Raw genomic sequence first — 72,089 nt, forward strand, 5'->3', positions numbered from 1 at the left:
CCAATGAGCATCCCTGACATAATCATGTAACTTCCTGCAATTAATTTGTTTTCCATGACTACATCCTATGTACAGGATTAATCATGCCTTGTTCATTTTAATACCATTATTGTCATATAATTCTGAAAATACCACATTTGCAGATTCCAGATGATTTGGACAAGGCTGAATGTTATAAAGCCCAAGTATCAGAGAATCACATTTCTCCACAAAGTGAAGATTCCCAAGGCAATGACTTTAACTAAATTGTAATCATGAAGGCAGAACTTTAGAAGGACAATAAAGTTCTACAGCGGGGTTTCTCTAATGCTACAGTCTTTGACTACATATGTCTCAGGCCACTTCTTCAACCTCCTAAATGCCTAGACTTCCTTTAACAAAGCTAAGATTGTTCATACTTACAGACAATTCCTCTAATTATTCATTGATCTTCCGACTAATATTTTGTGTATTAAGTAGCATAACACTGGAGCTGGCGACTAGGGGAAAATGAGCTCGCATGAATTTGACTCTGATTATTGCTAATTGGAGAACCTGGAGAAGTTCTACTGGTAGGTACAATATTTCCTGTAAATAATCCTGTTTCACCAAAAGATGGCTTACTTTTCATTTAGTTTTCTTCACACAAAAGTTTTGCATAATGATATAATCTTGGAGAAAGCTCCATGGGTAGAAGGCCATCTGTGATGCTTCACCATTCTTGTTTGATACAATTGTCTAGTATCAGGACAGAATATTAAGAAACAAGTGCAGCAGTTTTTATGTCCATTGTTTAAATGTGCAGGTGCGGCTTCAACATAATGAACTGTTCTAGTATGTTAACACTGGCAAGGCCACGTTTATTGACCATCACTCAATGCTGAAGTTTAAGGACACCAGTGGGTATAGTCATGTTGTGGGGACTGCAGCAGTGCATAAGTCAGGCCAGGTAAAGGTGGCAGGTGCCCTTTCCTGAAGAATATTAGTGACTTTTCATGACAACACAGCAGTATTTTTTCCGGTGCTAAAGCACAATTCTTAAATTTCACCATTTGCACTGATGGAATTATGAACTCATAACTTCTCAGCTCCTCGTGTAGTGTTTAATGGGTTAATTAATCTGTGTTTGATTGTACTGGTCTGTTCACTGATTAGTGTTCACTATGCTTGATTGCTTTAGCCTAGTGTTTTGAAACTGAAACTAAAGAGACGGATGGAAGATTCTCGTAAAAACAAAGACTGTGTTCTAATAGAGACGTTGTACTGAAATCTTGTAAATACTGAGATATTTTAAAGTACTGTAAATAAACTAGTTGTTGATTTAGAACTGCTGTCATCTTTGCATTGCTCTGAGATAAATCAGATATATAAAATATCCAGCAAACCGGCGAATACATAACAAAAAGTGGCAATGAGGATGCTTGAGAAAAGTTTAATTTTATCAGCTCCAGAACCATTTCTTTCATCACTGGGAAATCCTCCCATGTCCTGAGAGCAATGGATTTTGGGGTTCAAGACCTACTTTCTCACCATGGGGGATGGACAGTCCAATATAGCAGTGATCCACAAGTAAGCAATACTTGTACATTGACTCGGAGCAGAAGGCCAGCGCATATTCAAGCCGCTCACAGAACATACATCTATTTTGACATGGCGGTAAGTGCTCTCAAAAAATACTGCATGCCAAAGAAAAGTGTGATGATCCAGCGATACACATTCTGCCACAGATTCCTGGGACATGGCAAGTCCATTAAACAATATGTGGCAGCATTGCAGCAATTGGCCACTACATGATTATTTGGCACACTAACCAATGAACTAATTTGTGACCAATTAATTGAAAAAACTTCAAATTCCACAAATTAGGGAATGTCTCCTCATGGAGGATGATGATTTAAACTTGGAAAAAGCCATGACCTTGGCAGTCTAGATGGAATCTGCCATGCTAGATTTGAAGATGCTACACATACATGCACCCTTAGTCTCATGGTTGCAGACACAGCTTGCCCTGCCAGCTTAAGTGCAAGGGTTACGGACAAGGACATCTGATCAACCTTATCAAAATGTGCCCCATCACGGTCAGTTACCTTCAAAACTGTGCCCAAATTGTAGAAATGCTCATCGAGTCACAATGCCATGTCCAGTTCGAGGAGAAAAGTGCAACTCATGCTTAAAGTGGAACCATTTTGCAAAGATGTGCAGGTCGCCGAAGAAAAGACTTCATTGGTTCGACAAGTGGGGGGAGTGTCTTCCTAACAGTGAGATACAACATGTATATAGCATCACAAAAAGTAAAGCACCAGGTCACTTTAAGGAGTGCTCAGTCGAGAGCACAGGCTTCTCAGTGTCACTTCTTATCAATGTTAGCACAAAATTATCTGTTTTGAGTGACAAATTCTACCATTGGTATTTTTCGCAATTCTTTCTCACTCCTGCAACAGATACGCTTCAAGTTTATGACGACACTATCATTCCAGTTTAAGGGACGATCACAGTTCCAGTATGCTACAAAACCATCACCCTAGACAGGTTCACATTCTATGTAGCCAAAGGCTGAAGCCTTATGGGGGTCTGTTTTGCTGTGGACTGCATGTATCTGCTTGCGAATATGCATGTCTCTGGTGCTTTCCTTGCTGCTGTTGCAGTGCTGCTGCGCCTGTCTTTTGTTGGCTTGTGTCCTACCATGGCTTCTGCCTGCATCTTTGGAGCCAGAATTCCTGCATAGGTGGGTCCAGTGTCCGTTTACACTGCCGCCTTGCACAGGTCGCGAAATGCAGGACAATTTTGCCGCGAGTGGGACAGACCACACTTACCACACAGCTTGCTTGCTTTTTTTGACCTGGTTATAGTACTGGTATTGATACTGTTGGCTGCACCGAGTAATTGTTGTTGTCCAGCTACAATGGCTTAATATTTCCTGCCATCTTCCAGCAGCGTATCAATGCTGTGACCTTTTCCCCCAAGAGGTCTTTCTGAAATGCTTCAACGGATGTTGATACAATCACTAGCTCCATTATTTGGTCTGACAGCTCAGCTTCTGAGAAATCACATTTATTACCCTTGCTGTGGCATCTGCTTATGAACTGGTCTATTGATTCCTGTGGCTGTTGTCTGTCGGACATCAATTCCAGGCAGTGAATTCGAAAATTAATCTTTAATCTGAGCTGATCTTCCAGCACTTTCCATAGCTTTGCGGGATCTTTCTGTCCTCTTCAGATATGCCTGAGGTATTGATTCTGAGTAATTCCTCATTTCCAATCACTATCATTAATTTTAGAGCTTGCTTCTCTGCTTCTACCATCACTTGGTCTGTGAAGCATAACTGCATTCTGTTTGAACAGTTGGAACTCGGATAGGATATCCATGGCTTTCCAGTTCATGTTGGGAAACTTGGAATCCATTTTTCTCCTGTTATTTTGCTTTAAAACTTGCTTTAAGAAATTGCTTTAAGGCTCTGCACTTGTTTCCCCTTTAAGAAATTGTCTTGGCTGATTTGATTGACAGCAGCAGCTTGTCTGTTTGTCTTGCTTCCAGCACTACACCTGTTCTGTTTACACAGCTGTGCAATAGGTATTTCAAGTTCTTTTTTTACTAGAGTTTGTTTATACAGCCATTCACGAGGCAATTCTTCACGGTTGAGTGGTTTTATGAACTTTTTTAAAACTCAGGTTGAGTGAATGCTCTTTAGCATTCCAGTGATTTTAATGGGGTTCCAATTTATAGCTCCAGCTGCGAACTGCAATAATGGAGGATTCCTGCACTTTTTGCAGTCGGGCGCCTCCTGTAATGGTGCCGACCATTGTTCAGTGTGGAAGGGGAGTCAGGCTTTCTCCATTTTTTTTTTAACAGCGGCTTTGAAAAAGATCACTTTTTAGGCACTTAAGAGTTTTTTGGAAAAAAAAAGATTGCTGAAGGACTTCAAAGTGTTTTTTTAACGCAGCATCTCTCGCCCATCGGCAGAATGACTCATCCAATTTCTTTGCAGCCTGTTATTCAGACCTGTCTCCTAAAGCTTCAGGTAAATGTTTTTGTCTTTCCCTCTTTGGGCCAGTACTTTTCTTTAACTTTCTCGCTTCCAGCAGTATGGACATAGTTTTTAGAAGCTGTTTTCCTGTGGTCTTCAAACTTGGATTTTTTTCTTCTCACCACCGCTGCCACCATGGAATGAGAAGCTTTTTTTATCCCACAGCTGCCACCATGCAATGAGAAGCTTCTTATGTTGTCTGATGCAACATAAATGAGATGCATGGAGTTCAGGTTGTTGAAGATCTCAAAACAGATATATTAAACAGCCAACTAATATATACAGTACAGAGCTAACTATTACAAGACTTGCTTCTTGGTGTTGCAGTAGCAAAGTGAGACTGGCATGTAGTCACATCCCGGTACTTGACTCATTAGCATACGAAGATCTTAAAGGTACATTATTCTTAAAGGCAATCACACAACACTAAAGGCAGTCAGCAAAGCTATCATACCAGATAGGTATCCACTTCCAACAATCCAAAAACTGTCAGTATCATTTCATTACTCCAGTCTTCACAAAGCTCGCTGTGCGACAGAGCTATCTTCAGATACCTCAGCAGAACAAAGCCAATATCTTACAGCTTTTGTTACTCATGAAGAAGGTGTATTTCAGTACCACAGAATGCCCTATGAACTAAGTTCCACACTTAGCACATTCCAGAAGATTGTTTCTTCAGTCTTGTTGGATGTTGAGGGAACACTCAACCTACATGATCACGTTGTTGTCCACAGAAGGGACAAAGTTGAACATGATCAACAATTATCAACAGTGCTCACTTGACTTGCAAAACACAATTTGACACTCAACAAGGACAAATGTACATTTACGGCATCTGAGATTGATTTTTTAGGTTATGGAGTGACAGCAGCTGGAGTAAAGCCTACACACAACAATGTCAAAGCCCTTCATGTGCTTCCAACACTGTCTAACGTGAAAGAGTTGGCATTGTTCCTCAGTACTACCAACATTTATCATAAATTTATTCCTAATTACGCAGAGATTGCGGAGCCTCTTCGGAAGCTACTGCATAAAGATGCTAAATGGAAATAGACTGTCAGACAGCAAACAGCATTTGAAACATTAAAGGCAAAGATAGCATCTCTGCCAGTCCTTGTATATTTCAGCCCACATGCAGAAAAGTATGTCACAACACATGCGTCACAAACTGCAATTGGAGCTGCACTCTCACAAGTCCATTGAAGGATGTAAACAACCAATAGCTTATGCGTCATGCCTGTTTTTGGAAACTGAACATAAATACTCTACTGGAGATTGGGAAGCGCTAGCCTGTATCTATGCATGTGAACATTGGCACATGTATCTTTATGGTAGAAAGTTTACTCTCCACAACGATCATCAAGCGTTGACTACATTGTTAGCTACGTCAGGATACGTTGACAAATGTAGACACAAGGGAACTACAATTTAAATTTGGAGATTGGGGTTGAATAAAACAGCCAAATCGCGACTACAAACTTGCTTCATTAGTATCAGGTCCAAAGCAGATCAAGCGTTTGCTCAGTACCAATGCTTATCTGTTGGATGACAACACCAAGTGGAATGCGCAAAGTTTGATAGGGAGCAGACCAGGATATTTTGAGGATAGTGGTGATGAGGATACATTTCCTGATCCTATGAATGATGTTAATCATCCATCTCATCAAGCTGTTCACACAGATCCATAACCTCAAATTCATAAATCTAATTGCAGGCCTAAAAGACCTTCCCATCTCAAAGACTATTTCTGTACTTAGAGAAAATAGATAAGTTGAACACTAAGAAATAACTTGATGTATATATGTTTGTTGTTTTGAATAATTAAAAATGTCTTTAGTCAAACGAGGAAAAGGATGTAGTGGTCAATGGGTTAATTAATCTGTGTTTGATTGTATTAGTTTGTTCACTGATCAGTTTTAACTGTGCTTGATTGCTTTAACATAATGTTTTGAAACTGAAACTAAAAAGACAGGCTGGAAGGTTCTAGTAAAAACAGATGCAGTGTTCTAGTAGAGACATTGTACTGAAATCTTGTAAGTGCTGAGATATTTTAACGTGCTGTAAATAAACTAGTTGTTGATTTAGAACTAGTGTCATCTCTGCATTGCTCTCTGAAAAATCAGATTTTTAAAATATCCAGAAAATTGGCGAATACTTGTATTATCATACCCCTAGTACTTCAGTCACGATAATCTGGTGGAGGAGTGACAGCTCAACCATTCCTTTCTATTGTTGCAGAAATATAGTTTATATAGAAACAGGAGTAGACCATTTAGCTCCTCGAGCTTGAAGAGTGCTCTATCTATATACGGTGAAAACCCATCAAATGTTCTGAGTCCTAGAGCAAGATTACTTTTTTCCATTTCTATATATCATTGAAGTTATTAGCAGTGACAAATAGGGCCTGAGCTTTTCTGAAGAATACTATCGTATCAACAAAGTTACAGCCATTATACAGTGGGTGTGCAATAACTGAGTCCTTCTGTTGAGATACTTTGACCCTGATCTTTACTGGACTGAGATTTCCAAGCTGATGGGAGGCATTCTGGCCAGAAAACCTAGAAATCTAGGTTCCTCAAACACTGTAGAGTTTTAATTCCACAAAGCACATGTTTTTTGCCAAGAGGACGTCCACCCAGAAGCCAGCCTGTTTAACAGCCATAGCTCCCTATTGGGTGGGAAATGTGGCAGCAGAGGCTGCATCCCAGGAGCAGGTGAGTTTCCTGCTGCTGAGGTAGAGATCACAAGGGTGTTCTTATTCATTCCTGGGATGTGATCATTGCTGGCAAGGCCAGCATTTATCGCCCATCCCTAATTGTCCTTGAGAAGGTGGTGGTGAGCCATCTTCTTCAACTGCTGCAGTCCATGTGGTATAGGAACACCCATAGTGATGCAAGGGAGGGAGTTCCAGAATGTTGATATACCGACAGTGAGAAATAGCAATATATTGCCAAGTCAGGATGGTGTGTGACTTGGAAGGGCATTTGAGGGTGGCCGCATTCCCATGCATCTGCTGCCCTCGTCCTTCTAGCTGGCAGAGGTCATGGGTTTGGAAGGTGCTGTCGAAGGAGCCTTGGTGAGTTGCTGCAGTGGATCTTGTAGATGGTACACAGTGTTGCCACTGTGCACAGGTGGCAGAGGGAGTGAATGTTTAAGGTGGTGGATGGAGTGCCAATCAAGTGGGCTGCTTTGTCCTGGATGGTGTTGAGCTTCTTGAGTGTTGTTGGAGTTGCACTAATCCAGGCAAGTATTCCATCATACTCCTGGCTTGTGCCTTGTAGATGGGGGGTGGAGTAGGTACAGAGTGGTTAGTAGGGTCAGTGGGTGATTGCGGGTGGTCAGAGGCAGATCATGTGCAGAAATGGAAGGGTATTGATGATCGTGGATAGCAGGGGAGGAGAGGTCCAATCACGAGAGAGGGGTCCAATCATCATGGATGTCCAATTGTGGAAAATGAAGTAGGTTAAGCTTGGGGGCTGGGTGAAGGGTCCCTGTTCCTCCTGGCCCACAAGCAGTAGTGGAAAGGCACAGCATTCCTCATCTCTCTTTAGCTGCTGCTTTTCCTGAAGCCCACATGTGAGGCACACATTTTTACATCCCAGCCAACCAAACCCAACAATTTTTGGGAGTTAAAATTCAAATTTCCATACCATTCAAGTTATAAACAGCATATTCTCTGTGAACTTTATAAAATCTGCTGTTATATGTATCCCAATATGTAGTTTGATCTTGCAAGTCAGCCGTTCATAACTTTTTCTCTCCTTCATCCTCTTAATGTAAAGGCAACAAGCCACAAAGATTGCAAGTCGAATAATATGATGAACATATTGGGACACCAAATGGAGCAGGACTTGCCTATGATTCAGCCCTGTATCTGTCAACCAAATGTCGATCTGGAGAAAACTCTGGGAGAGATTGTTATGAAGTTTCACTTTGACATACTGGGATCATTAAAAGCCAGGAGATTTGAAGAAATGGAACTTACTTCTGAGCACAGAAATGTGTCAGTTAGAGAACAAAGACATTCCCTGGAAAAAATAAAGCACAGGAATAAGAATGATGCCAAAGGATCTATAGAGAAGTGAAGAAACCTGAGGTACCCAATGGTTGACTGTGTTGCTAAGAGGCTAGTGTCTTGTCTAGTGTTAGGACTGTGGCAAGAGCAAATGCACTGTTAATTCAGTCCTGTCACTCCACAGGTCATATCATATTACTAAGCTTTCACCAAATAGGAAAAACAGCCAAAGTAAACACTTTAGTATCCCCAGAATGAAGCAGACCAAAACAGGAATCTTTAGACAACAACAAATTAACTATTTATGAAAAACTAAATCTTAAACACTATTAAGATAAACCTATATCTAAAGACCTTATAACTTCTTAATTTAATCTAACTCCTGCATTCATGTACATACATTCAAAAATAACAGTAGTCCGGTTTTAAATGGGCTCCTTCTGCACTGTAACAATTCTGTGATTCTGTAGGGAGTTGCTCTTTCAGCGAGCCGGTGCAGACATGATGGGCCGAATGGCCTCATTCTGCACTGTATCAATTCTGTGATTCTGTAAAGGTAGAGATTGCTAAAATTAGCTGTCTCTTAAGAATAAAATAAATAATTTTTTTTAATCCGAGGAGTAAAAATAATATAAGTCCATGACACTAGGTTCTGAATACAATCTGAAGGCCTACATACATAACATTCTCCATACGTAACATTCTTGCCTCCCCAGGTGATTTTCATGTGTATGTGCAGATAGAGGGAAAGAATGAGGAAGATCATGTACAAAAGTTACATCATGCCAGGATGAGAAAGCCTGATGGATCAGCTGGTCTTTTCCTGTCTTTTCGTATGTTCATAAGACCAAAATGATGCATCACATCGAACTGGTGGTTGCTGGCCTTGCTGCACCCACATCTCATGGCTGGAGATGCCCATTTTCCTGCTGCATGAAGCAACGCAACATTTCCATGCCATATTTTAATTGGCAAACACATGGAAATATAGTGACAGGACATAATCATGCAATATAGCTGAACAGTTTGTTTCTCTGTTCACCACAGTCCATGAGAAATGAGCAGGCCTCCTCCATCCTCATCAGATTCTGCATCATAGATTCATAGAATGATACAGCATAGAAGGAAGCCATTTGGCCCATCATGCATGTGCTGGCTCTTGGTAAGAGCTATTCAATTAATCCCACTCCCCTGCACTTGCCCCCATAACGCTTCAAATTTTTCTTTTCCAAGTACATATCCAATTCCCGTTTGAAAGTTATGATTCCTTCTGCTTTCGCTGCCTTGTCAGGTAGTGAATTCCAGATTGTAACAACTCACTGCATTAAAAACAGTCTCCTCTTCTCCCCTCTGGTTCTTGTGCCAATTAACTTAAATCTGTCTCATCTGGTTACTGAGCTCCACTGGTGGAAACAGTTTCTCCATATATACTCTACTCAGAATTGTGAACACCTCTATGAAATCTCCCCTTAACCTTCTCTGCTTTCGGAAGGCCAATCTCAGTTTCTCTTATCGCTCCTCGTAACACAAGTTCCTCATCATGTAGCATCATCAATTTTTGCTTTCAATTATCAGTTTCTCCACCTTCTCAGGAGACTTATCAGTGATACACATTACATAGAAACATAGAAAATAGGAGCAGGAGTAGGCCATTCTGCCCTTCGAGCCTGCTCCGCCATTCATTATGATGATGGCTGATCATCCAAATCAGTAACCTGTTCCCATTTTCTCCCCATATCCTTTGATCCCTTTAAACCCAAGAGCTATATCTAACTTCTTCTTGAAAACATACAATGTTTTGGCCTCAACTGCTTTCTGTGGTAGCGAATTCCACAGGCTCACCACTCTCTGGGTGAAGCAATTTCTCCTCATCTCAGTCCTGAAAGGTTTACCCGTATCCTTATACTATGACCCCTGGTTCTGGACTTCAGGTTAACAATTACTGTTAATGCACACCTTACCCCTAATGAGATATTGTAGCTGGAGCATTCAGCATCATCAGCAAAAGAATGAAGGGAGAAGTCAGGACTATTTGCCTTTTATACACAGAAGGTTGTTAGAATATGGACTGCTCTACCAGAAACAGTGTTGAAAGTAGAACCCAATTACTTTTAAAAAGGAAGTGATTAAATATTTGAGAAAGAAAAATTTTAAAAGGCTACATGGAAAGGACTGGCAAATGGGACTAAATGAATTGATCCTTCGGAGAGCTCACACGGGTGTGATTGGGTGAATGGCCTCATTCTGTGCTGCAAAATTCTGCAATTCTGAAAAGTGACTTACATTGGTTAATTAAAATTTATTAGCATTAAACACAGTGTGATATTTGACAGCCTGTAGTTTCCTGTGGGAGTCTAATTGGCAAGTTACGTTGTAGTTTACAGCCATTGTAATGCCCATTTTACCAAGGGCAATTAACACCAAAATTTCCTATCGATTTCGTTAGCATACATCAGAACATAAAAATCAGCAAAAACAAGTGGAAATCAAGACACAAAGAAAGCGTGGCATTCACACTATCAGATCTTAATGTGTTCAAAACCCATCCATTTACAGAGTTGAGATCAATTTCTATATATCCCTTCTTTATGTATGGTAGTTAATATTTGAAGCCTTCTAACCCCCCATTGATGCACTATATGCATAGCATTATTAAGAAAATGGAATCATAGAAGCTTTGCCTTAGACAGATACCATAACATATATACAGAAAACATAGTGCAAGTAAGGAGAAATTAAACAAAAATTGCTTTTAAAAAATATTGCTATAAAACAGCAGAATGATGGCAGTTTCCTGCTGTGCCTAAATTTATGGGCATATTTTATATCTGTTCTGAACCAGTGAAATCACAGAAAATTCACATGGATCATATTCTACCATGAAAGCAATGCCATCATGATGAGTCATGATGCATCTGGGCACAGGATTCGATTTACGCAGATCAGGGATCGAGAAAATTTGGGCAGAGCATAAGTACCTGTGTAACACACATACCCTGAATTTTTGCATCCATTATACCAGAAATTGGGCTTACGCCCTGATTGTGTGTCTTTAAGCTTAAATTCACAGGAAATTTCTGGTTGAAGCGTCCAGTCTTTGCATTAATAATGCAATAGTCTGACCGCAATGTTTCATGCTGAGTTTGACCTTTAGCCTTGGATAACTTCGAAATAACATGGATCAAACCTGTGTTAATGAATGAAGTTAATCTAAACTAAAAACTTCACTTCAGTAAAATGAAAACAAAAAAGGTACATTTTAGTGGCACATTAAAGTGAACTCTTGTTAAATGTAATAGAGCAGGATGGATGCAAGATGCAATTTTTGACCATAATCCAAAACTGGGATCTGGTTAAAAACATGCCTGTGTTGTTGAATATGATTAGCTGATTACTATTTAACCAGATATATAGAATGTGGAGTGGAATGAACATGATGCATTTTTAATAGGATAGGAATAACCACTGGAAATTAATGCTTAAAGAAAATGTCACAGAGTTTTGTAAATGGCTGTCTAGGATACAGTTCATTTTAATTAGGGCGGCACAGTGGCGCAGTGGTTAGCACCGCAGCCTCACAGCTCCAGCGACCCAGGTTCAATTCTGGGTTCTGCCTGTGTGGAGTTTACAAGTTCTCCCTGTGCCTGCGTGGGTTTCCTCCGGGTGCTCCGGTTTCCTCCCACAAGCCAAAAGACTTGCAGGTTGTTAGGTAAATTGGCCATTATAAATTGCCCCTAGTATAGGTAGGTGGTAGGGAAATATAGGGACAGGTGGGGATGTGGTAGGAATATGGGATTAGTGTAGGATTAGTATAAATGGGTGGTTGATGGTCGGCACAGACTCGGTGGGCCGAAGGGCCTGTTTCAGTGCTGTATCTCTAAACTAAACTAATTGTTGCTACTCAAGATTTAAAATCACAATGTCTCCCAATTTTAGCTCTTTCTTTAAAATTTTCAAGCTAAACAGTTTTTTGATATATATTAACCTGGACTTGGTTATGCAGGGCATAATTTCAAAATCTGCAGATAACGTGAAATGCAGAAATGTAATAAATAATGAGAAGGACTTCAGGAGGACATAAACAGACAGGTGAAAGTGGCAGCCATGTGACAGATAAAATTTAACACAGAGATGTATGAAATGATAGCCTGGAATCTGTGGCCTCAGTTGCAGTGTTTGCCGCTATTGAGGGTGGGAACGGCACCGCAACTGCTGGCATGCGCACATACACACACTTATGTCAGCATCCAGAAGCTGCAGTGCTCAAGAATGCGCTCCTCCTGCCAGCCCACTCTTTAAAGCGGCAGGGACCAGTAGTTCGGCAATTTGAGCTAACTGTCCACAACGTACCCTGACTTGTACATGGGTTCAATTACACTGGTATTATCAGGCACTGAGCCTACTCGGGAAGGGTTTTTCTGTTGACATAACAGCTCCATGATCCCAGGAAGGCACTGGCAGCAACAGGAGTGAACTTTCAGAGGGGAGTTCAGGCATTTTAAATGTTGAATTTTATTTCTTAAGTGTATATAACATTTTAGCACAGCTAATATCTGACTTTTTTTAAACAAGATTGAAGTGACATTTAAAAGATCTCTAAATCTATATGACTTTTTATCAAGATTTATTTGACTTCTTCGTAAAGAATTTTGAGCAAGATTGAAGTGACTTTTAAAAACTGTATCTAATCTTTTAAAGTCCTGCTTACATGCATATGACATTGTAAGATGACTTCAAAATAACTTAGACCATCTTTCTAACAGGTACTGCAACACTTTAAGGATTAAGCCTGTGAGGGAGAAATATGTCTTTTCATTTCTGTGCTTTTTATGCTTTCTGTCATGTGAGGGCCTGATACAGCGAGCAACAAAGAGTCAGGCACCATTCCCATGGGCTGATCAGGAGGCTCTATGACCCACTATTACCCACCCCAGAGACTGTATAGGGAGAGGATGTTGTTCAAGATGATGTCAGGGGAGTTGTGTCTGAGGCAACTATACTTCAGTAAGGAGGCAATCAGCTCCTCTGTGATATCTTACAGCACGTTCTGGATCCCACACTTCCTTGTCAGTGGCAATGAAGGTAACCGCAGCGCTGCATTTTTATGCATGTGGGTCATTTCAGTCAGGTACTGGTGATACATGCAGCATCATCCAGAGCACTGCCCGGGTCTGCATTCACCAGATAACCAATGCTATTTTCCACAGGGCTTCTGATTTCATTGACTTTGATATGTCCCCAGCACAGGTCAGGGAGAGGTCTATTGCATTTCACAATATTGCTGGCTTCCCCATAGTATTTGGGGCTATTGATGGAACCCCTATCCCGTTGAAGACGCTAAACGATGAACCTGTTGCATACATTAACAGGAAGGGATTCCACTCATTGAACGTCCTGATCATTTGCGATGCCCAACAATAGCTCCTGAATGTGAATGCAGGTCACTGGGGAAGTGCTCATGATGCCTTCATCCTTGGGAACTCCAGCTTGTATCACTCCATGAGTACATTACCTCGAAGGTCTGGATGGCTATTAGGTGACCAGAGGTACCTGCTAAAAACATGGCTGATGACACCATACCACAGGACCAATACTGACGCACAGGAAAGACAACTGTGCACATATGCGCACATGTCAGTGGTAGAGGGGACAACCAGGGCAGTTTTTGGTACCTGGACAGGTCAGGTGGCATTTTACAGTACTCTGTTGTTAAATTGTTGAAGATTGTGGTGGTCTGTTGTGCATTGCACAACTTTGTCCTGCAAGAAGGACAGAACCTTCAATCCGCAGACAAGATTGTGCCAGAAATCAATGAAATACATACAAACGTACATGAGAACATACGAATTAGGAGCAGGAGTAGGCCACTCGGCCCCTCGAGCCTGCTCTGCCATTCAACAAAATCATGGCTGATCTGACTGCAACCTCAACTCCACATTCCCGCCTACCCCTGATAACCTTTCACCCTCTTGCTTATCAAGAATCTATCTACCTCTGCCTTAAAAATATTCAAAGACTCTGCTTCTACTGCCTTTTGAGGAAGAGAATTCCAAAGACTCACAACCCTCTGAGAGAAAGAAATTCTCATCTCTGTCTTAAGTGGGTGACCCCTTATTTTTAAACAGTGATGCCTAGTTCTAGAAATGAAGGCTCCTAGCATGGATGTCGATTCGGCAATGCCTCATCGAGCACCTGAAGAATCCTCGGCTGCCGCCACCAGCTGGTGGCTGATGCACTTGGACATTGAGAATGGCAAAATCCCCCAACCCACTCCCCCAACCCCAGCGGAAATCAGACAAGGGAACGGCCTAGGTGGAAAGTGAAACAAGTGACATTTTATTTTCACCCCAAAGACTCATTGCAAGGCATTTGATGTAGTTATTGCTGAACAAGGTCAACTTCAGCTGCTTGATGCAAGACTTCTCATACAGTTTGTGTTAATTAGCTATTTTTCTACTTTTTAAACTTTTGTAATGTTAAAATGTATCATGTTCATAAGATTATTCTGAACAGTTTGGAATGACTACAGGCTGATGTGTAAAAACAACAAAAGTCTCAAATAGAACACAAACAGTAAGTTATTAATATAACTCTCAATAGGTAAGACTATACAAACATTTCCTCAAAACTAAACAGCAAAAAATTCACCCTGTCATCTGTGCCTGAGGGTTGCTATCACAAAGAGGGGTGAGAAAAAAGAAGTCCAATCTGCAAGAACTGGCACCCTAATGCCTCCTGTGTCTTCTCCGTACCTGGAACCTACCACCTCTTGTGCCAGCGGCATGCCCAGCAGCAGATAACCTGTCGCTGTGGTGCTGCTGGCCAGAAGCTGCATCCAGTAGAGGTGCAGCTGCTGGCTTGGGGGCCTGCATGGTTTCTACACTTGTAGCCATCAGAAGCGGTTCTACTGGAGTCATTTGTATTACTGCCCTACCAGCTGCATACAACTCGTGTTTGTATTGGTGTCTGTCTAAGGTAACTTGCAACATCATGACTGAAATGGGTCTGCTTTGTAGCAGTCAACACATCAGTAGGTTTTTGAATAGAAAAGGCCAGTTGCTGACAAAGACTTGTCTTCAACCCCCCGACCTCCTGACAAAGACTTGGGCTGAATTTTCACCACGGAGGTGGGAAACAGGAGTCAGGTCTGTTCTTGGGTCAGAAACCCACCTCCAGTGGGAAATTGATTAAAATTCAGATTTTCACTGGGGTGAGCCCTTAAATTGGTATGGAGACAGGTTATCTGTCCACTTAGAGCCAGTGAGAACAGAGGTCGGCCAGATGGAGTGTGGAAATCATTTAGACACCCCATAGCAGCCATCACTGAGGCTGCTGTTTGTCCGGTGGGAGTGATCTGTGGTTTGTGTCAAAGCCTTCCACTGCAGTGAAGGGAAGCGAGATGTCACAGGGAAGCCAGAGGCCTGGCACCTGGGACAGGACAGACCTTCGCTTCATCAATGCCAACCTGGATCTAATGCTGGAGGCCGTGAGGGAGAAGAGGGAGTTCCTCTTTCCGCAGGGTGGCAGGATGAGGCCACTTCATCATGCAGCAGGGCACCTCTCTCTGTTCAGCATCATTTCCCTCCGCCTCCTCTTCCTCCTCCTTTCTCACCTTCTACTCCTGCCCCTCCCCTGATGAGCTGTTTCCTTCCAGGGCCTCATCATCCCCAAGGTCCACACCTTTCTGGAGGGGCATGTTATGGAGAATGCAGCAGACCTCTACAATGAATGTACCTTGCAGGAGGTTATTGGAGGGCACCACCTGACTGGTCCAGACACCGGAATCACATCTTCAGAAGCCCAATGGCCTGCTCAATGGTTGTCCGGCTGAGCAGGTGACATTGGTTATATCGCCTCTGTGCCTCCATCTGGGGCTCCCACAGAGGGGTCAGTAGCCATCTCTTTAAGGGAAATTTCTTGTCCTCGAGGATCCATCCATGCACTTTGAGGGATGGAGTGAAGATCCAAGGCAGCCTGGACTGGTAGAAGGTGAAGGAATCATTGAAACTACCAGGAGAGTGAATGCACATATGGAGGAAGCTATTGTTGTGGTTGCAGACCAGTTGGACATTGAGGGAGTGGAAGCCCTTCCTGTTGATGGATCTCATTGGCTGGTCACTGGGTACCTTGATGGCTGCATGGCTACAATCATTGGCTGCAATCATTGATGCTCTGCACCTAGGGAATCCAGCGATGGAAAAACCCAATGCCCAAGAATGATACCTGGACGACAGGGGGTAAGTTACGGGGAGAGATTACACAAATTAAGCCTGTTTTCGCTAGAATTTAGAAGGTTAAGGGGTGATCTGATTGAAGTCTTCAAGATATTAACAGGAAAAGACAGGCTAGATAAAGATAAACTATTTCCACTGGTTGGAGATTCTAAATCTCGGGGGCATAATCTAAAAATTAGGGCCAGACCATTCAGGAGAGATGTTAGGAAGCACTTCTTCACGCAAAGGGTGGTAGAGGTTTGGAACTCGCTCCCACAAACAGCAGTTGAAGCTAGAACAGTTGTTAATTTTAAATCTGAGATAGATTTTTGTTAAGCAAAGATATTAAGGAATATGGGCCAAAGGCAGGTATATGGAGTTAGGCCGAGGATCAGCCATGATCTCATTGAATGGTGGGACAGGCTCGAGGGGCTGAATGGCCTACTTCTGTTCCTATCTTCCTATGTTGCTATGTTCCGCTGTCCCTGCGAGGCCATGTCTGTCATGAAATGAATGTACCGTCCAGCTCTGGCAAAGAGGGCATAAATAACCTGCGAGATGCAGTGCTGCGAGGTGTGAGGCCACACATGTCTGTGACCATCTGCCTGGAGAGTCACAGTCTCTTGCGGCACTGATTCTTGCTCGTCTCCAGGTAGCTCCATCTTCAGCAGTCGATCCTATGTTGAGGATTTGGCCTCTGTCTCCTTCCTGCCCTTCTTCCCTCTCCTGTACCCTCCTGATGCCCAGGGTTCTGCCCTTCCTGTGTAGGGTGTTGCTCCACATCACCACTGGGCCCAAAAACTGACAATCATGCCCCCATTGCCAGCTGGAGCCTTCCTTCTGGTCAGGTGGCTGCTGAATTTTCCTTGGCAGCCTTCCCCTTGCTCTTGTGCTCCTGCGATGCCAGGGGTGCTAACCCCATTCAAAACTGGGGTGCTAAGTGCTCACTCTCGCTGCTATCTATGCAGTGTCAAGGGTACCCCTTACCAAGTGTCCAGTCCCCCTTTGCCCCACTGACTCTCTTATGGAGCCAGTGTGATGCCCTGGGCAGCCATGGCTGGCATCTCACTCCTTACCCACCTGCCTTCAGCTGGTCAGTTTCTGAAGGCGTGGGTAAACCTGAGCAGCTCTTTAAAAATACGAACTGCCAACCCTTACAAAAAAGAGATTTTAAATGATCTTAATTGGCCTGAATTGGAGGGAGAGTGGAATTCCTGCCCCACCCTCTGCCCGCCCTGGTGAGTTTTGTCAGCACCAGATCGGCACCTTGAAATTGACATGCTGCCCGTATTTTTGCACCGGTATTTTTGGGGTCCCCCCGCATCTGTTCCCATCTTTGGGGGATCCCGACGATTCAGCCCTTGTAAGCTCCTGTATGATCAAGCTCAGAGAGTCTGCCTGCCTGTCATGTTGAGCCGCCACTCACTCCTGCAATGGACATCTCTTCCTCCGAAGTCTCAACATGGGGCTGATGTGGTCCACATGTTACTGAAGACTGCGGAGCAAGTACTTGAACTGTTGCCAGTCCCTCACCACACAACTGTCCGGATTGGTCTATCACACATCCTGCCAATGACCCTATGGCACCAGCTTCAGGGCTACCAATAGGGTAACTATCTGTGCCTTACTCAAAGCAAGAGGCGGCCAGGAGCTGGAGGGGTTGCAAACTGAGTATTGTCACAGAATCGTGACCCAATATCAGCAACCTGAACATACAATATGGGGGCAGCAGTAACAGCAGCAACTTGCCTGCCCTCCCACCCAAGGTGCACACCCTCCTGCACATCTGGATGCCATTCCCCTTTCTCCTCTGGTTCAATTATCATCTCACTTTCCTCCGTGAGCTGCAGCTCAGCAACTTCACCAGACCCCCTTTTGAACCCTCGGCTGCTGCTGTTGACTCACCACCATCACCAGCCGGTGTGTCCAAAGACAGCTGTGCACCTGTCAGAAGGAAACATTTGTAATGATGATGCATGTTCATTTGTCACATAACAGAAGCTCATACATGGCTTAAACATTCAGCTGGTGACACTCACCTTTCCTCACTCCAATGACCACGATTCAATAAAGGCTGACTGATTCCCAGCAGCTGCTTTGCCCTCCCTTCATGCTCGTTCAGATCCTTCAGAAAGGCTACACCACCCTGGTCAATGAACATTCCTGAGCATTATGTGCCATCTTATTCGAAATAGACAAGCAAAACAAATATTACTCTGTGCTGCTTTGTTGGTTTGTGTTAGACAATTTAGGAGGTTTGGCGACAGTTATCATTCACTAAAAGCAATTTCACACTTCTACTCTGTGGGGTGCAAATAAGAGATCTTTACAAGCACTTTGTGAGTTCCGTCTCCAAAGGCTACTGAACTTTACGATCACTAGACTGAACAACCCAACCACAAACAAGATCTTCACTTCATGACCTTTTAAATCTTAATTGAAAATTTAAATGAAAATATTTCCAAGAACTGTACAAACCCTGGCAAATCGCATTATATCATTCAATTATTTGTAACATTGCTCTGGGGTCTGTGGAACAGTATGGTTAGCAGTCACAGCCTCTGCAACCTCCTTCCATGCCAAGATGCTAACTTTTCTAGGTGCCCTGCACTTACTGTTACCACTAAGACAGTGACACTTCGCCTCCACCTCATTGACAAGTGTGTTGAGGTCTTTGTCAGTAAAGTTATGACGCCTCTTCCTCTCATCTGCCTTTTTCACACACATCTTTCTTGCTGTAAGCATGTAAATAAGTGCCTTTCAAATAACTGTCTATTTTACTTATTTTACTTAGCTCATCTTTTGATAGACGGTCCAATGCACATTCCCATTTATTTTAAAAGTTTTTACAGGGTTATTAAATTATATCAAAGGTTTCACAAGCATTTAAAGTTTTTAAAAGTCTTTAAAGGAGTTCAAAAGTGTTTAAAATTATTATAGAGCGCTCACCAGGCCTATTAACCTTTTATTTTTTATTTATTTATTTAGAGATACAGCACTGAAACAGGCCCTTCGGCCCACCGAGTCTGTGCCGACCAACAACCACCCATTTATTCTAATCCTACATTAACCCCATATTCCCTACCGCATCCCCACCATTCTCCTACCACCTACCTACACTAGGGGCAATTTACAATGGCCTATTTACCTATCAACCTACAAGTCTTTGGCTGTGGGAGGAAACCGGATCACCCGGCGGAAACCCGCGCGGTCACAGGGAGAACTTGCAAACTCCACACAGGCAGTACCAAGGACTGAATCCGGGTCGCTGGAGCTGTGAGGCTGCGGTGCTTGTTTGGCACTTTATTGAATGCCTTTTGGAAATCCAGGTAAACTACATCTTCTAGTTCCCCTTTATCTACCCTACTAGTTGCATCCTCAAAAACTCTAATAAATTTGTCAAACAGGATTTCCCTTTAATAAAACCATGATGACTTGTTCCAATCATACTGTGCTTTTCTAAGTACATTGTTAAGCCTTTGTTAACTGTAGATTCCAGCATTTTTCCAATGATTGATGTTAGGCTCACTGGCCTGTAGTTCACTGTTTACTCTCTCCCTCCTTTCTTGAAAAGCAATGTAACATTTGCCAGCTTCCAATCTGATGGGACCATTCCTGAATCTAAGGAATTTTGAAAAATCATAGCTAGTGCATCCACTATCTTTGCAGCTAACTCTTTTAGAACCCTAGGGTGTAGGCCATCAAGTCCTGAGGATTTGTTGGATTTTAGTTTCTTAAGTTTCTCCAATACTTTTTCTTTGCTGACAATAGTTTCCTTAATTTCCTCAATCTTTTTAGCCCGTAGCTTACTGTCTATTTCTGGTATGGAATTTGTGTCTTCTACCATGAAAACAGACACAAAATATTTGTTCAATGCCTCTGCCATTTCATCATTCCCCATGATAATTCCTCCTGTCTCTGCTTCTAAGTGACCAATGTTTACTTTAGCTACTCCCTTCCTTTTTATATACCTATAAAAGCTCTTAGAATCTGTTTTTATAGTACTGGCTAGTTTATTCTCATATTCTATTTTTTACTTTTTTATCAATTTTTTGGTGGTCCTTTGGTGGTTTCTAAAACATTCCCAATACTCAGACTTGCTTCTCTTTTTTGCAACATTATAAGCCCCTTCTTTTAATCGAAGACTATGCTTAACTTCTTGAATGAGCCATGGATGGGTCTTTCTTGCTGAGTTTTTGTTTTTCAATGGAATGTATTTTTGTTGAACATTTTGAATTGTTTCTTTAAAAGTTTCCTACTGTTCATTTACCACCTTACCTTTTAGCCTATTTACTATCGAGTCTATGACTCTATGACCTTACCTTTTAGCCTATTTACCCAATTTACATTAGCCAATTCTCCCCACATACCTATTTTGCCTATGTTTAAGTAATTGGCTTTAAGTTTAAGATTCTTGTCTGTGATTGGCGTATGTCACTTTTAAACTTAACATGGAATTCAGTGGTATTATGATCACTATTTCCCAGTAGATCTTTTACTACGACATTACTAATTAACCCTGTTTCAATACACAATCCTAGATCTAAGATGGCTTTATCCCTAGTTGGTTCCACAATGTATTGCTCCAAGAAACTGTCCCAAAAACATTCCACAAACTCATCTTCTAGACCACTCTTGCCAATTTTGTTGTCCCAGTCTATATGAAGATTAAAGTCCTCCACCATTATTGCATTGCCTTTGTTACAAGCTCCAATAATTTCTCATTTAATGCTCTGTCCAATGGTATAACTACTGTTATGGACCCTATAAACTACTCCCACCAGTGTTTTCTGATTCTTACTATTCCTAATTTCCACCCATACTGATTCTACTTCATAATTTTCTGAGGCCAAATCCTTTTTCACTAATGTCCTTATGTCATCCTTTATTATCATGGCTAGTCCTCCTCCTTTGCCGTTCTGTCTGTCTTTCCAAAATATTGTGTACCCTTGAATATTTATTCCCCAGCCTTGATCACCTTATAACCATGTCTGTGTAAAAGCGATTAGATCTAAATCATTTACCTCTGTTTGTGCCACTAGTTCATCCATCTTTTTGGAGATGAATCAATTCAGATAAAGAACCTTTAATTTCATTCTTTTACTTCTATTCCCTGCAATGACCTTATTTGCTGATATACAAGTTGTGTTAAGCTCTCTGTCCATTCCTGTCCCTTCTGCTTGTCGTTACCTGCAATGCTATACTGTTCCAATGCCTCGACCTTTGTCTTTGGATTTCTAAATATTTCTTCAATGGAACCCTCCCCACCCTCTGTTAGTTCATGACCTCCAGCCTTCTCTGTTGGCCCACTCTTAAGTTTGTATGCTCTGTCCCTTCCTGATTATCATTACCCTTATTGTTATCTTGCTCTCTTGCCTTCTCCTCTGTCTTTAAATTATCACATCTCCCCTCTCATGATCCCTCCCCCCAATATTTAGTTTAAAGCCCTCTCTACCACCTGAGTCCCAGCGTTGTTCAAGTGAAGTCCGTTCCAATGGTGCAGCTCCTACTTTCCCCAGTACTGGTGCCAATGCCCCATGAATCGAAACCCATTTCTCCCACACCAATCTTTGAGCCACACATTTAACTATCTAATCCTATTTATCCTATGCCAATTTGCTCATGGCTCAGGTGATAATCCAAAGATTATTACCTTTGAGGTTCTGCTTTTTAATTTAGCCCTTAGCTGCTCATACTCCCTACGCAGAACCTCTCTCCTAGTCCTATAAATGTCATTGGTACCCAGTGGACCATGACAACTGGATCCTCCCCCTCCCCCTCCCACTGCAAGTTCCTCTCTAGCCCTGAGCAGATGTCCCAAACCCTGGCAATGGCAGGCAACACAGCCTTCTGGACTCTTGTTCTCAGCTGCAGAGAACTGTGACTATCCCTAAGACTATACTATCTCCTACTACCACTACATTCCTATTTACTAACCCTCTTGAATGGCTTCCTGTACCATGGTGCCATGGTCAGTTCGCTCATCCACCCTGCAGCCCTCGCTTTCATCCATACAAGCTGAAAGAATCTCAAACCTGTTGGACAATTGGAGGGTTAAGGCTCCTCCATTTCTGCCTTCCTGATCCCCTTACCTGCCTTACTCGCAGTCACATCCTCCTGTCCCTGGCCACTGACCAAACTAGAAGACTCTATCCTATGGGGTGTGACTGCCTTCTGGAACAAAGCTTCCAGGTAACTTTCCCCCTCCCTGATGCATCGCAGTGTTTGTAGTTTGGCCTCCAGTTTATTGACTCTGAGCTGAAGCTCCTCAAGCCGAAGACGCTTACTACGTTTGTTGTGCATCACATTGTTATCCACGGGCTCCCACCATACTGCAGCTGCAACACATCACCTGCCCTGCCACCCTGATTGTGTTTTAAATATCTAATTAACTATTTTCTTAATTAATTCAATCCTTAATTATAGACTCTTAGTAACAGATATTAGGCTGGGTGTATAATTCCCAGGTTTCCCGTGTTCACCTTGACAGGCACAATTCTTCAACCTAAAGGTATGGTTTCTGAGTCAAGTGAACTTGAGAAGATTATAGTTAGGACATCTGCAATGTTCTTATCTACTTCCTTTAAAACCGCGGGTCGGAAACAATCTGGTCCCAGGGATTAGTCACTTTTTTGTGCCATTATTTTCTTCATTACTGTTACTTTGCTGACATTAATTTTGGTGAGCCCCTCTTCCTGATTCAGTATTACAGAGCTTAGGTAGAATACACAGTACAGAAACAGGCCATTCAGCTCAATTAGTCTGTACTGGTGTTGATACTCCATGAGTTTTTTTTTAATTCTTTCACGGGATGTGAGTGTCACTGGTAAGGCCAGCATTTATTGCCCATCCCTAATTACCCTTGAGAAGGTGGTGGTGAGCCACCTTCTTGAACCTCTGCAGTCCATGTGGTGTAGGTAAACCCACAGTGCTGTTCGGAAGGTAGTTCTCTACATTATTTCGTTTTCCTTTTATCGTGGAGCCTAAAGCACAATTTCTGCCAATTACTCTACTCTTCACTTTTGTTTGTTTCAGAATTGTTATTTTTACCACCTTTTCTACCTGATCACATCTCTGCACCCCCACCCCCAATTTACTAGTTTAAAATCCTTGTGATTGTCCTATTCATCCTTTTTACTAGAATCCTGGTTCCAACCCAGTTCCAGTGGAGCCCATCCCAATGGTACAGCTCCTTCCTGTCCCACTACTGATGCCAGTGTCCCATGAAATGGAACCCCTTTTTCCCACACCACTCCTTCATCCATGTGTTCACTTTCCTAATTTGCTTATTCCTATGCCAATTTGCACATGGCTCAGATAATAATCTCGAGATTACAATCCTTGAGGTCTTTTTTAAAATTTAGCTCCTGGCTCCTGATACTCTCTGAGCAATATCTCTTAGCTGTTCTTTCCTACATTGTTGGTCCAGGTATGGACCACAATGACTAGATCCTTCCCCTTCCTCTCCAATATCCTTTCAAACCAGTTCAAGAATCCCCTTACCCTGGCACCAGGTAGGCAACATACGAAGTGAAAGTCTCAATCTTGATTATAAAGCATGATATCCATTCCCCTAGTTACTGAATTCCCTGCAACTACCACATTACGCTTCTCTTCTTCCCTTTGGACAGCCTCCTGCTCCAAGGTGCCAAGGACAGCATTCTGGCTATCCTTCCAACAGTCTTTATCCTTATCCTTATCCTTACAGGCATCAAGTGCCTGGTGTCTGTTGGATGAAGTTTTTTCTGCAGATCCTCATTCTCTATCTCGCCTGGGTTCCCTTCACTCAGTACACTATCAGTCAAAGCAACCTAGGTCTGATACTATACCTCTCCACAAGGTCTAGAGCACACTGTCCAGATACTCCTCTCCTTTGTTTATGTGTTGGAGTATCTCCAATTTGAACCCCAATTCAATGATATTGTCCAGACACGTTTCAGAGAACTCACAAGTCTCAGTAGCTTAAACAGACTGGAATTCAATCCTTGCACAGAGTTTGGAGTATTGGTTTGCATCAGGACTCGGATGCCATGCTGCTTGCTAAAGGGGCCCCTACAATTTCAATAGTATCTGTGAATGGAATGAAAACTCTTATAAATTACTGAAAGCTAACTTATAAAATCTATGCTGGGTGCAAAATCTCTGTATTCTGGAAAATATTATGCACATAAATTGAACAAAATCTCAATAGAGGAATGTTGCGGAATGACCCTTCAGCTGGCATTTCCTAATGATTTGTAATTTATTTGTCTACACTACATTAAATCAATCACAATTCTTCAGAGCCGGGTCCATACAATCATTTCTTGTAACTCCTGAATTCCTGGCAGCATTGGATGTAATGCTCTAATTATTGTCAAACTTGACACATCACACAATTATTTTCATTTAGATTCTCAAGCACAAGTAAAATTGCCTGACAGATCTTGCTTAATTCATATGGGGAGAGTTTTGGGGGAAAAGCACTCTTTTTGCAGCAAAGCAAAATTTAAAGCATTAGAAGTTTTAATACTGCTTAAAATGTATAATTGGACATGAATAAATAATCAATTTGTTGTCATGAAGGATGATATGATGACCCTAGTGTAACTTGACGTTTCCTCGGCATTTGAAGTTGACAGATAGCAGCGGCTGTTATGTCCTGGTAAGCATCGATTGCCTTATCATTTGTTGCAACCAGAGAAAACAAAATCAATATTAATTGGTTTCCTTGGCATTGCTCCTGGATAAACATTTAAAGGAAAGGATTCTCCTGTATCAATTTCTCTGCATCACCCACTTCCTAATTCTTTGGCCAGAATTTTACGTTGGGCGGGAGGCCCTGCCCACTGGCTAAAGGTTGGGGGCGGAGGGGAGCGAGCCCTCCTCCGCTGGGCCTAGGGAAGCATGCCAGGATTTACTGCTCCCCAGGTCCTTAATTGGCCTTGGGTGGGACTTCCATCTCTCTGAAGCAGGGAGTCCTGCCTCCAAGAGCTGCCGGTCAATCAGCAGGCTGGCAGCTCTCAGTTGCAGCAGCGTCACCGGGAGCGGTGGCCACTGCTAGGACTGCACCCAGCCAACTGCAGGATCGTGGATGCTGGCCCGGAAAGCAAGGTAAGTTTGTGGGGCCTCTCTGGGGACAATCGGCTGGGCCTCAACGAGGCAAGGGGTTGGGGGGGGGGGTGGGTTGGTGGAGGGACTTTATTTCAGCGGTGGCAGTTGGGACTTCAGGGGGCCCTCCATGGGGCACAGGGTGCCTGATCAGGAGGGCCTCCCTCCAGCCCACAAGGAGGCTGCCAGGTTTTACTTGGCAGCCTTCTTGGGGGCCTGAGGCACCTGCCGGTCACTGGTAAAATACCAGTGGCGGTGGGATGAGGCCCTTAAGTGGCAGTTAATTGGACACTTAAGGGTCTTGCTTGGCCTGGGGCAGGTGGGCAGTTTCTTGCTGCCACCACCCTGGTAAAATTGCAGTGGGTGCGGGTAGGCATCGGGAACGGCAACCCCTGCTTCCCACTCAATTTTATGACCACCACCAGCCGGCTCCTGTGGGGGGGGGGTAAAATTTCAACCTTGAGTGAGTCCCTCTGTGTTGTTTCTCTTCTCTCTCTTTATCTAAGCAGCGTGTTATCTCTATCTTTCTCTCACTTTCCATACATGTGTCCTGGTTGCTGACTCCTGTCTTCTGTATATTTCCCTTCCTGTCTTTTGTTTACATCCCAGTGGGCTGAAATTTACCAGCCCTCTGACATCAGGGATTGTGGTGGGGAGGCCTGGAATATTCTTCCGGGAGAGGCCTGCCATGACCACTGACACCGATAAGGCTCCGCAGCATTTTACCAGTTGCACCAGGCCTCGGGGCCTTCATTTTGATATTAAAATTAATTAAAACACATGCAAATAAGCTCACCTTGTCCTGGCGGCTGTCCCACGCCAATATTCCGACTGGTGGCCGGAAATCCCGCTCCTTCAGATCTCCGTACGGACATCCGAGGCATGTCACTGGTGAGGAGTGGGGAGGATTGAAATTCCCAGGGCAGGGGGAATGGGGAACAGTGAAAACTGTTTCAATTGGCTGGGGGGATGGTGGGAAAGGGTTGAAGGGGAAAGATTATAAAGTTTGGGGGCGAGAGATCGGGACCGGCAAAAATGGTTTTATGTGGGGCGGGAGGTGGGGGAGAGGGAAGAGGAGCTTTGATGTTGAAGTATCTGTTTTTATTTGAATAAAATTTGATAAAATGCGATGGTCTCTTTAAAAATGTAAATCATCAGTCAGGGCTTGAAGCCCTTTAAAAATGGCACCGGCGCCTGTGCAGTGGCGTAGGATGCCATTGCCGGGGATAGAGCAGCTGCCCCCTCCACTTAAATGAGTCCCCGCATGTAATATTGCGGGGGCTCAGTGACGGGCGATCTGCCAGCTTCAAAGTCTGCCACTGCGATCAGCTTGTAAAATTCAGGCCACTGTCTTTTTCCTTTTACAAATCATGATCTATCCTTGCCTCCTCCTGACATCCCCAGCATCACGGATGCCAGTCTTCAGCTAATTTGATTCATTCTATGTGATATCAAGAAAGGGCTGAAAGCATTGGATACTGCAAATGCTGTGGGTCCTGACAATATCCTGGATGTAGTGCTGAAGACTTGTGCTGAGGAACTAACCGCACCCCTAGCCAAGCTGTTCCAGTATAGCCACAACACCAGCTCTACTCGGCAATGTGGAAAATTGCTCAGGTATGTCCTATCCACAAAAAGCAGGACAAATCCAACCTGGCCAATTACCGCCTCATCAGTCTACTCTCGATCAACAGCAAACTGAAGGAAGGTGTCATTGACAGTGCTATAAAGCAGTGCTTAAACAGCAACAACCTGCACACTGATGCTCAGTTTGGGTTCTGTCAGGGCCACTCGAGTCACAACCTCATTACAACCTTGGTCCAAACATGGACAAAAGAATTGAACTCAAGAGGTGAGATGAGGTGACTGCCCTTGACATCAAGGTAGCATTTGACTGAGTGTTGCATCAAGGAGCCCTAACCAACCTAAAGTCAAAAGGAAAAAGGGGAAAGCTCTCCACTGGTTGGAGTCATACCGAGCACAAAGAAAGATGATTGTGGCTGTATCTCAGCCTCACAACTTTGCTGCAGGAGTTCATCAGGGTAGTGTCCTAGGCCCAACCCCAATCTTCAGCTGCTTCGTCAATGACCTTCTGTTCATCATAAGGTCAGAAGTGAGGATGTTTGCTGACAGTTGTACGATGTTCAGTACCTCAGATACTGAAGCAGTCCGTGTCCATATGCAGCAAGACTGGGACAAAACCACCATCTGCAAGTTCCCCTCCAATCCACACAAGATCCTGACTTGGAAATATATCACCGTTCCTTCACTGTCACTGGAGCAAACTCCTGGAGCACCCTCCTTAACAGCACTGTGTGTATACCTGCATCAGATGGACTGCAACGGTTCAAGAAGGCAGGTCACCACCACCTTCTCAAGGGCGATTAAGGATGGGCAACAAATGCTGCCCTTGCCAGCAATGCTCAGATACCATGAAACGAATAAAATAAAATCTCATGAGAAGAACTGCACTGATAGCTAAGTGTAACAATATGCATTCATAAAGAACTTGTTTATGATAGTACTGCCATGTAGCATTCAGAGCGATTCATTTCTCTTTGTGTCTCTTTGGAATCAGTCTGCACTTCACCTCTTTGTATCTGTTCTTCATTCTATCGGTTCACCTCTGCTGATCTTCCTGAATTTGCCTGTGCTTCTTTTTCCTCTTTCTTCCTCTGATTCCATGTTTTCTATTCTATTTCCCTTACCTGCTGTTTCCCCCTTCGTCTGCTCCCTCATTTTTGTTTCTTCTCTCTACCTTTACTTTTCCTCTGCCTCTTCCTTACCATCTGTTTTACTGCTCATTTCCCTTTTTATATGTTCCAGTGAAGGATACATTAGCCTTGGAGGGAGTGCTGCATAGATTTATCTGAATGATACCTGGACTCCAAGGGTTATATGATGAGGGGTTGTATTCTATGGAATTCAGAACGTTAAGGGGTAATTTGATTGAGGTTTCCAAGATATTAAGGGGAACTGATATGGCAGAGAGACAGAAACTATTTCCGCTGGCTGGGGAGCCGAGGACTCGGGGACATAGCATGAAAGTTAGAGCCAGGTCGTTCAGGAAATACTTCTACACGCAAAGGGTGGTAGAAGTTTGGAACTCTCCTCTGCAAATGGCAGTTGATGCTAGATCAATTGTTAATTTTAAATCTGAGATTGGTAGATTTTTTTGTTCACCAAATGTACTAAGGAGTATGGGCCAACAGATATGGAATTAGGTTGCAGATCAGCCATCATCTAATTGAAAAGCAGAAAAGGCTTGAGGGGCTAAATGCCCTACTCTTGTTCCTACGTTTCCTTCCTGTAACATTTTGTCTTCTATCTTTTGCAGCATTTATGATGACTTACGATGTTGTAGAAATAGAGAGCAGGACTAGTAATTGAAGAAGCCCAGAGATGGCAGATAAAAGCTCTGGGTTGCTAATGCCAAAGGCGAGTGGATATGGTAGACCAGGACTGCAGATACAGCAAGAGACAGTTGGAGAGATTGGGTAAGACCCTCAAGCACAGAAATCGTCATCTAAAGAAAGAAACGCATTGGAGCTCTCGCTGTCTGATGTTAATTACTTTCTGCGATCTGCTTCAAACTCAATGGGGGGAATTTTATGCTGTCCCTGCAGCGACTTTGGAGGCGGGGAGAGCATATAATTGGGCGAGATGCAGGCAGACGGGGGGACCCCACCAGCTTCCTGCCTCCACCCAAATTAACTCTGGGGTGGGAAGGCCTGTGAATGGCCTCCATGCCCCGTCACCATTAATTGCCCACTTAAGGGCCTCATCCCACCTCTGCTGGTATTATCCAGCAGTAGGCGGCAAGCTGCCACGGGGAGCACGCCAATCAGATCCATGGGGATTGCTTGCCGGCTCTGGTGGTGGGGGTGGGGGTGGTGAATGGTGTCCCTCATTCACAGGGTATCCATCATCAGGAAGGGGGGGAGGCCCACTGAATGCCATACCCCCGCCCTTGCTGCCACCAACCCCCCCAAAACATCCCCTCCCCTGCAACCCTCACCCCATGAAAGCCCTCCCGCCCTGACTTAACTGTTGCCTGGGTCCCTTGGGAATCCACGGCTACCAGTGTGTGCATTACCAGTAGCAGCCACTGCCTCCATGGTGGCACTGCTAAGTAAAAGAGTTGCTAGCCTCTGATTGGCTGGCAGCTCTCAGAGGGCGGATCTTCCATCATTAGGGTATTTGATCCCTAATGATCCCTATTTGATCCCTATTTGCAGCGGGAGGGCCCGCTGCAGTCCACTTAAGTACCTAATTGGTACTTGATTTGGCAGGTCTTCCCCAGAAGAGATGATATGGGGCTCTCGCCACTGCTTTAGCCATTGGTTAAGACCCCTATCGCTTAAGTAAAATCACAACCTATGTCACTGTCCTTTTTTGGTTATTTATTCAAAAATGTCATGCTGGGAGGGGTTGTTTCTGTGTGCCCAGCATTTCTGCAATATTCTGAAAATATTAATCACTTGTGAAAAGCCCTCAGACATGTTGGACCTCAAATTCCAAAACCCATGTTGACAAAGTTCCACGTGAAAGCCTATTAGTCAAACTCAAAGCAGCAAGATTTAGAGAATGGCTAAGAAATTAGTTGAACGGTCATAAACAACAGGTACTTGTTAGGGTAATTCTGCAAGGTTTTTGGGAGGGTCACTGAGTAGGGTGCCCAGGGATCAGTGTTTCTAATTTAGATCAATAGCTTGCATACAAAAACTTCAATGCAAATTGATCAAAATTTCAGAAGATACCAAATAGATGTCATGACAAGGTGCTATGTCAAATGAAGATTTATTAATCCATCAGCTGGAAACCTGAATTAAATTTTTAAAAACAGATAAACGGTGACTCTACTCGCAGCTAAGAAGGCCACCCCAATTTGCATCACTATACTCCACATTCCAATGCATTGAGGTGGAGAATTGTCTACTCAGTCCCAGCAAGAACAGTGACCTGGGGAATCTGAGTGAACTACCTGTCCTGTTTCCATGAACGAGACATTAAGACCATCACTTGGACATTAAACTGGTGGAGACAAGCCACTCACACCTAATCATTTGAATAACGGGACCCTGGTTGTGAGAAGCGAATTCTGAGGCATGGACTGATATGTTGCAAGAGAGAATGCACACTAGTAACCACCATGTTGAATAACTGGGTGACGGTCATGTGACATGCCCATCATCTGTGTGCTAAAGCTGGTGTTTTCTCTGCAGCAACCAGACAAGCAGTTAGACACTAACAAAAGAAGACCCAAATAGGGTCCCTCCTCCCTCTCTCTCTCATGCATACGAACATATGAATTAGGAGCAAGAATAGGCCACACGACCCCTCGAGCCTGCTCCACCATTCAATAAGTTCATGGCTGAACTGATTACTCCACGTCTCCACCTACCCCCAATAAACTTCCACCCCATTGCTTATCAAGAATCTATCTACCTCTAATTTAAAAATATTCAAAGACTCTGCTTCCACTGCCTTTTGAGGAAGAGAATTCCAAAGAATCAGGAAAATATTCTCCTCATCTCTGTCTTAAAGGGGCGACCCCACATCCACCCTGTCAAGATTCCTCAGGATCTTATATGTTTCAATCAAGTCGCCTCTTAGTCTTCTAAATTCCAGCGGGTACAAGCTTAGCCTGTCCAATCTTTCCTCATAAGATAGCCCACCCATTCCAGGTATTAGTCTAGTAAACCTTCTCTGTACTGCTTCCAACGCATTTACATCCTTCCTTAAATAAGGAGACCAGTACTGTACACAATACTCCAGATGTGGTGTCCCCAATGCCCTGTATAGCTGAAGCATAACCTCCCTACTTTTGTATTCAATTCCACTTGCTATCAACGATAACATTCTATTCGCTTCCTAATTACGTGCTGTACCTGCATATTAACCTTTTGCAATTCATACACTAGGACACCCAGATCCCTCTGCATTTCAGAGCTCTGCAATCTCTCACCATTTAGAGAATATGCTTTTTTATTCTTCCTGCCAAAGTGGATAATTTCCCACTTTCTCACATTATACTCCATTTGCCAGGTCTTTGCCCACTCACTTAACCTATCTATATCCATTTGTAGCCCCCTTATGCCCTCTTCACAAATTACTTTCCTACCTATCTTTGTCTCATCAGCAAATTTAGCAGCCAAAACTTCGGTCCCTTCATCTAAGTCATTTATATAAATTGTAAAAAGTTGCAGCCCCAGCGCAGATCCCTGTGGTACACCACTCGCTACATCTTGCCAACCAGAAAATGACCCATTTATGCCTACTCTATGTTTCCCGTTAGCTAGCCAATCTTCTATCCATGCCAATATGTTACCCCCTACACCATGAGCTTTTATTTTCTGCAATAACCTTTAATGTGACACCATATCAGATGGCTTCTGGAAATCTAGGTACAATACATCCACCAGTTCCCCTTTATCCACAGCACATGTAACTCCCTTAAAGAACTCCAATAAATTGATTAAACATGATTTCCCTCTTTCTCTCCAATCCACCTTGCAAGCTCTGAACACTGCCTGCTTGCCATAAACACCTAGGCCTATCACTGCTGCAGACAGAGATCTTGAAGGAAATCACCTGCATTGCTGTCTGCAGGAGAACCATCAAATCAGCCATCCATATCTTCAAACTGGAATCCTCATGACCACCGACTTAGCCTGAAGCAAGCTGAGTCACCAATCTCCACAGACTGTATACCCTTTTTTATTACTCTGGACTTTAATTCAACCAATCTATCCTTCCCCACTCTGTAACATATTTTTGTGTGTGCATGAACCTTGAGAGTGTGTGTGTGTGTGTGAAAGTTGGAGCGTAGTTTATGATTTTACTTAGATCTGTTTAAGAACAATAAAGCTGACCTCTTTCTTAGTTAAACTCAAGAAAACCTGTCCAATTTGTTCTTTTTATGATCATAGCATGTAAATAGTTAAACACTCACTGAATTGTCAAGGAGATCCACTTTTTAAAAAAGGAATAAACCTGTTGTGGTCAAACAAGGAGACAGAAAAGAGGGAAGCCCATCGACTCCTCCTCGTAACAGAAATTTGGGGGCTCTACGTCTGGGATCAAACCCAAAGACAAACAAGAAATTGGAAGCAGGAAACCAAATTGATACTTAGCAATCATTTGAAAACTTCAATGCAGATTTTCTTGTAGTTTTCAGTGCTAGAGTACTAAAATGTCTACATTCAAGGCCTGTACCTTCCTAGAACAGAGTGAAGTAACTCGCAACAGTTTAAAAGCTCTATCAATTGAAGTGTTAAGGAGTATAGCTAGGCATTTAGCGATAAATATACGTCCAAAAGCTAGGAAACCCAAAATCCTAAAACATGTGGCCAACCATTTTGAAATTGACACTGAAGAACCAGAGACAGGCATAGAATCTGAAATAGAGAGAATAACATTCGCCAAGATACAGCTAGAACAGCAGCTATTAGAGCCAAAATTCCAGGAATGGAAGGAGGAGAGTAAATTCCAGGAAAGGGGGAAAGAAAGAGTTTTCCAGAAAGAGAAGCAGGAAAGAGACTTAAGGCAGCTCGAATTAAATAGTGAAAGACCCAATGTACCCAGTAAATGTATCATTAGTGAGGGAACTACCCCTAGCTCAGGGACGAGTGCTGAGCTCTTAAAGTTCTCCCAATTGATACCAAAGTTCAATGATGTGGAAGCATTTTTCATCTCATTTGAAAAGCTTGCAAAACAGTTGAAGTGGCCACCAGAGCGCTGGATCCTCCAAATGCAAAGCAAATTAACAGGAAAAGCCCATAAGGTTTAATTCCAATTGTCCGACAAGAGTTCATCAAACTACAAGATGATCAAAAATGCTATCTTGAGCACATATGAGCTGGTACTGGAGGCGTACCACCAAAAATTCTAAACTCTCCAAAAGCAGCCTGAACAAACATCCATTGAGTTCGAAAGTTTTAAGCAACTTTCTTTTTGACCGATGGATATGGGCGCTTAAGAGTCCACTATAAAAACCTCAAAGAGGTGATCCTCCTTGAGGAGTTCAAAAACTTGCTTCCCCTTTCCATAAGAAACCACGTGGAGGAACAAAAGGTTCTAAGAGCCAGACAGGTAGCAATCGTGGCTGATTATTATACCCTTATTCACAAACCCTTGCCCGAAGGGAATCCATTCTCTTGTCACCTCCAAAAACCTGAAAAGGATAGAAGGTGGGAGGGTAATAGGATGATGAACAAATATGGGCAAGAAGGGAGAGCTGGAAACACAGTGGGGGGTTGCAGTGGGGGGCCTGCTCAGATCAAAAAGGAATGTGCTGAGAACAGGAGTAATGCCCAAAAGCCTGTATGTTTCCATTGTAACAAGGCAGGTCACCTTTGAGCTGACTGCTGGAAGTTACGGGGAAAACTTGTCGGATTAGTCAGGGTACGCCAGGGTACACCAGACCAGTGTAGAAAAGGGACCCTGATGGAAAGCACAGCAGACAAGGCTGTGGATTTAACTGTGGCAGCAAGACCCAGTAAACATACCGTTGTGAGTGCAGGAAAACTTAACAAAATCCCTGAGAGCTACCAGGATTTCCAATAGTCATATTTAGGGACTGGGCCAGCCAATCCTTTCTGCTGGGAAAAGGCATGACCTTTCCCCAGAGAGTGCATTGAATGCCAAAGTATTAGTAAATGGTATCAGGGGAAGGTAAATGCCCATACCTTTATATTGGGTGCACCTGGAGTGTGACCTTGTATTAGGACCAGTAACCATGGGGATTGTCCCCAGTTTACCTGTGGGCAGGGTTGACCTGCTCCTCATTAATGACCTGGTGGGCCTGAAGGTAGTCACTTCCCCAGTGGTCTTAGAGAGACTGAAAGAGGTCAGGCAGACAGAGCAGTTACAGGAAAAGGTCCCTGGCATTTTCCCTGACTGTGTGGTGACCCGGTCCATGGCCAAACAAGCTCCAACAAAGGAGGCTGAACTGGCAGTGCAGACAGATGACCCTACTGTCTGGTTATCTGAAATCTTCTTCAGGAAGTTAGAGAAACCAAAGGAAGTGTTCGGCAGGTCTTCCTTGGTTGGGCTCAGCAAGCCAACTCAGGGTTAAAACAGTAAGCATAGACACCCCAAACTGAAGCTGAAGCAGAGGGAGTTCCAGAGTGCTACTATTTAAAGAATGAGGTGCTGATGAGGAAGTGGAGACCTTCTCACAGACCTGCAGACGAAGAGCGGACAGTGGTTCACCAGATAATGGTGCTGCCAAGGTACCACAGAGAAATATTGAGAATAGCCCACAAAATTCCAAGGACTGGACATGTCGGTGCTCAAGCCCACATAAGACTGCATTTTTACTGGCCACACCCCACAAGGATGTGGTGGAGTTCTGTAAGACTTGCCACACTTGCCAGGTTGTGGGCAAGCCCCAACCTGCAATAAAACCTGCTCCCTAATTCCCATACCGGCTTTTGGGGAAGCATTCAGCAGAGTGCTGGTGGATTGTGTGGGGCTGCTGCCGAAAACTAAAGGGGCCTACTAGTATCTTCTCACCATTGTGGATGTAGCTACCTGATTTCCAGAGGCCATCCCACAATAAAGCTAATCTCTTTCTTCGTTAAACACAAGAAAACCTATCCGATTGGTTCTTTTATGATCAAAGCACATAAATAGTTAAACACTCACTGAATTGTCAGCTATATCCACTTAAAAAAGAAATAAACCTGTTGTGGTCAAACAAGGAGAGGGAAAAGAGGGGAGCCCTTCAACCTCTCGTCACCTGTTCATAACAAAGGAAAAACAGTAGATTCTGAAGAGGCAGCTCTGAAATCACAAAATGATGGACAAAATATTTAAGTTTAGAGAACAAGGGCAGATAAACCTTAATGCATATAAATATAAAACTAGACACAAATGAAGAAAAATCGTTAACACTTGTACTTCATGCAAAGGCATTGAAATTGCTACGAATGAAACTGAAAGAGACCAAAGAGTTTTGGTAGACTCGATGCTAGACATGCCCAATCTTGGAAGAGAACAAAGCGAAGAGAATGTTGTAATGCATAGACAGAAGAGTAGGGTACAAGTTGAAGAAAGTTATGCTTAAGCTGCATAGGACTGTAATCAGACCACACCTTGAATGCCATCTCCGGTTCTGGTCATTAAGACACAGGGGAGATATTCTAGCTCTGAAGGCAGTGCAGATAAGAGACTCAAGGCTAATCCCTCGCATTAGGTGCTTGGGTTACAAGGAAAGGCTGGAGCACCTTGAGCTTTTGAGCCGGGAGGACAGATGTCTGAGAAATGACCTCATTGAGGAAGACGGACAGCAGGATGAGAAAAGTTAATCAGGAAAATTGCTTCAAATGAATTTGCAAGGAGGACTGCGGGACATTGGTTCAAACTAGTAAAAGACAAAGTTAGGACTGACGCCATTAATTTCTTCTTTACACACGGAGTAATCAATACAAGTGGAGGTGAAGCGCTGGAATCATTGAACAAAAAAATTGGATGCTGAAATGACGGGACATTGGGGCCTTTCTGTATGGATGAATTAAGATGGGCCAAATGATATGCCTCACCCATAATTATCTTGTGATACAGAGACTGCATAAGTACCTGTGACCTCAAGATAATAATTGCATCTTGTGGTGCTGCTGACCTTTGTATGCCTAGCTGTCATGGTCTTAATGTCATTAGAATTGCTATCTTGTGACTCATTACCAGTCATTACCAGTCGAAGACAAGTGAACTGAACTTCATTATCAACATCATGCTATTGAACAGCAGTTTTCTTTCACAACACCGAAAATAAACCTTTCTGAAGGTTAACGAATGATGAACAATATTGTACTGTAAACTAAAAAATAAAATGATGCTTTTTTACAGAATAACTGTTCAGGAGAATATTTTACCCTGCAGTATATTCTCAGATAGCTGTGTTTAGTGTATGGAATTGACCATTCCAATATGTTGCCATTGAGGTTCATAATAAATTTGCTGGATGGTTCTCATATCTCACAACCAGTATTCAAATTGGTTATTCAACTCCTTACTTTCTGTCATGGCAGGCTTATTTTGCTGACAAGAAGACACCAAGGCAAATACAATGGCCAGGATTAAAAATTATACTTGGTGACTGGCTACAGTTATTTACCAGTGTTATTTACCAGTATTAATGAAGTGAAAAACATCGGAATTCGTTCGGTTATAGTTAATGGAAGTGTGGTTGTCTTTCCTGCTACCACTCTGCACGTTCTTGCTGTGTCCCATAATTTGGGTACTGTGGACCCCTTGCCTATCGCACTGACTTGCCCTTCATCCATGTTAAATGAAGAATTTTGATATCCTTTGGTTAAACTTCAAGTAACAATTTTAGTTGCAAATCCAAAGTTAGGTTTACATAATGGTTAAAAAAATGAAGTTGATCATAAATGCTGACTGCACACAACATTGGGTCGAATGGGATTGAAACGCATCATCCATGTGCTTAAACCCAGTGCTGTGGATAGCCCAATAATAACTGTCTGCCCAACATTTCTCATCTGTTACAAGTTTGAGTTAACATCAAGTTTGTGCTGTTTTCCCCTTGGCTTTCCAAATTTATCTATTGTTACCATTTCGGTGAGTGCTCATGAGATGCCAAACTCCCACACCTCCCAGCCCTTTCTTCATAGGTCTTTCCTCAGTTTCAGCCATGTTTGTGTCCCTCTGCCTTCTGCATAAGTGCGCATCAAGTTCTATGAGGTGTGTTTTTTACAGCAAAAAAAATTTAGATTCACAAGACAATTAGTGATGAGAGATCCACAGAAGGAGCTCTGAGTAGGTAAAGATAGTAGCTGCCCTCCATCGTCAGCCCAATGTTCAGTCAAATGATGAGACAGAACAGCTCTCTCCCAACTCTGAACTCCTCTCCACCCCTGTGACCGTCCAGCCAGTCTGTAGGCTATCATAGAAACAACTATCAGAAGTCGATCAAACATACCTTAAAACTCTTGAGTGGACATACACAAGGTTTCAAACCAACAAACAATTCAACATTGTTCCCTGCATGCCAGGCTAGAAGTAAGAAACCTTGGACAATTGTTCTGTGATAGGGCTGCAATTTAATGGTGATAAATCTCAAGAGTGAGGTGGCTTGAACCCTCAAATTTTTATGGGGCAGGAAACAGCTTCCCCCCAGCTCTCCTTCAATTCTGACTTAGGAGTTCTATTTGCCAAATGCTGGTTAAGTTTCAAATCATTTCATTATATTTTTATATCATTGGCCATGAAATAAGTAACTTGGTAAGATTATCGAAGGACAAAAATAAAAAGGAATTAGGTGAGGAGGCATGCCAAGCCAGAGAAATTATGGGTTGTATTTAATGGAGGCGATGGAGGTTTTGGCCACCAGCTGAAGAGCTGGCGAGAACCTCGCATCACCTCTTTTTGGGAAGGCCTGCCGTATTACATGCCAATCAGGCATTTAACTGGGCAGCAGCGGGCCTTCCCCGGGATAAGGACACCGGGAACAGAAGGCCCGCCGCTAAGTGCTGCAGCCAATCAGAGCCCTGCAGCTCGTTTATTCAGCAGTGCCACCATGGGGGTAGTGGCTGCTCCTGGTAATGCACCCAACTGAGGCCCAAGATTGTTGATGGACCCAGGCCATGGGTGAGTGATGCCATGAGGGTTTCGCTGGGTGGAGCTCACAGGGGAGGGAGGTGTAGGGGGATCGGCAGCAAGGGCAGGAGGCCCTTCTTGGCAACCCTCCCCACCCCGCCACCCAATGCTAGGTCCCTCAATCAGGCACTAAATGCCTTTCGATGAGGGAAACCACCACCCCCGGGAGCTGGCAAGCAGCACGCATGGGTTTGCTTGTTATGCTCCCCTTGTGCAAACAGGTGTGCCGGCCACTGGGCTAATACCAGCAAAAGTGGGAGGAGGACCTTAATTGTGCATTAATTGCCCAGTTAAGGGCCTCAATTGGCGGCGAGGTGGGAAGGCCATCCATGGTCCTTCCTGCCACAGACTTAATTGAGGTGGAGGCGGGAAGGTGGCGGGGGACACACCGACTACAATCCCGCCGATTAAATGCTCTCCCCACCTTCAAGCCTGCCACGGTGACAGCATAAAATCTAGCCCAATGAGACAGCTCCATTCAATTAGCCGCAATCTGGTCTCTGAGTAAGAAGGTTTGGGTTCAAGTCTCACTTCAGGATTTCACCATATAATCTCGGCTGACATTTAGTACTTCGTTGATTGTAAAGTGCTATGGAATGTCCTGAGGTCATGAAAGGTATTTTATAATTGCCAGTCTTTGTTTTTAATAATCATTCATTCTTTCTCTGTAGGTTAGCACAATTTTTCTTTTCATTTACATTTTGATAAGAAGTATTCATTCAATGACCGAGTCCACAGAGGGAACATTGTTCTTTGATAATTGTATTCTTGCTCATTGTTTATTTGTATTGAGACGGAAAATCTGCAGTACAGTAAATGCAGAATCCCAAGGGGAAGTAATTAGGATAATTTCATGCAAAGGTATTTGTTTAATGTTGCCAGAATTAAAGAAAAGTCGGACTGGCTTTTGTGTTATTATATATTAGAATACATGCTTTGACAGAGGATGTTGAAGAGGAGGAGGCCACATTGTAGTGAAAGTGCTTCTGATTTTTTGTTAAAATATTTTTTTTGAGGAATTCATAGTCAAACTGAAGAAATATTGGACCAGTTTTTTTTTTCAAAACATCAAGACAGCACTGAAAGAACTAGTTTGGCAACAGTGTTTATTGGTTGTCAAATGACTCAAGTTAAAAATAGAATGGAAACCCTGGTAATTGGGGAAGATGTGGACAGAGAAGTGACAATCACGTGCCCCATTTGACAGGTCAAGCCTGGGAGCAGCAGCGTGCACCTGAGAGAGCAGCTGACTCGCAAGCTTTTGGTTGTAGTGTCAGTGTTTACCTTCAGGAAGGAGATAAAGATAGATCCTGCTGCTGAAAAGTGTCACATAGGAAGAGACCAGATTCTTGCTGAATGTTTAAAGAGTCAGCCTGCAGAAGAAGGAGAGAATTCCCAAGGAAGGAGAGAAGACCACAACCCAGCTCAGCTTTCCAGTACCTCTCTCAAAGACCCTGAGAAGTCCATTGTGTCAACTCATCTCATCTCCTGTCTTTGAAGAAAAGCCTGCTAAATTAATTTTCAATGATGCCGGAAAAGAACTGATGTAAAAGATCCCAGTGACCCATCTACACGTACTCGGAGGCTAGACTGTACGCCAGTCTTGAAACACAAAATCTCTCATCTGCTGTTTTCTTCAAGAATGAGCAAGTATTCAGCCTAAGTGTTTTTTGTGTCTGCAACAGAGCTCTGAACAAAAATTCCTTTTATTTTTCCAGTTAACTGGTATGTGTATGTGTGTGTGTGTGTGTGTCAGTATGAGGTGCTAAGGTAAAAAGGGAACATTAAAAATTTCATTCTGTGTGTTTATGCTTTGTTTCATTACTGGTTAAGACTTGTTTGATAATAAACTGATAATTTTGTTGTTCATTAAAGAAACCTGGTTAATGTATTTTATTCTGGGAAATATGATTAACCATATCGGTAAGTGGGAAAATTTAAATATATATTGTGACCTGTGGAGAGGTGGAATTAGAATAAACATTGCACTCCTCCTGCCTCGGTCATAACATTATAATTGGGGCCTCTGTTGCCAGGATAAACCCAATGCTGACGTACAATTGTAAGTGGGGTAACAGTAATTGGAAAAGGAATAGCAAAAAGAACCAGGTTTCTTGTGCAATAGAATAAAGTTTACTCTACCAGAATGTCTTGAACAGTTTCTACGACCTTTCTGGGGAAAGAGGATGCATCCCTGAGTGATTTGAGACACTTAACCAAGGTTAAACTAAAGGATCTGGGAGAACTGTTGGTGTTAGAGTTAAAACGAGGAGCTAAGAAAGCAGAAATAATTGAAATAATAGCACACCAATTGAAATTGGAAGAAGAAAGAAACCCAAAGAGTAGTGCAGTTGAATGAGCTAAAATTGAGTACAAATGAAAAAACTGGAGCTTGAAAAAGAATTGACAATGAGAAAACTTGAACTTGAGGAAAAGGAAAGGGGAAGAGAAAGAGAAAGGGAAGAAAAAGAATTCAAATTTTAAAAGATGGAACGAAGACAAAAGAGTGGTCTTGACTCCAGTGAAATTTCTGGTAAGGAAAGATCTGGCTCCAGCCCAGGACCCAGTGGAGAGCTGTTTAAATTTGTCCAAGAACTCCCTAAGTTTGAGAAAAGGGACGCAGAGGCATTTTTCATTTCTTTTGATAAGATAGCCAAACAGATGAAGTGGCAAAGGGAAAGCTGGATACTGCTTATGCAGAGCAGGTTGATGGGCAGAGCTCATGAAGTGAATACCATGCTTTCTGAGGAGGCTTCTGCAGATTATCAGATGGCAAAAAAGGCTATTCTCGCTATGTATGAATTAGTCCCTGAAGCTTACTGACAAAAATTCCAGAACCTCCGGAGATTGTCTGTGCAGACTTGTATTGCATTTGATAGGATAAAGCAAATTAATTTGATCATTGGATACAGACACTAAAGATGGAAGCCATGTATGAGAACCTTAGGGAATTTAAAAAATATACTCCCTCCGTTAGTAAGAACCCATGTAGAGAACCAGAAGGTTTCAACGGCCAGACAGGCAGAAGAAATTGATGATGATAATGAGCTTGTGTATAAGCCCAAACCCTTTATCTGTCACCCCCACAAACCTGAGAAGGATAGAAGGTGGGAGGGTGAAAGGAAGGCAAGTGGCCGGGGACAAGAAGAGACAGCTGGGAATGCCCCAGGATCACTTGCTCAGGCCAGAAAGGAAGGTGTTGAGGGTGGAAGTGAGATCCATTGTCACAAGATGGGGTATCTTCGTGCAGCATGCTGGAAGTTACGAGGTAAACCCATGAGACTTATTGGGTACACAAAGCCAGTGCAGAGAAAGAGACCCTGACCGAGAGTACAGCAGATCAGGTTGCACCTCTGACTGCAGCTTGTAAGGCTTGTCATGCTCGGTCCCCACCTGCCAAGGATGAGGCACATTAATTTTGTCATGAACATTGATTTTAAACTGTTACTGGAGTGATGAAAGGACTTGTTAAACAGATGTGCCATGGCTGGAAAAGACATTTGCATATTAACAGACAGCATTTGGAAGGACAAAGCAGCCAATCCCTGACACATTCAACCCACAATGGACTTTTGATCACCAGATGTTGAAGGTGGAGGAGCTCGCATTCCAGGTTGACTGCTAAGATGGGCGAATAGACAAAAGTAAATGGTCAAACCAGCTAGTCACATGACTAACCTGCTGGGCAACCTGAGGTTTTTGAATTTGTACAAACCTCTTTCTCAAAGGGTCATAACTGAAGTTTGGGTGCTAGCATCCGGAATTGACCCACAGACAAATGAGACAAATTGGAAGTGGGAAGCCAAATTGTTCCTAATCAAAAAAGAGCAAGATTTCAATACAGGTTTTCTTGTGGTTGTGTGTGTTTGAATACTAACATGTCTGCGACTGAAGCTAGTAGCTCTCCAAGCCAGGGTGAGATAACTTGGGATAAGTTAAAAGCACTGTCTATGGAGGAGTTGAGGAAAATGGCTGAGCAGTGTGAAATCACAGAACGTGACAAGGCTAGGAAGTCTGAACTCCTGAGACTAGTGGCCAACCATTTTTCCCTTGAATCTGATGAAGCAGAATCAGGGTTAGAAGCAGACTCCGACAAGGTATCATTAGCAAAGATACAATTGGGACAGAGGAAACTTGAATTTGAGGAGAGGGAGAGAGAAAGAATATTCCGGAAGGAATGTGAAGAGAGAGAGATGAAGTGGCTTGAGTTAACTAGGGGGTGACAGTGAAAGCATGGCCAATATGGAGGAGCATAATTCAGGGCTAGGGACAGAATTGTTAAAACAACTCAACTAATTCCAAAATTCAATGAGGAGGATGTAGAAGAATTTTTGTGTCCTTTGAGAAACTGGCAGGCCAGCTAAAATAAAAGTAAAATACTGCAGATGCTGGAAATCTGAAATAAAAACAAGAAATGCCAGAAATACTCAGCAGGTCTGGAGCATCTGTGGAGAGAGAAGCAGAGTTAACATTTCAGGTCAGTGACCCTTCATCAGAACTGGCAAATATTGGAAATGTAAAAGATTTTAAGCAAGTAAAGCGGGGGGTGGGGCAAGAGATAACAAAAGAGAAGGTGTTGATAGGACAAGATCACAGAGAATAACTGACCAGAAGGTCATGGAACAAAGGCAAATGGTATGTTAATGGTGTGGTGAAAGACAAAGCATTAGTACAGAGCATGTGTGAATAGACTGTAAAGCACAAATCACTCCAAGCACAAACATTAAAAAAAAAATTCAAAACAGAAACAGTGGGTAGGCACAGTAGAAACAAACTAAACACACTAAAAAAAGCTAAAGTAAAATAAAGAAAGAAAAAAGAAAAAAGAAAAAAATAACTAAACATAAAAAGGAGGGTCCGTCATGCTCTGAAATTATTGAATTCAACGTTTAGTCCGGCAGGCTGTAACGTGCCTAATCTGTTCCTCAAGCTTGCGTTGATGTTCGCTAGAACACTACAGAAATTCCAGGACAGAGATGTCAGCATGAGAGTGGGGGAGGTGTTAAAATGGCCAGCAACTGGAAGCTCGGGGTTATGCTTTCGGACTGAGCAGAGATGTTCCGCAAAGCAGTCACCCAATCTGCATTTGGTCTCCCCAGTGTGACCACATTGTGAGCAGTGAATACAGCGTAATGCAGACATTAAAAGCGCCCAACCAGAGTTGCTAACAGCATTTACAGGAACCTGCAGAGACAAAGAAAAGCTAATCGAAGTGCTGCAGGGGAGTGCAATAGAATCTGCACAAATACCTGCAGGCAGGAGCGTCCTCTGGGACAAAGGGGAATTTAGCAAGGAATCCTTCCCCACAGTCAGAAAAAAAGCAAACCACCCATCCCCTGAAGTCAAACGCCTTTGCATGACTCAGCAAAGCACTGAAAGAGAGTTCAAGATAGACCCACCCACTACTGACTTTTTTTTTAAATTGCCTCCGCAGGAACAAAGACCCAAGGCAGCCATGGAAATGGGCAACGGAAGAGAAACTTCCCCAAAAAAGAACCACATGTTTATTGGGATGCCAAAAAGGGGGCAATTAAAGCAGCACTGGCACCAAGAGACGACAGGCTGTAATAAGTTTTAGGATTTATGAATGAATGGGAATGTACGAGTGAAATTATTGTTTTTTTCTGTTCAGATAGTCGAATATCTGAAACTTACTTTCAGGATTTTGATAATCCAAAGAAAATGTTTAATAAGTCTTCTCTGATCATGGCTCAGCAAGCCAATCCAGAGTTAAATAAAGTGGCACAATCAGCTCTAACAGAAGCTGAGACAAAGGGAGTTCCAGAAGGCTATTAAATTAAAAATGAGATTCTCATGAGGAAGTGGAGACCTCCTCACAGACGTGTGGATGAAGAATGAACGGTAGTTCATGAGATAGTGGTACCACCAAAGTATTGCCGGGAACTATTAAGGGTAGGGCATGAAATTCCTATAGCGGGACATGTGGGGATCTGGAAGAATAAATCAGGTATAGGTCAACATTTTTACTGGCCAGGTCTTTCCAAGGATGTGGTGCAGTTTTGTAAAATGTGTCATAGGTGCCAGCTTGTGGGAAAACCGCAACCTGCCCTAAAACTGGCACCTTTAATTCCCATACCAGTTTCTGGGGACCATTTAGTAAGGTTTTTTTATTCATTCATGGGATGTGGGCGTCGATGGCCAGGCCAGCATTTATTGCCCATCCCTAATTGCCCTTGAGAAGGTGGTGATGAGCTGCCTTCCTGAACCGCTGCAGTCCATATGAGGTAGGTACACCCACTGTGCTGTTAGGAAGGGAATTCCAGGATTTTGATCCAGCGACAGTGAAGGAACGGCGATATAGTTCCAAGTCAGGATGGTGTGTGACTTGGAGGGGAACATGCAGGTGGTAATGTTCCCATGCATCTGCTGCTTTTGTCCTTCGTGGTGGTAGAGGTCGTGGGTTTTGAAGGTGCCTTCTAAGGAGCCTTGGTGCATTGCTGCAGTGCACCTTGTAGATGGTACACACTGCTGCCACTGTGCGTTGGTAGTGGAGGGAGTGAATGTTTGTGAATGGGGTGCCAATCAAGCGGGCTGCTTTGTCCTGGATGGTGTCGAGCTTTTTGAGTGTTGTTGGAGCTGCACCCATTCAAGAAAGTGGAGAGTATTCCGTCACACTCCTGACTTATGCCTTGTAGATGGTGGACAGGCTTTGGGGAGTCAGTAGGTGAGTTACTCGCCGCAGGATTCCTAGCCTCTGACCTGCTCTTGTAGCCAAGGTATTTATATGGCTACTCCAGTTCAGTTTCTGGTCAATGGTAGCCCCTAGGATGTTGATAGTTGGGGATTCAGCGATGGTAATGCCATTGAATGCCAAGGGGAGATGGTTGGATTCTGTCTTGTTGGAGATGGTCATTGCCTGGCATTTATGTGGCGCAAATGTTACTTGCCACTTATTAGCCCAAGCCTGGATATTGTCCAGGTCTTGCTGCATATCTACACGGACTGCTTCAGTATTTGAGGAGTCGCGAATGGTGCTGAACATTGTGCAATCATCAGCGAACATCCCCACTTCTGACCTTATGATTGAAGGAAGTTCATTGATGAAGCAGCTGAAGATGGTTGGGCCTAGGATACTACCCTGAGGAACTCCTGCAGTGATGTCCTGGAGCTCAGATGATTGACCTCCAACAACCACAGCCATCTTCCTTTGTGTTAGGTATGACTCCAACCAGCAGAGTGTTTTCCCCCTGATTCCCATTGACTCCAGTTTTGCGAGGGCTCCTTGATGCCATACTCACTCAAATGCTGCCTTGATGTCAAGGGTAGTCACTCTCACCTCACCTCTTGAGTTCAGCTCTTTTCTCTATGTTTGAACCAAGACTGTAATGAGGTCAGGAGCTGAGTGGCCCTGGTGGAACCCAAACTGAGCATCACTGAGCAGGTTATTGCTAAGCAAGTACTGCTTGATGGCATCGTTGATGACACCTTCCATCACTTTACTGATGATTGAGAGTAGACTGATGGGGCAGTAATTGGCCGGGTTGGACTTGTCCTGCTTTTTGTGTACAGGACATACCTGGGCAATTTTCCACATTGCTGGGTAGATGCCAGTGTTGTAGCTATACTGGAAAAGCTTGGCTAGGGGCTCGGCAATTTCTGGAGCACAGGTCTTCAGTACTATTGCCGGAATATTGTCAGGACCCATAGCCTTTGCAGTATCCAGTGCCTTCATTCGTTTCTTGATATTACGCGGAGTGAATCGAATTGGCTGAAGTCTGGCATCTGTGATGCTGAGGACTTCAGGAGGAGGCCGAGATGGATCATCAACTCAGCACTTCTGGCTGAAGATTGTTGCAAATGCTTCAGCCTTATCTTTTGCACTGCTGTGCTGGGCTCCCCCATCATTGAGGATGGGGATATTTGTGGAGCCACCTCCTCCAGTTAGTTGTTTAATTGTCCACCACCATTCACGACTGGATGTGGCAGGACTGCAGAGCTTAGATCTGATCCGTTGGTTATGGGATCGTTTAGCTCTGTCTATTGGATGCTGCTTATGCAGTTTGGCATGCAAGTAGTCCTGGGTTGTAGCTTCACCAGGTTGACACCTCATTTTGAGGTATTCCTGGTGCTGCTCCTGGTATGCCCTCCTGCACTCTTCATTGAACCAGGGCTGGTCTCCTGGCTTGATGGTAATGGTAGAGTGGGGGATATGCCGGGCCATGAGGTTACAGATTGTGATTGAGTACAATTCTGCTGCTGCTGATGGCCCACAGCGCCTCATGGATGCCCAGTTTTGCATTGCTAGATCTGTTCGAATTCTATCCCATTTAGCACGATGATAGTGCCACACAACACGATGGATTGTATCCTCAATGTGAAGGCAGGACTTCGTCTCCACAAGGACTGTGCGGTGGTCACTCCTACCAATACAGTCATGGACAGAAGCATCTGCAGCATTTTTCCCTTGTATTGGTTCCCCCACCACCTGCCGCATACCCAGTCTAGCAGCTGTATCCTTCAGTACTCGGCCAGCTCGGTCAGTAGTGGTGCTACCGAGCCACTCTTGGTGTTCGACATTAAAGTCCCCCACCCAGAGTACATTTTGTGCCCTTGCCACCCTCAGTGCTTCCTCCAAGTGGTGTTCAACATGGAGGAGTACTGATTCATCAGCTGAGGGAGGACGGTAGGTGGTAATCAGTAGGAGGTTACCTTGCCCATGTTTGACCTGAGGCCATGAGACTTCATGGGGTCCGGAGTCACTGTTGAGGACTCCCAGGGCAACTCTCTCCCTGCTGTAGACCACTGTCCTGCCACCTCTGCTGGGTCTGTCCTGCCGCTGGGACAGGACATACCCAGCGATAGTGATTGCAGTGTCTGGGACATTGTAAAGTATGATTCCGTGAGTATGATTATGTCAGGCTGTTGCTTGACTAGTCTGTGGGACAGCACTCCCAACTTTGGCACAAGCCCCCAGATGTTAGTAAGGAGGACTTTGCAGGGTTGACAGGGCTGGGTTTGCCATTGTCGTTTCCGGTGCCTAGGTCAATGCCGGGTGGTCCGTCCGGTTTCATTCCTTTTTATTGACTTTGTAGCGGTTAGGTACAACTTGAGTGGCTTGTTAGGCCATTTCAGAGGGCACGTAAGAGTTAACCACATTGCTGTGGGTCTGGATTCACATGTAGGCCAGACCAGATAAAGACAGCAGATTTCCTTCCCTAAAGGACATTAATGAACCAGATGGGTTTTTACAACAATCGACAATGGTTTCATGGCCATCATTAAACTAGCTTTTAATTCCAGATTTATTAATTAAACTCAAATTCCACCTTCTGCTGTGGTGGGATTCGAACCCATGTCTCCAGATCAATACCCTGGGTCTCTGGGTTACTAGTCCAGTGATAATACCACTACGCCACCCCTCCCCTGTTGGTAGACTGTGTAGGTAGACAGTGTTGGTAGACTGTGTCGGACATTTACCAAATACAAAAGCAGGACACCAATATATACACACTATCATGGATATGGCTACTCAGTTCCTAGAGCCCATTCTCTTGAGAACAATTTCTGCTAAGTCGTGGTAGAGAAGTTAACCCAGTTCTGCACTAGATATGGATTACCGATTGAGATTCAGTCAGATCAAGGCTCCAATTTTATGTCTAAAATTTTTCAGGAAGTTATGGGTAATTTGGGTATAACACAGTTAAAGTCTTCAGCATCCACCCACAGACACCAGGAGTTTTATAACAGTACCATCAGACGCTCAAAACAATGATCAGGGCATACTGTCATGAATATCCCCATGATTGGGATAAAGGGCTGGAATTTCTTCTGTTTGCCACTAGGGATTCACCTAATGAATCTACAGGTTTTAGTCCTTTTGATTTAGTTTATGGACATGAGATAAGAAGTCCTCTAAAACTAATTAAAGAAATGTTTTTAGAACAGAGGGATGAATCATCTGTATTAAATTATGTATCGTTGTTCTGGGAACAGCTCACGAGAGCCTGCAACATGACTCAGAAACACCTTAAAGCTTCCCAAACAACCATGAAGAAATGGGCAGATAAGCATGCTAAGACCCGAACATTTCAATCTGGGGATGAAGTGTTAGTATTACTGCCTTTACAGGGTGAACCGTTGAAAGCACTGTTCAGTGATCCATATAAAGTGGGCAAGAGAATTGGTGAAATAAATTATTTGATTGATACCCCAGATCTCCATAAAAAGAATCGACTGTGTCATATCAATATGTAAAAACAATATTATCGCCGGCAGGAGGATAAGGAAGCATAAGTATGTCAGGTGGTAGGGACAGTGAAGGATGATGGGGATAGTGAGGATGAGGCAGAAGGAGGCCTAGATTATTCTCAAATTGAACCTCCTACTATCCAGTTAGCTAATACTGAATTGTTCGGGAGATTGGACACTATGCTTTCATATTTAGATGCAAACCAATGAGAAGACCTAACAATGCTACTCATGGCATTTAAAAGAGTCTGTGGGGATAAGCCAGGATGTACAACCTTAGCCACATATGATGTGGATGTCAGGGAATCCTTTTCTATAAAACAGTATCCTTTTCACTCAAGTTCAGAGAAACAGGCCCAGGTAAAAGCCGAAATCCAATATATGCTGGAGAACCACCTAATTGAACCCAGTCAAAGCAGCTGGAGTTCACCAATAATTTTAGTTCCTAAACCTGATAGTTTAACTAGTCTCTGTATAGACTACAGAAAAATGAATGAAGTAACAAAGGCAGACTCCTACTCAATACCTGGTATGGAAGACTGTATTGACAGAGTTGGCAGTGCCATGTTTCTTACAAAAATAGATTTGCTAGAGAGATACTGGCAAGTTCCTTTTACACCCCGAGCTAAAGAAATATCAGCCTTTGTCACACCAGATGGTCTTTTCCAGTGTCCAGTGATGCCATTCGGGCGAGGGGATACCCCAGCCACTTTTCAGAGACTAGTGAACCAAGTGGCAACCAGCGTTCCTAATTGTGTGGTTTACCTTGATGATGTGCTGGCCTACAGTGACACTTGTAAGGACCACTTGGAACAATTGGGGGGGTTAGGGGGCTCTGTTTTGGAAAGTTGCAGTCAGCTAATTTTGGTGATAAACTTTGTGGAAAGATTTATAAACCAGAATGCCAGACTATTCCAATGGAGTTTGCTATTACAACCTTATCACTTAAAGATTATCCACATTGCAGGCAAAAATGATGTTATTGCAGATGCTTTATCAAGAATCTAATTTTGTTTGAGTTGTCTGAATGAAAAGAGGGTACAGAGCAGAATTGTATCAGCTAAAGAGAAGAATGAACGAGTGTGAAAATTAGTTTAAAAATATTTCATCTTCTATTTTCCCCACACATTGTAATGAAACATGTTTAAAAACAATGTTTCATTCCTCCAAGGTCGGAGGTGTTATGAAAGTGCTTCTGTTTTTTTGTTCAAATTTTTTTTTGAGAAATTCATAGTCAAACTGAAGAAATATTGGACCAGTTTTTTTTCAACAGGGTCATCAAGACGGCACTCAAAGAACTAATTTGGCAACAACGTTTACTGGTTGACTCAAGTTAAAAATAGAACAGAAACCCTGGTAATTGGGGAAGATGCAGGCAGAGAAGTGACAGTTGTGCCCCCCTTTTGACAGGACAAGCCCAGGAGTAGCAGCGCACACCTGAGAGAGCAGCATACTAGCAAGCTTTTGGTTGTAGTGTCAGTGTTTACCTTCAGGAAGGAGATAAAGTTAGCTCCTGCTGCTGAAAAGTGTCACGAAGGAAGAGACCAGATTCTTGCTGAATGTTTAAAGCCGGCAGAAGAAGGAGAGAATTCTCAAGGAAGGTGAGAAGACCACAACCCAGCTCAGCTTTCCAGCACCTCTCTAAAAGACCCTGAGAAGTCCACTGTGTCAACTCATCTCATCTCTTGTTTTTGAAGGAAAGCCTGCTAAATTAATTTTCAACACCGCTTGAAAAGAACTGTTCTAAAAGATCCCAGTGACATGTCTATGTGTACTCGAAGGCTAGACTGTATATCAGTTTTGGAATACAACATCTCTCATCTGCTGTTTTCAAGAATGAGCAAGTATTCAGCCAAGTTTTCTTTGTCTGTAACAGAGCTCTGAACAAAAATCCCTTTTATTTTTGCAGTAAACTGGTGTATGTGTGTGTATTTGTCACTGTGTGTGTGAGAGTGTGAGGGGCTAAGGTAAAAAGGAAACTTGAAAATTTCAATCTGTGTGTTTATGCTTTACTTAATTACTGGTTAAGATCTGTTTTATAATAAACTGATAATGTTGTTGTTCATTAAAGAAACCTGGTGAGTGTGTTTTATTCTGGGAAAATAAAGTATATGATTGACTGTATCGGTAAGTGGGAGAATTTAAATATATGTTATGACCTGTAGAGAAGTGGAATTAGAATAAACAGTGCACTCTTCCTGCCTTGGTCATAACAACATCTATTTGAAAAGCCACAAACTGGAGCTAGATGTGATCAATAAAGCAGAGACAGATGCAGGGACTCTAGGAGCCATGAGTGAATTCAATGGAACTGAATCACTGCAGTGGATGACAATGCCATTTTCCTTTTAAAATGAAGGAGAATTTTTTAAAACTAATTTGCCAAACTAACTGTAATGCATCATAAGTGTTTCTCTCAAGGCTGAAAGGGTTGTACAACCAAACTGCTCCGGGACATTATATTGTTAAATATTAAATCAAACACAAGAGACAAACAGAAAATGAGAAATGAAATAATTTAGTAGTGCAACCCTGTGAAATGTTTTACAATAAAATAAACAGAACTTCAAAGTCTAGGTTCTCAAAGTTATGAATTCAGTTTGAGCTATATTTCCCTTTTCAGATATAGCACCCTTTGAACTAATCGTTTAATCCACATTTTTAGTTCAAGTAGAATTTTTAAAATATCTTATTGACTCAGAATTTCCTGGACGGCACTTAGGCTAACATGGCACCAAAGTTTATGGCTATTTTTGAACTTATTACAGACATGTGGTGAAGGGTATGGGTGGTACCCACTGTTCAACTCCCAGTTGACTGCAGCAAGTGTGTTTTGTTATTCAGGTTTAACCCCTTAGTGCTTTATTTGTCAAATAGACAGCGACAGGTTTTCATGTAGGTTTAGAAAGAAAATTAATTATTTATTGATCAATACGCTTTAACACAAGACTGTCACAACCCGTCCACTCACACATTCGCTCACACACACAGACACACACATACACACAAGGAGACAGAAAGGAAAAAGGGGTATGCGGTTGTAAGTGCAGTTAGGTTTCAGGAGGTCACAATAAACCTGTTGAATTCTCTTGAAAGCCAAATTCTCATTGGTTGCAGACCTGAGGTGTTTGTAGGTTTTGCTATTGGTTGAAAGTTCAGTTGAAGACAGTGGATCAGTTCTAATTCATTGCTTTCTAAGTATAGATGTAGCGTTCTATAGCAGGGCGCGTCCTTTCTGGTTGCTGGATTGCTTAGCCCCTTTAGCTGGAAATAAGCTTCTTGCATGCATCTTTCTGGATGTCACTCCCTCTCTCTCTTTCAGGGCTGCCTTTTAAAGTAAAAAAAAGTTTGTCCATCATCTTCTGGTAGGAGACGCTTAGGCCTCTCCCCCATGGTGATCACACAATGGCCCAGGATGAGAGTAATCTAGTTGTGTTGTTTTCCTTCACACCTTCTTTGTTTCAGAAGAAACCATTCAATTCAGGAATATTTCAGGATGGGTGTAGGATGGGTGCAATCGACACCTCGTAGCTTTGAAGGTATTCCTTTGTCCCTGTCAGACTGTTTGAATATACAAAGGACAAGTCTTTTAACCTTCAGCAGCCATTTTTAAGCACATTCTTCACTTTTTAAAAGGTCCATATTTAAAAAGACAAAGTCAATTTTCATCATTCTTCAGTCTTAGTCCATAATTTTTCATAGTCACACTTCTTGTACATGTGACACAGTAATCTTGCCAACAGGATTTCCTGACAATCTCATTTGGCTACTCCAGGAAAAAAATAACAAATGTAGCACCAACAATTGTTGAGCTTTTGGATTACAACTGTTGCTGCTATTTTTCAGAAAATAGAAGCATCTGCAATTCTGTTCAATAATTAAATCAGAAAACTTTCTCATGGGGCTGGATATTATGGTCTCCCCCATGGCAAGCTTCGAAGGGGGAGGTAATCTAATTGGGTGGCTTGGTGGCGGGTGGGAACCCCAGCTTCCCGTCTCTACCCCAATTAAGTCCGTGGCAGAAAAGCCCGTAGACGGCTTACATGCCCCGCCTCCAATTAGGACCCATAAGGGGAAATCAATGCCCAATCCAAGGCCTCTAGCTGCTGCCGCTAGTATTAACCCAGTGCTGGGTGGGCCTGTTGCCACGTGGGGAGCACAACATGCAAACCCGTGCAAGGTTGCTTGTGGTTTCCCAGGGGAGAGTCTCTTTGTCAGAGGCACTCAGTGCCTGATCGAGGGACCTGGCATCAGGGAGAGGTGGCCCACTGAGAGCCACACCTCTGCTGTTGCTGACAACCCTCTTGCACCTCCGTCCCCCGCGAACCCCCACCACATAAAACCCCTCCCGCGATCACTCACCTGAGCCCAGGATCCAGCACCAACCTGGGTCTTGGGTGGGTGTCTTTCTTGCAGCAGCCACCACCTCCCCGCTGGCGCTGCTGAGCAAAAGAGCTCCCGGCTCTGATTGGCTGGCAAGTCTCAATGGGTGGGAATTCCGCCCCTCGGTCCTTGATCCAGGGGAAGGCCCACCACTGTCCACTTAAGTGCCTGATTGGTACTTAATTTGGTGGGCCGTCCCAAAAGGAGGCGGCACGGGGCTCTCGCCAGCTCTGCAGCCAGGGGTGAGACCCCCATTGCCTACATTAAATGCCACCCATCGTGTGTGAATTAGATGCTCTGATGCTTACTGCAGCAGCACTTCATTATTTAATAGTTTGGCAAGAACCACCTAATGCTGCATAATGAAGGGAAGGAAATATGAATGTCAGTTAAATCTGGGTCTGGACTCAGTTGTCCAGTTGAGATTACTGGTTTTTCACTCTTGTGATATTACTTTAAGGGACCTTCCTGGTATTGCTGTATATAAGTCAGCATCTTCAATAAAAGAACCCACCTTTTAGATTTACCAATCTTGTCTGTGATTGGTGTGTTTGTGTTAACACACGAACACACAAGAAATAGGAGCAGGAGTAGACTATATGGTCCATCGAACCTGCTCCGCCATTCAAAACGATCATGGCTGATCTTGGACTGCAACTCCACTTTCCCACTGACTCCCCATATCCCTTGATTCCCTGAGAGACCAAAACTCTGTCTATCTCAGCCTTAAATATATTCAGTGATGGAGCCTCTGGTGTGGAGAATTCTAAAGATCACAACCCTTTGAATGAGGTAATTTCTCCTCATCTCAGTCCTAAATTATCGGCCCCTTATCCTGAGACTGTGCCCCTGTGTTTTAGATTCCCTGACCAGTGGAAACAACCTCTTCGTGTCTACCCTATCCAGCCCCTTCAGAATCTTGTATGTTTCAATGAGATCGCCTCTCATTCTTCTAAACTCCAGAGAATACAACCCAATTTACTCAGCCTCTCATCATAGGACAACCCCCTCATCTCAGAGACCAATTTAGTGAAACTACACTGTACTTGTGGCTCCAAAATTCAGCTTTGTGGGCACCGCCTAGCAAAAGAATAGGCGCTAGCAACAGCGCCGTCAATCCAAAGTCTAACAACTAGGTGTGGCCATCCAGGGTACTGCAAACCAGTGGAGCCACAGAACTTAACCCCTTAAGGGGTTTAAATTTTTTATTTCTGCCATCAATACTGCCAAAACAAAATGACAACGAGCTTTCCATCCCTAAACTAGAAGGCAGCAGACATCCTCACTGAATTTAAATTATTCAGGCAGAGAATGGAACTGTTTTTTCCTGACTTGGCAATTGCTGAGCCAGCTAGACAAACAATTAAAATTAGGATTACCATTGGGAATAAAGGCCTCCACAGGCTAAATACATCTGTTTTTTTTGGAGGATGACATAAAAGACCCAAAAATAATATGGTTCACATTGTAAGACCAGTTGAAAGTCAAACTCAACTTCAGAATAAACCGTATCGAGTTTATATCGTTCTGGCAGTAGCCAAAGGAGATATTAGACCAATTTGTGAGCCAAAGTAGAGATAAGGTGCGTGATTTTGATTTTTCTGAGGCTGAGTGAGCTGACAGGATTATCAAGCTTGTGATAGCTTCCACTCCCATTGACACATCCCAAGAGGACCTCCTTGGCCAACACAAAGGCTACAGTTTAGACACCTTGCTTAAACGTAGTCGTAAACTTGAAGCCATCCTTATAGGCAGGCAGAGACTACAAGCCCTGTGCACTTTGTCTACAATTAGCAACATTGCCAACACAGCCAAGCCTGGCAAGCATGTAGGCGGTGTGGCCTTATACATTCTCTATGAAATTGTTCTGCCTTCAATGATATTTCCAAAGCATGTGGCAACAGAGAGCACTGGCAGCACCAATGCAAGAAAACTAAGGCACAACAAGACAAGCCACAATGGGATGCATGACAAGTCCAGCATCCCAACAGACAGAGTGAACAGTCCAAATTTCAAAGGCAAATAATACTCGAGATGACCAGCCCAACCAAAAGGTTGGAAGGTGAGAATGCCCAAGGCATTGGCACACAAAGTGAGCAGGCGTTTCATACTGTCAACCTCATGGAGTGTATTGACATGGTGGGACCTTCGGAAGCCTTTGCTACCATCCAGATTATTTGCCCACAAAAACCTGGAAAACATGCACTCTGGACCAAAATTACATGGTCGAGCGCTAATATTCTACAACTCCATATCCTGAAGAATATGTTTCCACAGAAATTGCAAACTATGGCTCAACTGACCACCGCCAAGCTCACGGCATACAATGGCTCAGCAATTCAGTCTTTGGGATCCATAATGCTCAAGTTTAGATATAACAACTCACCCTGGTCACCCCAAATTCTTTACATGTGGTTATCACTGGCCCATCAACTGCAGGTCTATTGGCATGTAAAGACCTCAGGTTGGTGACAATCCGCAGCATCAACAGAAATGCGCAGCCTGCAGACCACAAGGACAACTGCAGATGATCTGTAATGAGCAGGAGCAGGCACTGAAGGAACTGGGCTACAAACTCAGCTGGTCAAAACTCAAAATCGAGACAAAGAAGCCAACAAAGCATTGCAGGGTTCAACTGGAAATGGATCTGAAGATCGAGAAGGAGTGGAGACAAACACTGAAGAATGACTTTCAGAGGGAGAGGGCCACCATCTTAGGACTGAGAGCACAAACACAGCAATTCAGCACCCTGTAGAAGGAATTCCTTTGATTACAAGAAGACATCGGACAAGAAGTTCATGTTCAACATTCAACCGATGGAACGTGAAATCCAGTTAAAGTTGTCAGGACTTGTCCAGAACCGCATACCAGTCTGAAAGTCATAACAGGTCTGACCATCCAAAGGCATGACATTGCATAGGAACTGCTGTCAAATTCGAGAAGTTCCAAACCAAAAAGTGCCAAGCAATCCCAATACCAATGGGACACGCTCGAAGACACAACCCAAACCCAGCAATCCCATCATCAGTCAAAACAGTGAGACTGTACAGCAAGCACAAACAAAACTTATAGTGATCAAGTCGGACTGTATCATTAGACCTCCAATACGCTTTAGAGACTTGTAAATTTGTTCCTGTATATTTTAAACATTTAATACCTCTTTCACTCGCTGTTTTATATATAGTTCCAATTATTCTGAGAGACATCTTTAATTTAGACAAAAGGGAGTGTTGTGGCATTACTTTTAGGGACCTTCCTAGCTGTATATAAGTTAGCATTTTCAATAAATGAACCCACCTTTTAGATTCACCAATCTTTTTTGTGCAATTGGTGTATTTGTGTCAGCAAGAAAACACAATATTTACCACCAGACTTACTGAAGAGAAAAAAAAGACTTTCATTATCCATAGCCCCTTTCATGACTTCAGGATGTTCAAAAGCATTTTACAGCATTTTGAAGTGTAGTCACTTTTGTCATGTAGGTAACGAGATTTCTGGTTTGGCATCTCATTTGTATAAGCAGCTTAAAGGCAACGGCTCCAATGTCCATATGTCCAATAACAGAGATTAATTCACACACCTTCACTGTCGTGTCACATTGAAAAGCTCACCACCACCTTCTCAAGGGCAACTAGGGATGGGCAATAAATGCTGGCCTTGCCAGTGATGCTCACATCCCAGGAACAAATAAAAAATAGTATCCAACACTAGAGTCAATAGGCCATCGTTGACATTGTGAAATTTTGAATAGTTCAGAATTACCTTCAGGGATCAACATCCCAACCAAATTTCATCTCACTTTTGAGTGACATTGGTCAGGAAATTCCTCAGAACTGTTCCTGCTCTGCCTATGTTACTCCACCGGAAAGCATTCACTTGAGCAAATGGCGTTTATGCTGCAGATGATGTGATTGCAAGACAAGGTATTAATGAAACACCTGCCAAATTTGAGGAAATTTTAAAAGATTATGACTCTTATTTAAACTTGTGGAGCAATAAAATTTTAGAAAGAGCAACATTCAACAAAAGGGTCCAGAAACCAAACAGAATAGTCGATGCTTTTATCAATGACCTTTACAGGCTAGCTGAAGGATGTGAATATAGTGAACTTAAAACAGAATTGATAAGAGACTGCATTGTTGTAGGTATTGCTGATGAATCCATATCAGATTTATTGAAGTCTAAAGAAGACCTCACCCTGGACAAAGCTATTCAGCTGGTGAGACAAGCAGAGGTCCCGAAGAACAACACAATCGTGAGAGGTGAAGAAAGACCTTGGTTCAGGAAACCCCCAGCAACCGTACAGTTCCTTAACCAGAGGGCTGAAAAAGAGGCACCAGGAAAAAGGTACATGGGGGCAAGCAAAAGACGCCCTTAAACCCTGCCAGAGATGTGGCGCTAAAAGTACCCACAGGCACAGTGTCCTGCAAAGGGAACAGAATGCTTTTATTGGAGGAAAATAGTGCATTTTGGTAAAATGTCCCTAAATAAAGTCTTGACTCCTTCAAGTTCTAAAGAAAATGTATTTAAGAATGGAGTGATTAACGAGTTAAACCACTTCCTGCAGGAGAGCAATCAAAACATTTTCCTGGCGAGATCAATGATACAAATCAGGCATTTTGGTTTGAAGACATATACGTCAATGGACATATCATTAATTTCAAACTCAACACCGGAGCAAGTATCAGACAAAGAGCAATGGTTATCAACACATTTGCTGTAACCGACAGAAACTCAGTTATATGGCCCAGGAGGGGTTGAACTGGAAGTAAAGGGGGAGTTAGAGGCAACACCTCAATATAAGGGAGAGCAGATATTGGAAACACTGTATGTTCTAAGAATTCAGGTGTTCTCACTCTTAAGTAGAAGAGCTTGCATTGACCTTTATCTTAAAGAAAAAGTAGAAGTTAAGCAACAAGAATCCAGGAGTCCAAAAATAATATTACATATTCTTCATTCTCAGCTTTTGTTTTTCCTTCAAAGCAACTATTTTATTGTATATGCATCTGTCTCATCCACTCCAAAAAGATCTTACTTGAAGTGCAGCATAAGCAAAGGGCACAACCCCCCCCCCCCCCCACCCCACCCCAGGGGATTATGAATAATTGTACCTAGAGAAATAGCTCCCATTTGCTTTAAATTATACATTCTCACACCTATCTTTTCTAAAGTAATGCAGCATTTTTGAATTGTTCTACCTAGTCGATGTAGCACTTGGCTTGTCACCTTATTTTAAGTTTAACACACTCATTACACTAGTGTGCCTCTAAATAATCTGTCTTACTCGTGATGAAAGTGAGTTATTAAACAGACTCAGATTGTGGATTTGGACATTTAACCAATGCCTTCTAGGATTCCAAACCTTTCTGCTTTTGTTTCTAAAATGCAAGTTTTAAGCACAAAAGGGCAACTAAAAATATTTCATTTAGCTGGGGAACATGACAGAACATTTTAAAAAATCAAAGCCAGAAACAAGTTGGGGGAAGGGCTCATGCAAGTGTAATGTTTTGTTTTCTGGGGAAGACAGCAGGATAGCAAAATTTGCACCGAATTTCTCAAAAGATTAAATCCGAACAACATGCTGCTTCACCAGCCGAGAATCCAGACTGGATAAATATCTTCACAGAAATAAGTGAATTTTGAGCTGAGATTATATAAACTATCAATATATTGAATGTCAAAATAAAACAACCTAAAAGCAGAGGTTAAATGAAATGGAAACTGTAATAATGGAATGGAGGAATGCATTTGCTGAGCAGATGGGTACAGCAGTGAAGTATATGGAGATATTCTGTACTTGCAAAGCTGTGAGGATAAATATGATGATTATACAGCCAAAGCAGGAGGGATAATGTTGGTTTTTGGTTTCCTAAAAGAAAAGGATCTCGTGAATTTGGCTCAATATAGGAAACCTTTAATAGTGAAACGTGTAACTGGCTCAAAATCCAGCAACTGATCCTGACCTGGGGCATTGTGTGCCACATCCTGAATTTCCACACCAAGGAACTGGGCCTGAGGGTAAAAAGGGAGATTTGGTGTGGAAGCCACTGCATCTATATAATGTGGATCTCTCCCCCACAAATATTGAAGTAGCATATAGCCTTTGATCAGGTTCCTGCTTTTGGCAATGAAGCTGCAGTGCTATGTTTCATCTATTCCACCTGAATGTTTTCCATTTATAAGCAAGTCTGCTACTTATTGCTCTGAGTGAGTTGGGCCAAGGAATCCTTGGATTTATTAATAAAGGCATACAGCTTACAAAAAGCAAGAACGTTATGCGAAATATTATAAATCACTGGTTAGGCATCAGCTGGAGTATTGTGGCCAATTCTGTGCACCACGCTTTAGGAAGGATGTCAAAGCCTTGGAATGGATATAGCGAAGGTTTACTAGAATGGTACCATGATGAAGGACTTCAGTTATGTGAAGAGACTGGAGAAGCTGGGATTGTTCTCCTTCCAGTGGAAAATGTTAAGGGGAAATTTATTAGATAATTAATAAAATTATGAGGGATTTTGATACAGTAGGTAGGGATAAATTGTTTCCATTCGAAGGAGGGTTGTAATCAGAAGGTACAGATTTAGCATAATTGGCAAAAAAGCCCGGGGGGAAATGAGGAGAAATTTACTTACTCAATAAGTTATTGCGATCTGGAAATCACTGAAAGGGTGGTGGAGTTGGATACATACTTGTTAAGGAGAAATTCGCAGGGCTATACGGAAAGAGGAAGGAAGTGGAACTGTAAGGATAGCTCTTCAAAGAGTCAGCACAGGCACGATAGGCTGAATGGCCTCCTTCTGTGCTGTACGATACTATAGGTGAGTTCACTCCAAATCCATTCAAGAACTCAGAGTTAAAAATCGGGCCCTATAATTCTATGATGATTTTTGGAAAATATATTGGACATTTTGCCCCTAAAGTACAGAGATCAATGAGCCATGTAGCAGACAAATACCATGGGCAAAGTGTGAGCTGAGGAAAAAGCAGGTACTTGGCAGAAAGAAGTTAAATTATGAGAATAAGAGACTTACAGAGAGTGTTGTATCAAGCTTGATTAATAGTGACCAGGACGAGGAGAAGCAGAAGTTTTTCAGACATAGAAAATAGAAATACATTTTTGTCAAAATACCCCAACAACCTGGATTGAAGGTTGGGAAGCTCTGGCTAAATTTACTTTTTTGCCCCTCTTTGAAACATCGTTCAAATTTACTGTAGGACTGAGAGTTAAGGAAAGTACAATTCTGATTGTTCTGATGGATTCCACACCTGAGCACTCTGTCCCAGATTTTGATAAGCACATGACTTCGTCAAACATTCAGTTTTAGGAACAGCTGGCAAAATGTTTTGGAGATTAATGATAACAATTTGATGAGCTTATTGCTGCTATGGAAGCAAACCAATGCTGCATGGGAGAAAAGTTAAAGTTCAACTTCAGTAAAATAAATGATTGGAAGACAACACCAGGAAACACCTTGTCACTGGAGTGGAACCTGGCTGGTGTACATGGCAAGATGCTGAGTAACCTTTGTGCTTTGTTCCCCTGCTTCAATGAATCTTCCCACCATGTGTTCTCAAGAGGTAGCAGTATCAAGTTGTGGTACAGATCCACACTGCCTAATGCTTGGACAGTGCTAATCTCTGAAGGTCAACTGTTGTTTTGAAACACTTCTATGAGCAGCTATCTAGTGGCCAGGCATAATTATCCAAATTGATTAACCTTACTGAGGCTTTCTAAAGAGGCATGAGCAAAATTTGTGGAGGATGTTATTTCAGCCACCAAGGGTTTGCAATTTGGGATTGTAAGTATTCTCTACACCTCTCTTTAGTAGTAGCTTGAAGGCAACACTGAGATTTTAGCAATATCCCTCATGGGGTATTGTTAAAATTAAGGAGATAGTGTGGACAGACACAACTAAAATTTTGAAAGTTATTACAATATTATTGTCAGTTTATCAGATCTTAGCATTATATCTAATTCAGATATTATAAGGGGAGTGTAAAAAATGGAGAACTCTAGCCCCACTCAAAGCTATAATCTATGGGATATATTCAGATCAGAACTTTCAATCAGTCCAAATTTAAGGAAGTATGTATTTTTTTCTGTTCTTGTAGGTAGGGATCTCACTGGCAAGTCCAGCATTTGTTGCCTATCCCTAATTGCCCAGCGCATCTGAGTGGCTTGATCATTTCATAGGATAGTTAAGAGTCAACCACATTGCTGTAGGTCTGGAGTCACATATAGGCCAGACCAGGTAAGTAAGGCAGATTTCCTTCTCTAAAGGACATTAGTGAAGCATATGAGTTTTACACCAATCAAGACTAGCTTTCAATTCCAGATTTTTATCAATTGAATTTAAATGCCACGAGCTGCCATGGTGGACTTGAACTTATATCCCCAAGGCATTAACCTAGATTACTAGTTTAGCAATATTACTACAATGCCACCATGGAATACTGCTAATAAGATAAACCTCAAAGGGCATGAAAAAAGGCAAAAAAACTGGAAAAGAATGTATCACTTTACCATTGTCATTAATTTAAAGTCCAGTCCCTTCTCCTCAGTGAAAACAGAAAAGAGGGGCTGAATTTTGCAGCTAGGCTATCTAGGGGACAGTAGCATAGTGGTAATGTTACTGAACTAGTAAACCAGAGGCCCAGACTAATGATGTGGAGACTTCAGTTCAAATCCCACTGCGAGAACTGGAAGAACTTAAATTCAATTAATTAATAAATCAGGAATAAAAATCCACAGCAATGGCCACAGAAATGGTTTAGCAAGCCACACAGTTGTACTAAACCGCTACCGGAAAAGCATGGTAAGTACCTACATCACATGGACTGCAGCAGTTCAAGAAGGTGGCTCATCATCACCTTCTCAAAGGTTTTTAGGGATGGTCAATAAATTCTGGCCATGACAGAAACTCTCACATCTCAAGAACGAATTTTAAAAAAGGCCTGTGGTCCCACTGCCAGGACCAGAAGCGGGAGCTGCTGCTGTTTGGGTGGGGAGTAACCAGGCACAAGCAATTTTCCAGCAGCCAGCCAATTCACTGCCAGCAGGTGGGGGGGCTGACTAGTAAGGGAGTGGAGGTGGGCAGGAAATGACGTGAGGTCACACCGCTGGAGGTGCTGGCGCCATATTTAAAGAACTGTCAGCATTCACTGATATTGGGACTCCCAAGACCATCTGCAAGAACTGAAGGCCTGAGGAAGAAATCTGCTGAGACAATGGCAGAAGAAAGAACATGAATGGCCCCACGGGGGGGTTCAGTGATATCGCCCTACTGGCTCTCCTCCAGGCTGTTCAGACAAGGCGAGAGGTCCTCATCTCCAGAGATGGGAGGAGGCGTCTGGCCCGCCTACCCATGCAAGCGTTGATAGAGATTACAGAGGAAATCAGCAGCCATGGGGTCAGCCCTAGAACCTGGCTGCAGTGCTGCAAGTGGGTGAATGACCTCATTTTTTCTGCCAAGGTGACAACTCCACACTTTGCTTCCTTTAGGGGCTTACATGTGACAACATGTGAGGGTGAGTTTGGTGGAGACAGAATACCCACCCAGTCGGTGGCAATGTAGCCAGGCAGCGGCATTTCCTGTCAGAGGCATGGCTGCATCTTGGTCAATGGCACCCATCTAGCATTGTTGACTGTAGTAAGGTCACTCGAGAGTGGCCACTTGCAGGAGGCATTTGTGCGCCCCATCATGGACAGCTAGTTCGCCCCCAGCTTAGACATGGTGCTTGTTTCTGTTGGGCGAGTAACAGTGTTCATTTTTGTGCTTGCAGGAGAAGAAGCCCACAATGTCAAAGAAAGGGCCAAGACCGGCGGTGGGGTCCTTTCCTGACCATCGTGACCCCCATGAAGGAGGAGGTGCTGGTACTGGCAGGGCAGCATGGGGGCTGCTCCATCGCAGATGGTGAGACAGGAGTGCAGACACAAGAGAGAGTGCCCTAATTGATAGGCATAAGGGAGCCTCTGGTGAAGACAAGGCATAGTGCTCACATGTCCACCTCTGGAAACATGGAGCTCCAAATTAGGAGTAGTTGGAAGGACATGATGGGAAGCGCATAATGCTTTAATCAATCTTTTCTATTACGCAGGTCAGCTGCAAGAACAGAGTGCTGCAGTGACCGGGGACAGCTTCCCACTTCTGAGGAGAAGGACGGAATCTTATAGGGTGCATTGTAACATCATTCCCCTCACCCTCCACCAATGCAGATACTCTCACATCAGTGGGTAGCAGTTCATGCATAGATTTGGGATCACAACTTGATGAGTACAGCACAAACGAGCAATTGATGGAGGCTGTGACAGCTGAGGCCACTGACACTAGGAGGACTGTGGGACGCCAGGGGGATGCTGAGCCTCAGGCTAATGACATGTCTCTGCAGTCATCAGTAAGCCAGCAGATGCTGGAGCTACAGCGTGAAGTGCAAGAACATCTGGCAGAGCCTCCAGAGGGTATGCTCACCCTGACACGAACAATGGAGGAGTCCATCCAGGCCATGAGTGCTCCCATGTCCCTTGCGTGTGCATGCTTGGCTTCCTCCACTGAGAGAGTGGCGACCCTCTTGGAGAGCCAGATGGAGCCGACCACTCAGTGGATGCCAGAGATGCGCACAGAATTGCATATCATCACTGCATCCCTGAGCTATGTGCAGCAAAGGCTGGGCATGAGGGAATCAATGCACCTGGAGTTGCCACCAGGCCCTCAGACTACTCAGGTGAGCAGGGAGGTACACGTGTGCCTTGTAGGAGAGAAGCTGGTGCCTTCTGCATCTGGGGTCTCCTCTCAGGGCACTCCTGGTGTGGACAGCGGCTTCTTAGCCCCTCTGCCAGTGACACCAGTGCCTCAATAGCCGTGACAACAGAGGAGTGTCCTGCACCTGTGCAGGACAGCCTCAAGATGCTGAGGGCATGAGGGTGGGTGTTTACGCGGGGCCTTTGCCACCGGTGGCCCTCCGTGGATCACAGATTGCCCAAGCAGGAGGGCCTCACCACCACCCCAGACCACAGGGAGGTCATCTTGTTTTACTAGGCTCTTTTTAAACGGTTAGTTTTTCTGAAACTGGTCAGATTTTCCTAGTTCGCTAGGTTGGCATGTATAGACTAGAACAGGATAAAAGCTTGGCTGTGATTCCCACCCTGTCGAATGGCCTCCCAAATTCCATCATCTAGGGTTGCACATTAAGAATGATCAGTCGGATAAGGTACCAGCATTTTGCTGGCACCCATTGTAAGTAAGTTGAGGTAGTAAATTTTTAGTGTAACTAAACCTTCTTTAGATTAATTCCATATTACATTCACTGTGATAAGCTAGCAAGGCCAAGTAAGCCATCTTAATACAAACATGTGACCAAATAAGTCATTTCTGTGTCTTGTATCAACAACTGTATTAATCAAATTAATGTATTAAGTAGTAATCCATCAAGAAACAATGATTACAAAGCAATGGTCCTTGAGTGTGTTGTAATCAATGAATTAATAATCATGCTAGAAAGAATGGGCTTTAATTTAAAAGTATCAAGTTTAAAACTAAGTCTTAAGCTTTAACAGAAATTGAGCATAAAAAGTGTCGTGACCCTGATAACATTCAATAGCTTGGCTAACAAAGAATCAATTTCTGTACAAATTCATACTCTTCAAGGAAATAACAACTGTAATGAGTAGAACTCTTCATAGGTTTTTATCTCAATTATTGGGAAGCGTTTTATCAATTAAGCTCCCATTAGAATTGGGTGGCAACAGACATCACAGGGTCTGGACCAACCATTGGGCAAACTACAAGGTGGACTGATGGCCAAAAAGGGATAAAAATTAAAGGCTCCGAGTGACATCTTTGCTAGCTAGTCACGTACTGGATCCCTCCTAAGGCAGAAATTGAAAGAATTGCTGTCAACGAAACAACTTGAGGAATGCTACAACTTCATATCAGTCTGATCACCTGATTGAAGCTGTAAAAGACTTTTGTATTCATAAATATACCCTTTTTCCTTTCAGAATAAACCTTCACTTTTAATTTACTATTCGAGCATCATCTTTGGCTTATGCTGATATCTTGAACGAACCAAACATTTATTTGATTTTATTGGGTTAATTTGAGTTAGTTAATTGTATAATCAGGAATTAAATTAAATTAAAGCACTCAAAATATAAAAAACTTATACCATGGAACTAACCCGTGGCGTGAGTCAGTGCTTTTAGAATAGGAAAGGGAAGAACTGGCAGGGCACCAGAAGAGGTCCAGCTGGGGAAGGCAAAATAAATATCAACAGACAGTTATCAGAATGGTGCTGATTTCCCTCCTTGCTAACGTAGCACCCCCACCATCTCTGAGATGAGCTAATTCAAAATTGAGAAGGATCAAACCTCAGACTGCATAGATTCATAGAGTCGTACAGCATAGAAACAGGCCCTTCGGCCCACTGCATCCATGCTGACGATAATGCCTATCTATACTAATCCCACCTGCCTGCATTAATTCCATATCCCTCTATGCCTTGCTCATTCAAGTACCTGTCCAGATGCCTCTAAAATGTCACTACTGTTCCTCCACCACCTCCTCAGGCAGCTCATTCCAGATACCCACTATTATTTGTGTGAAAAATTTACCCCTTTGATCCCCTTTAAACCTCCTCCCTCTCACCTTAAATCTATGCCCTTTAGTTTTAGTCACCCCTACCATGGGAAACAGACTCTGGCTATTGACCCTATCGATGCTTCTCATAATTTTATATACCTCTATCATGCCCCTCTCAGCCTCCTTCGCTCCAGGGAAAACAGACCCAGCCTATCCAATCTTTCTTTATAACTCAAGCCCTCCAAACCAGGCAACATCCTTGTGAATCTTTTCTGCACCCTCTCTAGCTTAATCACATCTTTCCTGTAGTGCGGCGACCAGAACTGCACGCAGTACTCCAAATGCGGCCTAACCAACGTTATGTACAACTGTAACATGACGTCCCAACTCTTGTACTCAATGCCTCGGCCAATGAAGGTAAGCATGCCATACGCCTTCTTCACCACCCTGTCTACCTGTTTTGCCACTTTCAGGGAACTATGTACTTGCACCCCAAGGTCTCTCTGCTCAAGAACACTCCCCAGGGCCCTGCCATTCACTGTATATGTCCTGCCCTGGTTTAACTTCCCAAAATGCATCACTTCATACTAGTTTGCATTAAATTCCATTTGCCACTCCCTTGCCCACTTTCCCAGTTGATCTATATCCTGTTGTAACCTTAGAAAACCTTCTTCACTGTCCACTATACCACTAATTTTGGTGTCATCTGCAAACTTACTAATCATGCCCCTTACATTCACATTCAAGTCATTAATATATATGACAAACAACAGAGGGCCCAGCACCGATCCCTGCGGCACACCACTCGTCACCGGCCTCCAATCTGAAAAACAACCCTCCATTACCACCCTCTGCCTCCTATCACCAAGCCAATTTTGCATCCAATTTGCTAGTTCACCCTGGATCCCATGTGTTTGAACCTTCTGGACCAGCTTACTATGCGGGACCTTGTCAAAGGCCTTGCTAAAGTCCATGTAGACAACGTCCATCGCCCTGCCCTCGTCAATCCTCTTGGTCACCTCCTCGAAAAACTCAATCAAATTCGTGAGACATGATTTCCCACGCACAAAGCCATGCTGACTACCTATAATCAGACTATGCCTTTCCAGAGGCATATAAATCCTGTCTCTCAGAATCCCTTCCAATAACTTTCCCACCACTGATGTAAGGCTCAACGGCCTGTAGTTCCCTGGCTTATCCCTGCTGTCCTTCTTAAATAAAGACACAACATTAGCTATCCTCCAGTCTTCCGGTACCTCACCCGTGGTTAACGATGATACAAAAATCTCTGCCATGGCCCCAGCAATCTCCTCCCTTGCTTCCCATAGCATCCGAGGATACACCTGGTCAGGCCCTGAGGATTTATCCACCTTAATGCACTTCAAAACCTCCAACACCTCCTCCTTTGTAATGTTGATATGCTCCAGGATATCGGTGTTCCCTCCCTTGAACTCACTAGCTTCCATGACCTTCTCCACAGTAAATACGGACGAGAAATATTCATTTAAGACCTCGCCCATTTCCCGTGGCTCCACACATGGATTGCCACACTGATCCATAAGGGGACCTACTCTCTCCCTAGCTACCCTTTTACTCTTAATATACTTATAGAATCTTTTAGGATTCTCCTTTATCTTATCTGCCAGGGAAATCTCATGGCCCCTTTTCACCCTCCTAATTTCCTTCTTAAGTGTAGTCCTACATCCCCTATACTCCTCGAGGGACTCGCTCGATCCCAGCTGCCTATACCTGACATATGCCTCCTTCTTTGTCCTGACCAGACCCTCAATATCCCTCGTCAACCAAGGTTGCCTAAACCTGCTAGCCTTGCCGTTCCATCTAACAGGAATATGCCGGCCCTGAACTCTTCCAATCTCACTTTTAAAAGCCTCCCACTTGCCAGATGTTCCTTTACCTGTAAATAGCCTCTCCCATTCAACTTTTGAGAGTTCCTGTCTGATGCCATCGAGATTAGCCTTCCTCAATTTAGGACTTCAACCTGAGGACCTTGCTATCCTTTTCCATAACTATCTTGAAGCTAATAGAGTTATGGTCCCAAAGTGCTCCCCCACTGACACATCAACCACCTGCCCAGCCTCATTTCCTAAGAGGTGGTCGAGTGTAGCCCTTCTCTAGTAGGGCCATCCACATACTGCTTCAGAAAACTATCCTGGACACACTTAACAACTTCTTCCCCATCTGATCCTTTAGCACTAAGGCAGTCCCAGTCAATATTAGGGAAGTTAAAATCACCTACTATTACAACCCTATAATTTCTGCACCTATCTGTGATTTCCCTACATATATGCTCCTCCACTTCCCTCTGACTATTGGGGGGCCTATAATCCCATCAAAATGATCACCCCTTTCTTATTTCTAAGTTCGACCCATGTGACCTCGCTGGACATTCCCCCCGGGATATCCTCTCTAAGTACTGCCGTGATGTTCTCCCTAATCAATAATGCAACTCCCCCTCCTCTCTTACCTCTGTCACGCCGGAAGGATCGGTACCCCGGAACATTGAGCTGCCAGTCCTGCCCATCCCTCAACCATGTTTCCGTAATAGCTATAATATCACAATCCCATGTCCCGATCCATGCTCTGAGTTCATCTGCCTTAAAGTAAATGCAGTTTAGCCTACCAGACCTTCCACACTCCCTGTTCTGCCCCTGCCCGGCCTGCCTACTGGACTTGCCTGCTTTAACCTCTACATTTGCCTCAACTATCTCATCTGAGAGACTACTACTTTGGGTCACACCCCACTGCAAGACTAGTTTAAACCCTCCCGAGTAGTACTAGCAAACCTCCCCGCAAGGATATTGGTCCCCCTCCAGATTAGATGCAACCCATCCTTCTTGTACAGGTCACCTCTGCACCAGAAGAGTTCCCAATGATCCAAGTAGCTGAAGCCCTCTCGCCTACACCAGCTCTCAGCCACACATTCATTTGCCTAATCCTCCTATTCCTACCCTCACTAGCACATGGCACAGGGAGTAATCCTGAGATTACAACCCTAGAGGTCCTGCTTTTTAACCTTCTGCCTAACTCCCTATATTCACTTTGCAGGACCTCATCTCTCTTCCTGCCTATGTCGTTAGTATCAATATGGACCATGACCTCTGGCTGCTCACCCTCCCCTTTCACAATGTCCTGCAGCCTCTCCGAGACATCCTTGACCCTAGCACCAGGGAGGCAACATACCATCCTGGAGTTTCGTTTGTGGCCACAGAAACACCTATCTGCACACCTTATGAAAGAATCCCCTGTCACTATAGCTCTTTCAACCCTTTTCCTCCTCTGCTGTGCAGCAGAGCTCTCTGTGGTGCCACGTACTTTGCTGTTGCTGCTTTCCCCTGGGAGGTCATTACCCCAACAGTATCCAAAGCGGTGTATCTGTTTGAGAGATAGATTCCACATGGTGCAATATTTTCCCATTGATACATTGGGGATACCTCCGCAAGAATCCTCAGAGGTGTAACTAGTGCTCGTGTATGTGTTTTGGGCAGGGGAGGGGGAGGGGAGAATTGGCAGGCATTTTAAGGGCTGTCATTCATCCCCATAAAGAAATGACAAAAAAGATTATATCTGCAGTTTTGTCTCTTTAGAAGGGGAATAATAATTGAGGTCACAAGTAACAAGCATCAGTACCAAGGAAAGTATTTTTCTGCCAGAAGAAGAGAACCAGCCAAGCAAACAAAATAACTGTGGGAGTTGCAAGCAAACTTCAGCAAATCATAAATTCTTTTTCAACCTGACATATTTTTTAGAACATTACAGCACAGTACAGGCCCTTCGGCCCCCGATGTTGCGCCGACCTGTGAAACCATCTGACCTACACTATTCCATTTTCATCCATATGTCTATCCAATGACCATTTAAATGCCCTTAAAGTTGGCGAGTCTACTACTGTTGCAGGCAGGGGGTTCCACGCCCCTACTACTCTCTGAGTAAAGAAACTACCTCTGACATCTGTCCTATATCTATCACCCCTCAACTTAAAGCTATGTCCCCTCGTGTTTGCCATCACCATCCGAGGAAAAAGACTCTCACTATCCACCCTATCTAACCCTCTGATTATCTTATATGTCTCTATTAAGTCACCTCTCCTCCTCCTTCTCTCCAACGAAAACAACCTCAAGTCCCTCAGCCTTTCCTCGTAAGACCTTCCCTCCATACCAGGCAACATTCTAGTAAATCTCCTCTGCACCCTTTCCAAAGCTTCCACATCCTTCCTATAATGCGGAGACCAGAACTGCACGCAATACTCCAGGTGCGGTCTCACCAGAGTTTTGTACAGCTGCAGCATGACCTCGTGGCTCCGAAACTCGATCCCCCTACTAATAAAAGCTAACACACCATATGCCTTCTCTACAGCCCTATTAACCTGGGTAGCAACTTTCAGGGATTTATGCACCTGGACACCAAGATCTCTCTGTTCATCTACACTACCAAGAATCTTTCCATTAGCCCAGTACTCTGCATTCCTGTTACTCCTTCCAAAGTGAATCACCTCACACTTTTCCGCATTAAACTCCATTTGCCATCTCTCAGCCCAGCTCTGCAGCCTATCTACGTCCCTCTGTACCCTACAACATCCTTCGGCACTATCCACAACTCCACCGACCTTCGTGTCATCCGCAAATTTACTAACCCACCCTTCTACACCCTCTTCCAGGTTATTTATAAAAATGACAAACAGCAGTAGCCCCAAAACAGATCCTTGCGGTACACCACTTAGTAACTAAACTCCAGGATGAACATTTGCCATCAACCACCACCCTCTGTCTTCTTTCAGCTAGCCAATTTCTGATCCAAAGCTCTAAATCACCTTCAACCCCATACTTTCGTATTTTCTGCAATAGCCTACCGTGGGGAACCTTATCAAACGCCTTACTGAAATCCATATACACCACATCCACTGCTTTACCCTCATCCACCTGTTTGGTCACCTTCTCGAAAAACTCAATAAGATTTGTGAGGCACGACCTACCCTTCACAAAACCGTGCTGACTATCGCTAATGAGCTTATTCTTTTCATGATGATTATAAATCCTGTCTCTTATAACCTTTTCCAACATTTTACCCACAACCGAAGTAAGCCTCACAGGTCTATAATTACCAGGGCTGTCTCTACTCCCCTTCTTGAACAAGGGGACAACATTTGCTATCCTCCAGTCTTCCGGCACTATTCCTGTCGACAATGATGACATAAAGATCAAGGACAAAGGCTCTGCAATCTCCTCCCTGGCTTCCCAGAGAATCCTAGGATAAATCCCATCTGGCCCAGGGGACTTATCTATTTTCACACTTTCCAAAATTGCTAACACCTCCTCCTTGTGAACCTCAATCCCATCTAGCCTAGTAGTCTCAATCTCAGTATTCTCCTCGACAACTGTAAATACTGACGAAAAATATTCATTTAACGCTTCCCCTATCTCCTCTGATTCCACACACAACTTCCCACTACTATCCTTGATTGGCCCTAATCTAACTCTAGTCATTCTTTTATTCCTGATATACCTATAGAAAGCCTTAGGGTTTTCCTTGATCCTATCCGCCAATGACTTCTCGTGTCCTCTCCTTGCTCTTCTTAGCTCTCCCTTTAGATCCTTCCTGGCTAGCTTGTAACTCTCAAGCGCCCTAACTGAGCCTTCACGTCTCATCCTAACATAAGCCTTCTTCTTCCTTTTGACAAGCGCTTCAACTTCTTTAGTAAACCACGGCTCCCTCGCTCGACAACTTCCTCCCTGCCTGACAGGTGCATACTTATCAAGGACACGCAGTAGCTGCTCCTTGAATAAGCTCCACATTTCGATTGTGCCCATCCCCTGCAGTTTCCTTCCCCATCCTACGCATCCTAAATCTTGCCTAATCGCATCATAATTTCCTTTCCCCCAGCTATAATTCTTGCCCTGCTAAGGTAAACCTGTCCCTGCCCATCGCTGAGGTAAACCTAACCGAATTGTAATCACTATCACCAAAGTGCTCACCTACATCTAAATCTAACACCTGGCCAGGTTCATTACCCAGTACCAAATCCAATGTGGCATCGCCCCTGGTTGGCCTGTCTACATACTGTGTCAGAAAACCCTCCTGCACACGCTGGACAAAAACTGACCCATCTAAAGTACTCGAACTATAGTATTTCCAGTCAATATTTGGAAAGTTAAAGTCCCCCATAACAACTACCCTGTTACTCACGCCCCTGTCGAGAATCATCTTCGCTATCCTTTCCTCTACATCTCTGGAACTATTTGGAGGTCTATAGAAGACTCCCAATAGGGTGACCTCTCCTCTCCTGTTTCCAACCTCGGCCCATACTACCTCAGTAGACGAGTCCTCAAACGTCCTTTCTGCCGCTGTAATACTCTCCTTGATTAACAATGCCACACCCCCTCCTCTTTTACCATCTTCTCTGTTCTTACTGAAACATCTAAATCCCGGAACCTGCAACATTCATTCCTGCCCCTGCTCTACCCATGTCTCCGAAATGGCCACTACATCGAGATCCCAGGTACCAACCCATGCTGCAAGCTCACCCACCTTATTCCGGATGCTCCTGGCGTTGAAGTAGACACACTTTAAACCAAGTTCTTGCTTGCCAGTGCCCTCTTGCGTCCTTGTAACCTTATCCCTGACCTCACTACTCTCAACATCCTGTACACTGGAACTACAATTTAGGTTCCCATTCCCCTGCTGAATTAGTTTAAACCCCCCCGAAGAGCACTAGCAAATCTCCCCCCCAGGATATTGGTACCCCTCTGGTTCAGGTGAAGACCATCCTGTTTGTAGAGGTCCCACCTACCCCAGAAAGAGCCCCAATTATCCAGGAAACCAAAACCCTCCCTCCTACACCATCCCTGCAGCCATGTGTTCAACTCCTCTCTCTCCCTATTCCTCGCTTCGCTATCACGTGGTAAATATGATTTATCTTGGGTCTTCTCACGAGAAGGTCATCTGTGAAAGGGAAG

This window comes from Heterodontus francisci, chromosome 9, assembly GCF_036365525.1.
Source record: "Heterodontus francisci isolate sHetFra1 chromosome 9, sHetFra1.hap1, whole genome shotgun sequence".
Classification (NCBI taxonomy): domain Eukaryota; kingdom Metazoa; phylum Chordata; class Chondrichthyes; order Heterodontiformes; family Heterodontidae; genus Heterodontus; species Heterodontus francisci.